The sequence below is a fragment of the Triticum aestivum genome, chromosome 4A, assembly GCF_018294505.1.
Source record: "Triticum aestivum cultivar Chinese Spring chromosome 4A, IWGSC CS RefSeq v2.1, whole genome shotgun sequence".
NCBI lineage: Eukaryota > Viridiplantae > Streptophyta > Magnoliopsida > Poales > Poaceae > Triticum > Triticum aestivum.
In genome coordinates this window covers 256,873,487-256,945,575 of record NC_057803.1, presented here as the reverse complement: position 1 = coordinate 256,945,575, position 72,089 = coordinate 256,873,487, and the positions used below count along the sequence as shown (strand labels likewise).

The window sequence follows — 72,089 nt, the reverse complement described above, 5'->3', positions numbered from 1 at the left end:
ATAAAGGCAAACAATAAAAGTTTTCAAATGTTAAAACTAAATGTTCGGGTGGAGCCAAATAATGCATAGGTAATTATTGTGGAGAAACCACACTTTTATAAAATGTTTAAATAATCTAAAATGAATAAAACAATAGCTAAAACAATTAAATAAATGCCTTTTGAATTTTATAAAATACTCAACTATTTTGTTCAGGGGTAAAACTTTTTGCGAGTGTATGTGGAATTGTAACTCTATTTTAGGTGTGGGTTTTACTTTCTATAAAACTATAAACTATTAAAGAAATAAAAGAAAATAGAAACAAAGGTAAGAATAAAACAAAACAAAAAAATAAACCCCCTTCCCCCTGGGCAGTTCAGCCCAACCAGGCATCCAGTCCAGCAGGCCCAGCCCACCAGCTCCCCATCTTCAACCCATGTTCATCAGCGAAGTGCTGGCCGTTGCTCGTGCGTCCATGGACGGATCGTCCATGCGCCGTGCATCCATGGCTCCTCGACGGTAAGATCCCCTGCGACGCATTGACGAACCCTAGCTCTCCTTTTTTCCCTTCCATGTGTCGCTTTCGTCCTCGCAACCCTTGGCCGAACCTACATCGCCATGGCCTCCGACATCCACGTGCCCACCGAGCTCCCCGCGCCCAGCCACCTCGTTTGCGAGCTTCGTGTACGTCCACTCCTTCAACTACGTCCACCAGTTGGAGCCGGGAGCCCCTGAATCGTAGGGATCGACGTCATCTTCAACCTCCAGCCACCGCGACGCCATCAACGAATTCGTTGCCATCGCCCCACCCCCGGCCTTCTCGAGCTCGCCTACGACAATGCGGTGAGGTCCTCACTCGATTCCTGCTCTTCCCTGCTCGATCCATGCCTATAGCCGTCGTTCCCCACAGAACTCCGGCCGTCGTTAGTCCTCGTCGCCTCTTGCTCCAACCACCTCCACTCTTGCGCTACCACTGCTACTGTCACACATGCTCGTTCGCTGCTGCAGCCTGCGCTTTCGCGCGCGCCCACCCATGGCCTTGCCTCCGCCTACCGCCGCTCACCCGCTGTCGTGCCTCCGCCTCGCCTGGCCGCGTCAGTCGTGGCCGCCATCGCCTTCCACGCACGCGACATCGCACCTGGCGCTGCTTGCTGCCTGCGCCGCGCCCGCTTTCCCTGGCCGCACCCCTGCACCGCCGCACGTGCTCGCCGCCGTGCCCGCTAACCCCCCATGCGCTACTATCGCTGCTACTGCGATGAGTTTGTTGTTGCGCTGTTGATTGTTGTCGTTGTTTGGCTGCTCTGCTTGCCACTGTTGCTCGCTTATATTGCTGCTGCTCAAGCTGCTGTCGCCGCCTGCTACTAACTGTTGTTGCCCCTGTACATCTGTACATGGCCGTGTGTTAGGCCGACTTAGGCCATTGCCTCTGGGGCTAGCCCCGTTTAGACTAGATAATAGTTAGTGGTTAGATTAGTCCATGTATAGATGACATGTGGGTCCTTGTTAGTTTAATCCCTGTTAAACTGGCAGTGTATGACATATAGGTCCCGGTGGTCCCTTTGACCACTCAACAGGTCCACGTTGACTGCTGACTGTGCGGTCAACTGGACCCCGTCTGTCAGCCCCTCTATACCCTATCTAAGGTACACTTTTGGGTGCACATAGGATTTAACTGTTTAACATTTTCAAATTAATAATATTCCTAAAAATCCAGAAAAAAATTAAATCTTTAGAAATTAATATAAAATAATTCGTAACTCGGATGAAAATACTTTGTACATGAAATTTGCTTGGGACGACGAGACGAATCCGAATACGCAGTACGTTTGTCAGCCACACGTCCCTAGCATAGGGAACATGCAAATTTTCCCCTCCGATTCATCTGTCCGAAAACGCGAAACACCGGGAATACTTTCCCGAATGTTTTCCCCCTTCGCTGGTATCACCTACCACCGCGTTAGAGCACACCTAGCACCGCTCATTGTCATGTCATGCATCGTCATGCTTATGTTTGCATTATATTTATTGTTTCTTCCCCCTCTTCTCTCATTAGACACCGAGACCCACGTCGCTGCTACCCAGTACGACTACGGTGTTGACGACCCCTCCTTCTCTGCCAAGCTTCCAGGCAAGCCCCCCCCCCTTGATCAACCCGATATCGCGTATTCCTTCTCTCTACTGCTTGCATTAGAGTAGTGTAGCATGTTACTGCTTTCGGTTAATCCTATTCTGCTGCATAGCCTGCCATTGTTGCAACAATTGTTACCCTTACCTGCAAACCTAAATGCTTAGTATAGGATGCTAGTATTCCATTAGTGGCCCTACATTCTTGTTAGTCTACCATGCTATATTTTCGGGTCGTGATCACGTTGGGTGTTGATCACGGGTATAAACTATATATCTTACATGATACATGTGGTGACTAAAGTCGGGTCGGCTCATTGAGTACCCGCGGTTGATTCACGGATTGGGGGCTGAAAGGACATACTTTCCCGACGGCCCTCTGTGTGGATCTTTGTGGCGGAGCGACAAGGCAGGTTGTGACCACCTAGGAGACAGGTGGGCCTGGTCCCTGGTCGGCGATCGCGGTTATTTCATATTAACACGATTAACGAGATCTTGGTATTTGATCTGAGTCTGGCTATGAGCCTATATGCACTAACCAACTACGCGGGAACAGTTATGGGCACTGGACGTCGTGGTATCAGCTGAAGCCTTTTTGGCGTCAGCGACTGAGCGGCATGTGCCAGGTTGGACCGCGTAACGCAACTTCCTTTGTAATGGAGGTTGCTAGGTCGGCTCATCGGCCGCGTACGCAATGTGCAGGTGTGCAATGGACGATGGGCCCAGACCCCTGCACGCTTAGGATTTAGACTGGCGTGCTGACCTCTCTGTTGTGCCTAGGTAGGGCTACGACATGTTGATCTACCGAGGTCGGGCATGACCCAGGAAAGTGTGTCCGGTCAGAGGGATCAAGCGTGTTGTTTAATGTGGCGCACCCCTGCAGGGAAGTTTATCTATTTGAATAGTTGTGTCCCTCGATAAAAGGATGACCTGAAGTTGTACCTCGACCTTATGACAACCAGAACCGGATACTTAATAAAACACACCCTTTCAAGTGCTAGATACAACCCGGTGATCTCTCTCTCACAAGGCAACGAGGAGAGGATCGTCGGGTAGGTTATGTTATACGATGATACTTGGTGAACTTACCAGCTACTCTCTTCTATATGCTTCAAGATGGAGGCTGCCAGAAGCGTAGTCTTCGATAGGACTAGCTATCCCCCTCTTATTCTGGCATTCTGCAGTTCATTCCACAGATACTACCCATTTCATTGATAATAATGCATATGTAGTGTAGATCCTTTCTTGCGACTACTTTGGATGAGTACTCACGGTTGCTTTGCTCCCCCTTTTCCCCTTTCTATACCTGGTTGTCGCAACCAGATGCTAGAGTCCAGGAGCCAGAGGATCCCAAGGATGATTCTACGTGGAGTTCGACTTCGAGGAGTAGTTAGGAGGTCCTAGGGAGGAGGCCTTGCCTTTTCGATCGTTGCTACTTTTGTGCTAGCCTTCTTAAGGCAAACTTCTTTAACTTATGTTTGTACTCAGATATTATTGCTTCCGCTGACTCTTGTGTCTTCGAGCATTTGTATTTGAGCCTTCGAGGACCCTGGCTTGTAATATAAAGCTTGTATTATTTTTTTGTCTAGAGTTGTGTCGTGATATCTTCCCGTGAGTCCTTGATCTTGATCGTAAATACTTGCGTGTATGATTAGTGTACGATTGAGTATGGGGCGTCACACATAGGGAATGACTTTCATCCTTTATCTTTCTTCTACCGAGGTAGGGCTTTGAGTTTTACTCAACTTCACACCTTGCAATACAGGCAAGAACCTTTTCTTTGACTGATCCATTTTTGAACTTCTTCAAAACTTTGTCAAGGTATGTGCTTTGTGAAAGTCCTATTAAGCTTCTCGATCTATCCCTACAGATCTTGATGCCCAATATATAAGCAGCTTCATCGAGGTCTTTCATTAAAAAATTCTTATTCAACTATCCTGTTATGCTATCCAAAAATTCTATATCATTTCCAATCAGTAATATGTCATCCACATATAACAAGAGAAATGCTACATAGCTCTCACTCACTTTCTTGTAAATACAGGCTTCTCCGTAAGTTTGTATAAAACCATATGCTTTGATCACATCATCAAAGCGTATATTCCAACTCCGAGATGCTTGCACCAGTCCATAAATGGATCGATGGAGCTTGCACACTTCGTTAGCACCTTTAGGATCGACAAAACCTTCTGGTTGCATCATATACAACTCTTCTTCTAGAAACCCATTAAGGAATGCAATTTTGACATCCATTTGCCGGATTTCATAATCAGAAAATGAGGCAATCGCTATCGTGATTCGGACAGACTTAACCATTGCTATGGGTGAGAAAGTCCCATCATAGTCAACCCCTTAAACATGTCGAAAACCTTTTGCGACAAGTTGAGCTTTCTAGATAGTGATATTACCATCAGCATCCATCTTCTTCTTGAAGATCCATTTATTCTCAATGGCTTGTCGATCATCGGGCAAGTCCACCAAACTCCACACTTTGTTCTCATACATGGATCCTATCTAAGATTTCATGGCCTCAAGCCATTTGTCAGAATCCGTGCTCATCATAGCTTCTTCATAGTTCGAAGGTTCGCCGTTTTCTCAACATGACTTCCAGGATAGGATTACCGTACCACTCTGGTGCGCTACGTGTTCTAGTCGACCTACGAGGTTCAGTAGTAACTTGATATGAAGGTTCATGATCATTATCATTAGCTTCTTCTCTAGTTGGTGTAGGCATCATAGGAACGGTTTTCTTTGATGTGCAACTTTCCAATTCGAGAGAAGATACAACTACCTCATCAAGTTCTACTTTCCTCCCACTCACTTCTTTCGAGAGAAACCCCTTCTCTAGAAATGACCCATTCTTAGCAACAAAGATCTTGCCATCGGATCTGTGGTAGAAGGTATACCCAATAGTTTCTTTAGGGTATCCTATGAAGACACACTTCTCTGCTTTGGGTTCGAGCTTATCAGGCTGAAGCCTTTTGACATAAGCATTGCATCCCCAAACTTTAGGAAACGACAACTTAGGTTTCTTGCCAAACCACAGTTCATACAGTCTCGTCTCAACGGATTTAGATGGTGCCCTATTTAACGTGAATGCAGATGTCCCTAATGCATAACCCCAAAATGATAAAGGAAATCGGTAAGAGACATCATAGAATGCACCATATCTAATAAAGTATGGTTATGACGTTCGGACACACCATTATGTTGTGGTGTACTAGGTGGCATGAGTTGTCAAACAATTCCACATTGTCTTAAATGAATGCCAAACTCATAACTCAAATATTTGCTTCGCAATCAGATCCTAGAAACTTTATTTTCTTGTTATGATCATTCTCCACTTCACTCTGAAATTCTTTGAACTTTTCGAATGTTTCAGACTTGTGTTTCATCAAGTAGATATACCCATACCTACTCAAATCATTTGTGAAGGTTAGAAAATAACGATACCCTCCGCGTGCCTCAACAATCATCGGACCGCATACATTGGTATGTATTATTTCCAATAAGTCATTAGCTCACTCCATTGTTCTGGAGAATGGAGTTTTAGTCATTTTACCCATGAGGCATGGTTCGCAAGTATCAAATGATTCATAAAGAAGTGATTCCAAAGTCCATCTGCATGGACTTTCTTCATGACTTTTACACCAATATGACCTAAACGGTAGTGCCACAAGTATGTTGCACTATCATTATCAACTTTGCATCTTTTGGCATCAATATTATGAATATGTGTATCACTATGATCGAGATTCAACAAGAAGAGACCATTCATCAAAGGTGCATGACCATAAAAGATAGTAATCATATAAATAGAACAACCATTATTCTCTGACTTCAATGAATAACCGTCTCGCAATAAACAAGATCCAGATATAATGTTCATGCTCAATGCTGGGACCAAATAACAATTATTCAGGTCTAAAACTAATCCCGAAGGTAGATGTAGAGGTAGCGTGCTGACGGCGATCACATCAACCTTGGAACAATTTCGAACGCGCATCGTCGCCTCGTCCTTAGCCAATCATCATTTATTCCATAGCTCCTACTTCGAGTTACAAATATGAGTAACTGAACCGGTATCAAATACCCATGCGCTACTATGCGCAATAGTGAGGAACACATCAATAACATGTATATCAAATATACATTTGTTCACTTTGCCATCCTTCTTATATACCATGTACTTGGGGCAGTTCCGCTTCTAGTGACCATTTCCTTTGCAGTAGACGCACTCAGTTTCAGGCTTGGTTCCAGCTTTGGGCTTCTTCACAGGAGTGGCAACTTGCTTGCCATTCTTCTTGAAGTCCCCTTTCTTTACCTTGCCATTTTTCTTAAAACTGGTGGTCTTCTTAACCATCGACACTTGATGCTCTTTCTTGATTTCTACCTCCACCGATTTCAGCACCGCGAAGAGCTCGGGAATCGTTTTTGTCATCCCTTGCATATTATAGTTCATCATGAAGCTTTTGTAGCTTGGTGGCAGTGACGGGAGAACTCTATCAATAACACTCTCAGCTAGAAGATCAATTCCCAGCTAAGTCAAGTGGTTGTGGTACCCAGACATTATGAGTAGGTGTTCACTGACAGAACTGTTCTCCTCCATCTTACAACTAAAGAACGTGTTGGAGACTTCATATCTCTCGACCCAGGCATTAGCTTGAAATATCAACTTCAGCTCTTGAAACATCTCATATGCTCCGTGGCATTCAAAACGCTTTTGAAGTCCCGGTTCCAAGCCGTAAAACATGGCACACTGAACTATTGAGTAGTCATCAGATCAAGCATGCCAGATGTTCATAACATCTACATCAGCTCCTGCAACAGGTCTGTCACCTAGCGGTGCATCAAGGAGATAATTCTTCTGTGCAACAATGACGATAATCCTCAAGTTACAGACCCAGCCCGTGTAGTTGCTACCATCATCTTTCAACTTAGATTTCTCTAGGAGCGTATTAAAATTCAAGGGAACGGAAGCACGGGCCATTGATCTATAACATAGATATGCAAAAACTATTAAGACTAAGTTCATGATAAATTTTTAGTTCAAATAATCAAATTACTAATGAACTCCCACTTAAATAAACATCCCTCAAGTTGTCTAAGTGATACGTGATCCAAATCAACTAACCCATGTCCGATCATCACGTGAGAAGGGGTAGTCTTCAATGGTGAACATCTCTATGTTGATCATATCTACTATATGACTCACGTTCGACCTTTCGGTCTCCAGTGTTCCTAGACCATGTATATACATGCTAGGCTCGTCAAGTTTAACCCAAGTATTCAACAAGTGCAAAACTGGCTTACACCCATTGTATGTGAACATAGAGTCTATCACACCCGATCATCGCGAGGTGCTTTGAAACGATGAACTTTAGCAATGGTGCATACTCGAGAACACTTTTATCTTACAATTAAGTGAAGGGGTCATCTTATAATGCTACCGTCGTTCTATGCAAAATAAGATGCATAAAGGATAAACATCACATGCAATCAGAATATGTGACATGATATGGCCATCATCATCTTGTTATTTTGATCTCTATCTCCAAAGCATCGACATTATCTCCATTGTCACCGACGTGACACCTTGATCTCCATCGTTGCATCGGGGTCATCTCGCCTACTATTGCTTCTACAACTATTGCTAACGTGTAGCGATAAAGTAACACAATTACATGGCGCTTAGTGATTGACACACAGGTCATACAATAATTAAAGACAACCCTAAGGCTCCTTCCGGTTGTCGTACTCATCGTCATGCAAGTCGTGAACCTATTACAAAACATGATCATCTCATACATCAACATATATCAAATCACGTCTTGACCATATCACATCACAACATACCCTGCAAAAACAAGTTAGACATCCTCTACTTTGTTGTTGCAAGTTTTACATGGCTGCTACAGGCAACTAGCAAGAATCGTTCTTACCTACGCAAAACCACAACGGTGATTATCAAGTTTCTATTTAACCTTCTTCAAGGACCGCCGTAGTCAAATAGGATTCAACTAAAGTAGGAGAAACAAACACCCGCCAACTACCTTTATGCAAAACAAGTTGCATGTCAGTTAGCGGAACCGGTCTCATGTGCCTGGACATGTAAGGTTGGTCCGCGCCGCTTCATCCCACAATACCGCTGAATCAAAGTAAGACATTGCAGGTAAGCAATATGAATATCACCACCCACAACTCATTTGTGTTCTACTCATGCATATCATCTACGCATAGACCTGGCTCATGATGCCACTGTTGGGGAACGTTGCATGGAAAACAAAAAAAATTATACGCACACACAAGATCTATACATGGATATGCATAGCTACGAGAGGGGGAGAGCATCTACATACCCTTGTAGATCGCTAAGCGGAAGCGTTTATCAACGCGGTTGATGTAGTCGTACTCCTTCACGATTCGTTCTGATCAAGCACCGAACGTATGGCACCTCCGCGTTTAGCACATGTTCAGCTCGATGGCGTCCTCGCCTTCTTGATCCAGCAAAGAGGGGCGAAGTAGCAGATGAGTTCCGGCAGCACGACGGCGTGGTGATGGTGGTGAAACTATTTCTGCAGGGCTTCACCAAGCATAACGGATTTAGAACGGAGGAGATTAGAACCACACTGGACTTCTAATTATGCGGATTAGAGGTAGCTAGGGCTAGCTCTAATTAGTCAACTAAGACCAACTAGAGGAGGATAAAAAAACTTGTGTTCTAGGGGCTAGCCCTACTCCTCTATTTATATGTTGAGCCCTGGGGTCGTTACTTGGGTAGAGGGCCTCCCCAAAGTCATTTTGCACTACAAAGAAGAGTCCTTGGACTCCAGGGCCAAACGCCACGATTCCTGGCATTTAAGTAAACGCCACGTACTACGGCGTCTGGCCCATGGGGTAGACGCCACGAACCTTGGTGTCTAGCCCCTGCCCTCCGTGAAAACCCCTTTGTGCACTGTCTTAAGGCCTCGTGGGCCTTACCCCTTGGCCCAACCATATCATCCTATATATCAATCTTTTCCTTCTGACCATTCCGGAGCTCCTCGTCATGTCCGTGATCTCATCTAGGACTCCGAACAACATTCGTTCACCAATACATAACTCATATAATACTATATCGTCAACAAACGTTAAGCGTGCGGACCCTACGGGTTTGAGAATGATGTAGACATGACTCACACTACTAGGAAAAGGGCTATAGATAGGATTGATTCTAATGGCGCACCGTGGAAGCAGTGCGCCACTACTATATACTAATGGCGCACCTGTTTGTGATACGCCATTAGTGTGGAAGACACTAATGGCGCACCGTAAACAGGGTGCGCCACTAGTATGAATTATTTTTTTTTCATTTTCCCATACATACTAATGGCGCATCGGGTCCATAATGCGCCATTACTATCTATAACTACTAATGGCGCACCAAGCAGGCAGTGCGCCATTACTGTAAATTTTGTTTTATTCTTTTTTTTGCAAAACTACTAATGGCGCATCGTGGCACAGTGCGCCATTACTAGTTTAAACTAGTAACGGTGCACTCAGAGGAGATGCGCCATTAGTATATATACTTATTATTTTTACTTTTTTGCAAAACTACTAATGGCGCACCGTAGGCTGATGCGCCATTAGTAACCAGGGTTACTAATGGCGCATTTTCCTACGGTGCGCCATTAGTAACCTGGGACCAACAAGATATTTTGGACAGCCCACACCTACCCACTCACTTTCCCCACTTCATTCCATCCACCTCCTTCTCCAAGCTTTCGGCCATCTCCTCCTCCTCACCTCATTTCCACCATAGATTCAACAAAATTAAGTGGTGAAATTACCTTTTTTTGATAGGTAAGTAAGGGAAAGCTATCTTCACGATATAGATCTACTTTTTTTTCTCCCTAGCTCGCTCCAACAACGTGCACATGCACTTTTTGTGGCCTAGCTAGATCTATGTATGTTTGTGGTGTTGCATGTGTTTGTGGTGTTGCATATATGTTTGTGTTTGAAGGTACCGGTATTTGAAATATGCGATAGTTGCCAATATTTTGCCGGAATGTTTTGATTCATTTCCGTTTCGGCGAGAATTTTGGCACTATGCATTCTTTTTGGTCCTATTTTTAGGGAAGGTCATGCCAAATTTTTTCTTGGTTCTAACATATCGTTTTGCTCTACCCCGCAGGCGACCATGGTCCGCACGATGACTGAAGGCATCGTGAATAGGTTTTTGAGCTCCGCGAAGGCCGAGATGCTTCAAAAGAACGAGACGGAGATAAGATGTCCATGTCGAAGATGCAAGCTGAAGAGCCTTATTGCGGACCCGGATTCCGGGCAGGTGCGGGACCACCTGCTCTTGCGTGGTTTCATGGATGGCTATCGGTGGCAAGGTGATGAAGATGACTATCAAGTCGTCCATGGCCGGGGCCGGGCAAGAAATGAGGAAGGGCAACAAGACAAGTACCACCGCGGCGAGGGCAGGCGAGAAGACGAAGAATCTCCAGGACATGATCACGATGGTGATGCTGTACACAGTCATCATGTAGAAGATGTCGTACATGATGATGAGGAAGATCAAGACGAAGGGAATGATCATGAAGATGAAGATGCCGAAGCAGACGACGATGGAGGCTGGGTGCAGGACCCTCATATTCAAGAGCTGCTTCTCAAGCGGACGGATAACGCAAGAGCTGCCGCCCGAGAGAAAGCCAAGCTGGATCAACTGGAGATAGACGCGGTTACTCCATTGTATGAAGGATGCAGGCCCGAGGATACCCGCCTGAAAGTAACGCTCATGGCTCTGGAGATGAAGGTAAAACACAAAATGGCCGACGCATGCTTCGACGAGAACATGTCATTCTGGCACGAATGTCTTCCCAAGGGGAACAAGTGCCCGACCAGTTTCGAGGAGGCGAAGAAAATCGTGTGTCCTCTGGATTTACCGCACGTGAAATACCATGTGTGCATGAACAATTGCATCATTTATCGGGACGAGCACGCGGAGTCTACCATATGTCCGGTGTGCGGCGTCACTCGATACAAGAAGAGGAAGAAAGCTCCTCGAAAATCGGTGTGGTACTTTCCGATCACTCCTCGTCTGCAGCGGTATTTCGCGGACCCTAAGGTAGCAAAGCTCCTGCATTGGCACGCGGATAGGGAGGAGAAGAAGCGAGAAGATGACGCAAATGATCCGGAGATAGATAAAAAAGACAAGATGCTGAGTCACCCTAAGGATGCGAGCCAGTGGCAAGCGTTGAACTTCGAATACCCAGAATTTGGGAACGATCCAAGGAACATCGTGCTGGGCGCGAGCACCGATGGAGTCAATCCGTTTGGCAGCCAGAGAAGCACACATAGCACCTGGCCTGTGTTTGTGTGGATGTACAACCTTCCCCCCTGGTTGTGCATGAAGAGGAAGTACATTCACATGAGTATGCTAATTGAAGGGCCGAAACAACCAGGGAACGACATCAATCTGTATCTGGGGCTGCTGAAAGAGGAGCTTGACACGTTGTGGAAAACGCCAGCCAATACGTGGGACGCCGCAGAGAAAGAATATTTCCCTATGAGAGCCGCACTGCTCACGACGGTGCACGACTATCTCGGTTACGGATATCTCGCGGGGCAGGTAGTCCACGGATTTTCTGGATGCGTAAGGTGCATGGATGACACAACGTATCGCCAGCTAGATAGAGATCCCGGGTCTTCGAAAACCGTGATCATGGGACATCGAAGGTGGCTTCGCGACGATGACCCGTGGAGGAAACGCAAGGATCTGTTCGATGGTGAAACCGAACCCCGAAAACGCCCGTGTACGAGGAGCGGCGAGGAAATAGACAAGCTGTTGAAAAATTGGAAAGACTGCCCACTGCCGGGAAAGAAGCGAAAGGCGCCAGAGCCGCTGCTGAAGGTATGTAAAACGAGGTCTGTTTTCTGGGACTTGCCGTACTGGAAGATCCACCGTGTGCCTCACAGCCTTGATGTCATGCATATCACGAAGAACGTGTGCGAGAGTCTTCTTGGTACCCTGCTCAACATGCCAGAGAGGACCAAAGATGGGCCGAAAGCAAGGGCAGACTTGAAATCAATGGGCATCAGGCAGGAGCTTCACGCTAATGATGATGATGATGATGATGATGAGGCGAAGCAGGACACGGAAAGTCGTCGCAAAGGCAAAAAGGCCAAGAAGATCGGAAATGACTACCCTCCCGCGTGCTTCACTCTAAGTCAGGAGGAGATCGAGCAGTTTTTCACCTGCCTCCTAGGTGTAAAACTTCCTTACGGTTACGCGGGGAAGATAATCAGATACCTAGACCCAGCGAAGCAGAAGTTCAGCGGGATGAAGTCTCACAACTGTCACGTGCTGATGACGCAGATACTTCCAGTTGCAATCCGTGGGATCATGGACGCGCACGTCCGTGAAACGCTATTTGGCCTATGCAACTTTTTCGACGTCATCTCTCGGAAGTCGATTGGCGTGAGGCAACTCAGAAGGCTACAGGAAGAGATCGTGGTGATACTATGCGAGCTTGAGATGTACTTCCCGCCCGCATTCTTCGACGTTATGGTGCATCTGCTGGTCCATATAGTGGAGGATATCATCCAACTCGGGCCGACGTTCCTGCACAGCATGATGCCGTTCGAAAGGATGAATGGTGTCATCAAAGGATACGTTCGCAACATGTCACGTCCAGAGGGAAGCATAGCCAGGGGCTTTCTGACCGAAGAGTGCATCTCCTATTGCACGAATTATCTAGGCATCGAGAACCCCGTTGGTCTGCCCGTCAACAGGCACCTCGGCAGGCTCGCTGGATGGGGTCACCATGAGGGTCGCCGCGAAATGCATGTCGACTTCGAGGGTCGACTCGCCGACTTTGAAAGAGCAAACCGAGTTGCGCTACAACACATAGACGTGGTCGATCCTTGGGTGGTAGAGCACAAAACCTTTATTAAGAAGACGTACAATGACCGAGGCCAACAGAGGACGGACGGAGATATACTCAAAGAGCACAACTCATGTTTCACGCGTTGGTTCAAGCAGAAGCTTCTGTCGTACCCTTTACATGAGGATTCTTCCACGGAAGAACAACTCACATTCGCCTTGTCACAGGGCGCCGAGCACAACCTGATGACCTATGAGGCGTACGATATCAACGGCTACACATTCTACACCGAGGACAAGGACATGAAGAGCGATGGTTATCAGAACTCCGGGGTAACGATGGAATCCTACACCGGTAACGACAAGGACATATACTATGGAAGGATCGAGGAGATCTGGGAGCTGAGCTACGCTGGAGAGAAGGTCCCGATGTTCCGTGTCAGATGGGCCAAAAACGTCATAAAAGAAGACCGGTATTTCACCACCATGGTTATACCTGAAGCCAAATCCAAGACCGCGGGCGCAAACGTCACCGCGAAAAATGAGCCATGGGTACTGGCTTCCCAAGTGGACCAATGCTTCTTCATTACCGACCCGCCAAAGCCCAGTCGTGTTGTCGTGAGGAGAGGCAAAAGGAAGATCATCGGAATGGATGGAGTAGCCAATGAGCAAGACTTTGACAAGTACGGCGACCCGAAGATCGAACATGACGACGACGATGAAGTAGCAGCACACACCACAAGAAGAAGCAGGACCACCCTACCTAAAGGACGTCCGTTCCATAGAAGAACTCCGTTTGCGAAAAAGAAGGGCAAGAAGATTGTGAACAGATAGCTAGCTAAGACCGATTGTATTTAAATCGTAGTCTTCATTTCTCGATTATATTTCATGGGCACCTTTTGATATCATGAATATTTTTAAATTTCATTGGCACTTTTTGAATTCATGAGGACACTTGATCTCGATTCCCCCTCCATCTCGATCTCGATCCCCCTCCATCTCGATCGCACCCGCACCCTCCCCCGCTAGCTCCACCCATCGCAACCCTCCCCCGCTCCACCGCCGGAGCACCCGGCCCCCCGCACCCGCACTTTTTGAACATATTTTTTAATTTTTTTTTACTATTTTTATAAAAAATATTACTGTTATAATTTAAACAAGTTTGAACATATTTAAACACAAATAAATATAAAAAACAGCATTTAAAATGCATAAAAAATATTACTATTATGATTTAAACAAGTTTGAACATATTTAAACACAAATAAATATAAAAAACACCATTTAAAATGCATAAAAAAATATTGGGGATCCTGGGAATCAAACCCAGGACCTCCTGGTGTGTGTGCTGCGTGCTGACCAGTCGGGCTAGTGCGTGGGTTCTGTTGTAGATAGGGTTGGGCTGTAGATATGGCTACTAGGCTAGGTTAAAACAAAATTCTAATGGCGCACCGAGGGGTGGTGCGCCATTAGAACAGTCGTACTTATGGCGCACCTGCGTGTGGTGCGCCATTAGAAAGCTTCCCTCCACCTATTCCCCTTTGGCCTCTCTCCCTCCCTCGCCAGATCCCCCCCCCCCCACTCGACCTAACTTTGCCCCCGCGCTGTCGCCCCTGCGCCGTCGCCCCCCGACGCCTAGCCGCTGCCGGAGCTTCAATGCCGGCGTCTTCCTCAGTCCGGGCACGGGGTGCAGGATGACGACCGCGGCCGCCGGCCTTCCCACGGCCAACTGAGGCATCCCTTCGACGACGCCGCCGCCGCCGACCCCGACCCCAACCCCGACCCTGACCCCTCCGGCGACCGGCCGCGCCTGCCCAGGTACCTCTCCTCCTTCCTCCTTCCTCCCTCTCCATCCTTCCTCCCTCCCCAACCTATGCATGGTGATTCCTCCCTTCTCCTCCACCCCCTCACCTGCAAACCCTAGGGCCATGGCGGCAGGCTTCTTGCTCCCTTGTAAGAACATCCTCTCTGTTGGCCTACATGTATTTCAGAGAACAAATTCGTAGTTCATTTCATTCTGTTGGCCTGCATTAGGTAAGCATCAAGTGGATTTAACTATTTTAGATAGTTTCAGTTAACTGTTTTGCGTTTCCTGAAGAGGTTCACCTATAGTTTCAAAAATTCAGTCACTGGATATATGCAATAATTTACAAAGAGCAAGTGATGTAGAGCAAAAATTCAGCAAATGATGTATAGTTTCAAAAATTCAGTGAAACTGAACCTACCCTATTGCTTCATGTAGCAAAGGCGGCAATGCAAGCAAGATCATGCTTGGCTTAGCCAAATTCATGTTACTGAATTTTTTTCAACATGATAAAATTGTCATGCTACTAAATGTTATAGAAATGCAAGGGAACACAGAAATACTAGGGCACACAACATTTAGAGTACTCTGAAATTCAGTTCTGAAATTTTTTGTTAGATAGTGGCTACACTAATCTAGAGTAGTATCCCAATCTGATGGAGTACTTGATTTGGGGGACTGAACTTATGCTTATGTATGCCATCAGAAGCAGTTCGAAATCATTATTCTCTCTTTTCCTTGCAGGTTTGGGCAACTTCAGTCGGTTGATCTTGAATCCATTGAGCCTTCACTTAGAGCAGGTACTCATCCATGTAACTCTTCACATTTCCATGTAGGATGGTTGCCTATCACTTACTAGTGTGCTAGTGCCCCTTAGTCCAAAGACTAATAGCTATGACAAAGTATAATTCCTTGTAGTGTTTAAGTATAACAAAATTCAGAGAAATGCATGCAGAAGCTAGATCAGTACCAGCTAGCTAGCTAGCTAGTAGTAGTACTACTGCTACTGTTCTTTCCTTTCTTTTGGTAGTACTACTGCTAGTAGTAGTAGTACTGCTACTGTTCTTATGTGTGCTGTCCACAGATTGGTGTACAGTCCTCCTTCGAACCCAACTTTTTCACTAGGTGGAACCAATGTGATTAACTTTAGGATCATTCTGTATGCATTTTCGCTGTTAAGAAGGCGCGCCCACAAAGCCATCTTCCACGTGCTTGACCATCCAGGTCCATCTTCCCCTAGTAAGAAACAACGATGTATTAACTTTCGATTTGAGGAGAAATGTCCCTTTACTAGTAGGTGAGATAAACCAGTACTAGGAAAATATTTCTTGTTGCACCCTTTCTTGGCAAAACACATACAGCTACAAGTTTGTGTCTTATGTTTTCACTTGATAAGCGATGCTCCTAAGGCACATCCCGATAGTAAACCATTAATTCCAGCAATGAAGTTCAACAATGTGTATTCTTATTAGACTAGCACAATGCCCGTTTGCTGCCACGGATTAAAAATTACACTGCAAGATTAAGATGATTATACTGCTATCTGTGCCAGACCACACCATCCATATCTGCTCTTATACACCCCCTTTGTGCTAGATCGAAGTCCAACAGTGGGTGTGGCGACTGTCAACAGTCATGATGATGGACAGATTGCCACAACCATTTGATTTTCTTTTGCATTCATCCTATTGTCAAAACATGCACAATTATTTGACTAATTCCATAGTATTGCTCGATACGGTTGATTCAAAAAGCAGGACAGACAAAAAGGACATATCAAATGTGGACATGTACTGTAAGGAAAGCATAAGCTATTTTATACCGAACAAGTAAAATCATAAGACTAATCTGCTGTATCCATTACTATATTTGGTCCATAGATGTTTATGACTCTGAGCCATGATCTGTAAAAATACATTTGTCATTCTTTCTATGTTTGTACAGACTTTCTAAACTATTGATGATTTTTTGTTGGGAGACATATTATATCTGGAATGGAAGCTCACATAAGTTGAGCTGATTTTTGTCCATATGAAAGCAGAGGACCATATGGTCTGTGGCTGGGTTTTGTCTCCGACCATCGTGTCGTGATGAATTTGCAGGTACCCCGAGAGGCCCTTGAGTTTGCCGGAATGTCGATTAACTTCCGTTCCGGCAAATTCGGGTACTCCATATGTCCTATTTTCAGCAAAGGTCATGCTGAAATTTTCCGTGAATTTTAGCATGACTTTGCTAAAAATAGGACATATGGGGTACTTGCGACTAATGCATGGGCCTGGCTATCTTAGTACTTAGTTAAGTAGGATCAACTGCCCTGCCATTCTTGCTGCATTAAATTAGGCCCAACTTAGAATTATCCTTAGCATCGATAAACCCTAGATGATAAACCCAACATAGGTGGCAATAGAGCCAAGATTAGGCCCAACCTAGGGTGCCTCGGCATCGATAAACCCTAAATGATGAAAACTTAACTTGGTTGCCCCGGATGCCTCGGTGTCGATGAGAACCTAAATGATGAAAGCTTAGGCTTTTAGGGTGCCTCGGTGTCGACAAACCCTAAATCATGAGACCATGATCTTGTTCCTTGACAATAACCATCTTTTTGACCAAACTTTTTTCCTATTTAGAGAGAAACATGGCCCACAACGATGAGGCCGGTGGTTCGGGTGGCAAGCAATTCTGGGAGCTGTCCCAAGAGATGGAGGAACAACCTCACCGCTATGATGACGCCGCGGAAGACACCGATCCTGATTACACAACCCCTAGTGGCGTCGGGGATGACACCACTGATGGTGCCGCCGAGGATGCCACCACTGATGATGGCGGCGCACACACAGATGGTGGCGGCGCACACACAGATGGCAACCAACCGAAGAAGCAAAGGAAGGACCGGCGCCCGAATGCGCTCCGCACCGTCAAGGAGGAATTCACTCAAGTGGACTCCGACGGGAATCCAACGGAGCCCAAACATATAGTCAAGGGGTACTCGGTTCAGCTCGGGTGCATTCTCCGGAGCACCGTCTCGATCAACACCGAGAACCTTAGGCATAAGGACCGAGGGAATTTGCGCAACCTCCTCTTCACGAAGCTGCACGAACGATACAAGTTCCCCGCCGAATTTGAAAACACACGCCTCTCAGGGAATAAAGTGAACAATGTCGCCCTCACGAAGATGAGCACGGCCCTGTCTACTTGGAGAAGCGCGGTGAAGAGAATGATTGATAAAGGTGATAGTTATGACAAGATCAAGGCGAAATATCCTTTGATGAGCGAAAATGAGTACAAGGAGTTCAAGATCAAGTGCCAGAGCCCCGCAACCTCCGAATCAAGTCAGTGGGGGAAAGAAATGCGGGAGTTGAACTTAGGGGAACACAAACTCGGTCCCGGCGGTTATAGAGTGGCGGAGCCTATATGGGACAAGGAGGACGCGGAGCGTGCCGAGCAAGGCCTACCGCCCCGCTTCGAGAAATACAGCGGTGACAAGCAGACCAGGAACTATGTCAGGGCCCGGTACAAGGAGGACCCGATAACAAAGGAGCTTACCACGGATCCGAAGACCAGGGCGCTTGAGCTTGTTCTGGTAAGGAATACACCCCCGCGTAATTAGCTCCATATGGTTGCACTCTAATTAATCCCCAATATTTCTAAATGGTTCATGTTCCTTTCGCAGGACAATGAAAGCAGTAGCGCGGGGTCGTCTAAGAGCTCCCCTTTCGACACCCCTTTAAATAGGGCGTTGAACATAATGAAAAAGAAGGATAAGCTCGATAAGCCGACGTCAGCTGGTTGTGTGGCCGGCAAAGGCTTGTCCACAAAATGGGGGTCATACTATACCGCTGGTGTGCGGAAGGAGAAAAAGACCAGCTCGGAAAGCCAAATGCGCGAGGTTGAAGAACTCAAGGCACAAGTGGCGCGGATTCCGGAGCTTGTCCATGAGCAAGTGCAACAACAACTTGGAACGACGCTCAACGCCATGGTGCCTACGTTGATTCATGGGCTGACGACGTGGATTGCGGGCGGCCAAAAGGGGCCTCCCCCGGTTCCTAGCTTCACGGCCAGCAACTCGCACAGCGCGGCGGCGGCACCATTGGTGTCTCCGGCGGTGGCGCCATTGGTGTCTCCAGCGGCAGCGCCATTGGTGTCTCCGGCGGCGGCACCATTGGTGTCTCCGGCGGCGGCGCCATTGGTGTCTCCGGCGGAGGCGGTATTCGTGTCTCCGGCACCGGCACGGGCATTGGAGCTTAATGCACCCGGGTGTACGCCGACCGGCACCTCGCCAGCAAGCGCCCCCTCCGTCAGTTGCACGCCCGCCGTTGGCGGTGCCTCGACATTAGCCGAGCTCGACGGCATCACGGTAAGTAAGCCTCTCGGCCGATGACTTCATCTCCTTGCCTTTGACTGGGCATCCCTGACGCCCTATACATGTTTTTCCAGGGCACCGCCGACGTTCCTTGCACTCTTCTGCACTTCGTGGGCGCCGAGTTGGTCGATGTCGCCAAGGGCAGAATCGTTCAACCGGGCAACCCCATGTTCCACGGTAATCCGATGCCAACCACAATGTATAGGGTTGAAGTGGTCCGGGTGCTGCCAGGCTGCGATGAGCTATTACCTCCGATTCGACCCGCTGGGGCCGACGAAGAAGATGAGATGACCCTCGGCACCTGCGTAAACTGGCCCCTGCTATGGCCGAAGAGCCAGATTCGTTTGGGGGCGGGGGACACCACCCCACAGACAAGACCGCCAGTCGTGCCGGCGCCAAGCCATGGCAAGAACGCCGCAACGCTACCGGACCTGCCGGACATCCCTATGGCACAGGATCCGGACAACCCTATGGCACAGGATCCGGACGGCGACGACAACGACGACGGTACATTTACCAAAGTTGATAAGTACTTTGCCGAACATGGGTACACTGACGAGTTCTGCGGGCCTCTTTCTCAAGAACCCAACCAAGACCACCGCGATCTAGCTGGTACGGCGGAGAAATCCAATTGCAACAAGCGTCGTCTGGCGTTCAGTTCTCAGGACACGCCTCCAGCTCCCGCCTTCACCGAGCCTTAGATAGCTGAGGCGCGAAATATTATCAGCCCCAACACGCTGAAGAAGGCGGTCTGTGAGCAGAACTCGGTCCCATTACAGGAGATCAAGAAGAAGGGCCGGAAACGAAAGACTAACAAGGGCGCCGGTGCGAGCCAACCGGCACCGAGTTCGATCCGTGCTCAGGACGGGCCACCTTCACCTAAGGATATCTCGAGGAGGGTGCATGTGGCGGGTAGGGCGATGCTACCGCCAAATATGCTGAATGCTGCAACCGGTGCTATGCGGAGTCTGCACGACAGTGTTCTGATTTTGGAGAAGCGGTGTCTCAGATAGAAGGATGTGGCATACCCGGTTTTCGTGGCCAAGGTGCCAGAGAGCAAGGGCTTTGTGGATGGCGACATCGGGGGTATGATCGTCCTGCAGTTTGATGACATCTTTGCTATGTTTAACCTTCATCCGTTGCACTACACCTTCGTTCGGCTGTTTTCGCTGAGCATGCAGATGCGGATCATTAGAGACAATACCCCGGACATCGTGATCGTCGACCCCTTCTATATGCGTGCCAAGCACTTGAGCAGCGCTGGGGACCGCCAAGTTGCGAGTTCACACCTCGAAGGCGTCATTCTGGCAAACGCAGATAAGGATAACTTCCTTGTGCCTTACTTTCCCGAGTAAGTCATCCCTTAACCGCCCCGTAACATATGATTTCTTAGATTTCGATCGTTCTTTTTTTTCTAACATTCCGTGTTCTGTGCAGTGACACACATTGCACACTCATCCTCTTAAGCCCGAAATATTCCATGGCCACGTATTTCGACCCGAACCGTAACTCCATGATAGACTACACAAATGTGAAGAAAGTTCTTGATGATGTTCTCCCCGGCTACGCCCAATCTGGAGGCACCTTCACCAGGCCAGTTCGTAAGTACGGCAAGCACATCTTCTCACACAATACGAAGTTCTGCTGCGTCAAGCAGCCGCCTGGCGGTCAGAAGGATGCCTACTACGCCCTCCATCACATGCGGGCGATCGTAAGGGACCGTCATCACCTTCTGCTACCAGATAATCTCAAAGATTGGGCCACGAGCTTGTCGGCAGTCCAGGACGCGGACCTCAGACAAGAATTCTTTCGCATCCAGTCGGAGTTTGCGGACATCATCCATCAAGATGTCCTTCATACCGCGGGGTAGTTCTTCCTCAGATATCAACCGTCCAACAGTGAGATAGATGAAACGCTACAAATGCAGGGTGACAACGACCGTGATTTCATGACCATCACGACAGACGGCGGCTTCACCCACGCTCCTGTCCGATGAGTTGAGTCGAAAGTAGTGATGTGTAGTTCTGAAACATTGATTGGCTCATGTTGTAATTAAACTTTAATGAATTCGGATGTCTCTTTGGTTTGGACGGTTGTTCAACTTAGATGTAATCGATGCTATTTATTAGTAGGACCATGAATCGTGCTATTAATGTCTTGCTTTTCTCTTCCGATCCTTTTGTTGCATACTTACACATTGCTTATGTATTGTCTGTTGTTTGGCTTGTGCATAGAGATGCCGTCGTATGTCGTGTACAAGGGTAAGGTTCCCGGAGTCTACGATGACTGGGAGGAGTGTCGGAGACAGGTTCACCGTTTCAGCGGTAACAGTTACAAAGGGTACACCACTAGGGCGGAGGCCGAATCTAGATACGCCCGCTATCTAGCGGGAGAGAGGAGGGAGCGTTGGAGGAACCGGATGAAGACCAGTTTGATCGCGATGATGCTCATCGTGATGACCACAGCTCTCTTCTATGTGATGGTAGTTTAGATGATCGATATCGACTTGTAATGTGAAGGCAAACTCGATACTCGCGGTCTTGAGACTTGTAATGTTTTATCTTTGTCCGGTCTTTTGAATCCGGAGACTAATATGATGAATTGTATTCGGAGACTAATCTTCTATTGTATTTGATGAATTTGATGTTGCTGTGTGCTGCTGTCTATATTCTATGCAATAATATATTTTGTAACCTGTGCAAAAATCAGAAAAGCAAAAAAAATAAAACCTAATATTCATACTAATGGCGCACCACACAAGACACTAATGGTGCACTGTGATCATCACACTAATGGCGCATTAGCTGCTGGTGCGCCATTAGAATGCCAAAGCACATTTGTACATATGGCCCCTGGGAGGCATCCTAATGGCGCACTGCAGGCTATACTAATGGCGCACTACGCGGTGCGCCATTAGAACACCAGATACTAATGGCGCACCAGTAGTGCGCCATTAGAATTTAATTCTAATGGCGTGATGCCAGTGGCGCACCAGTAGTGCGCCATTAGAAGGCAAATTCGGTGCGCCACTAGCATGCCTTTTCCTAGTAGTGTCAGACGCTTCTCCGGTCCATAACCAATAGTGGGACCTGGATGCCCATATTGGTTCCTACATATTCTACGAAGATCTTTATCGGTCGAACCTTTAAGACAACATACGTAATTCCCTTTGTCTATCAGTATGTTACTTGCCCGAGATTCGATCGTCGGTATCTCTATACCTAGTTCAATCTCGTTACTGGCAAGTCTCTTTACTCGTTTCGTAATACATCATCTTGTAACTAACTCCTTAGTCACTTTGCTTGCAAGCTTTGTGTGATGTTGTATTACCGAGAGGGCCCAGAGATACCTCTCCGTCATATAGAGTGCCCAGTCTCGATTCACGCCAACTCAATAGACACCTTTGGAGATACCTATAGAGCACCTTTATGATCACCCATTTATGTTGTGACATTTGATAGCACACAAGGTATTCCTCCAATATCTGGGAGTTGCATGATCCCATGATCGAAGGAATATGTATTTGACATTAAGAAAGCAGTAGGAATAAATTGAACGATCATATGCTAAGCTAATGGATGGATCTTGTCCATCACATCATTCTACTAATGATGTGATCCCGTTATCAAATGACAACTCATGTCTATGGTTAGGAAACCTTAACCATATTTGATCAACTAGCTAGTGTACTAGAGGCTCACTAGGGACACTGTATTTGTTTATTTATCCACACATGTATTTATGTTTCCGATCAATACAATTCTAGCATGAATAATAAACCTTTATCATGATTAAGGAAATATAATAATAACCACTTTATTATTGCCTCTAGGGCATATTTCCAACAGTCTACCACTTGCACTAGAGTCAATAATGTAGTTCACATTGCCATATGATTAACGCCTAATGACTTCTAAGGTGTGATCATGTTTTGCTTCTGAGAGAGGTTTTAGTCAACTGGCCTACAATATTCAGATCTGTGCGTACTTTGCAAATTTCTATGTCTACAATGCTCTTCATGGAGCTACCCTATCTAATTGCTCCCACGTTCAATACATATCCACATTGAGACTCAGAGTCGTCCGGATCAGTGTCAAAGCTTGCATCGATGTAACCCTTTACGACGAACTCTTTAACACCTCCATAACCGAGAAACATTTCCTTAGTCCCCTTTAGGTACCTAAGGATAATTTTGACCGCTGTCCAGTGATCCACTCTTGGATCACTATTGTACCCCCTTGCAAGACTCATGACAAGGCACAGAACAGGTCTGGTACACAGCATGGCATACTTTATAGAGCCTATGTCTGAGGCATAGGGAATGACTTTCATCCTTTCTCTTTCTTCTGCCATGGTCAGGCTCTGAATCTTACTCAACTTCATACCTTGCAATACAGGCAAGAACCCTTTCTTTGACTGATCAATTTTTGAACTTCTTCAAAACTTTGTCAAGGTATGTGTTTTGTGAAAGTCCTATTAAGCGTCCCAATCTATCCCTATAGATCTTGATGCCCAATATATAAGCAGCTTCAACGAGGTCTTTCATTGAAAAATTCTTATTCAAGTATCCTTTTATGCTATCCAGAAATTCTATATCATTTATATCAGTAATATGTCATCCACATATAACAACAGAAATGCTATAGTGCTCCTACTCACTTTCTTGTAAATGCAGGCTTCTCCGTAAATCTGTATAAAACCATATGCTTTGATCACATCATCAAAGCATATATTCCAACTTCGAGATGCTTGCACCAGTCCATAAATGGGTCGCTAGAGCTTGCACACTTTGTTAGCACCTTTAGGATCGACAAAACCTTCTGGTTGCATCATATACAACTCTTCTTTTAGACACTCATTAAGGAATGCAGTTTTGACGTCCATTTGCCAGATTTCATAATCATAAAATGCGGCAATTGCTAACATGATTCGGACAGACTTAAGCATTTCTACGGGTGAGAAATTCCCATCGTAGTCAACCCCTTGAACTTGTCGAAAACCTTTTGCGACAAGTTGAGCTTTCTAGATAGTGACGACCCGTCTAAGGACAGTTCCACAGACACGGATGGTAGGTGTGCCTCTCCGGCTCCAGCCGTGCACCGCCCTGGACCTTCGGCTGTTGGGGAGGCGCCGGCTCCAGCTGATGTGCCGGCATCTTCACCGAACTCTGTGTTTGAGGAGGACTCCCTGAGTGCGGGGATGGACGTGCGCCCTCTTCTCACCTGGGACCCCACCCTTTCCAGCCTTGGGGTCTCCATGCTCATGCTCACTACGCCTCCACGTCGGTCCTGTGGGTTGGCACAACCTGCCTCGACTCCCCCATGGCCTACCCCGTGGCCAGATCGGTCCCTTCCTCTTCAGTGGCGTCGAGGCAGAGCGAGTGCCTGAGTCGGACTCGGACCCTCCCGGATGGTCGGGTTCCGACAATCCCGGAGAAGGCGGTCATGCACGCGGCTGCTCGTGACCTCACTCCAGGTATGATTCCACCCCCCTCTGGCCCGTCCTGCTCTGGTTCCCATTTTGCAGTCCTTGGTTCTGTTCCACTTGCACACCTTGGCGATGTAGTTTCAAATTGCGACATTGTGTTTCAAGGAGATAAGGGCCCCGTCTTGAGCAGATTTCTGCCATCTGCGCTAAGGAGAGACTGGATGGGATGCTGGCAGAGGCCCGTGCTCGAGCGGAGAATGGGACTATGTGCGGACACCAACCATCCTGGGCATAGAGAGCCCAGGGATGTGCCAGGGCCTAGTCGCTCGTCCACTGGGCCTGATACCCTTGGTTGCCCTTCAGTAGGAAGGGCTCTAAGATGAAGGCTGCCTACACGCCTCCATCCCACTGAGCAGCGGATGGTGGTCCGTGGTGCTAATATAGGGCTCCCCCTGGGGAGGACATGGCTGCCGGTGGCCCCATTAAGATGGGGCACCATGGCCGACTGGCAAAACAGTTGCCCTGTCCTACAAATTGCTGTCGGGCTAGTTCGGCCCCCTATGGGCCTATTAACTCAGCTGTGGTTCCCATATGAAGCTCCTATGCTGGAACATTAGGGACTTCGGCAACTTGGGCTGGCGGCGCCAGTTGATCGACTACATCCGGCGGGAAGATATCGATATAGTAGGTCTACAAGCGACGATTCGTCGGGACTTTTCCATTCAGGAACTCCAGGGGCTTCCCCGGCACCCATTCGCTTAGCAATGGCTCCCTACGGTTGGCCTCTCTGGGGGGTATCCTACTGGGGGTCAGGGAGGATTTCTTCTCGGTTGAGGATATGGACCGAGGGGAAGTCTTCCTTAGTAATGTCTGTTACTAACTGACGTGTGAACCTCAGTTGGGAGGTGATCATTGTCTATGGCCCGGTTGATCACGGGCGGTCGGCAGACTTCCTGGCCGGGATAAGGTGGAGCGCTGCACTACTCCGGTTGTAATGGTTGCTGACTTCAACCTTCTTAGACGAGATGTTGACAAGAGCTCTCCCAATGTCGACCGGATGCGTATGCGCATGTTCAACAACTACATAGCTGATATGGCCCTACCTGATATAGCCCGTGTAGGGGCTAGGTTCACATGGATTAATAAATAGGTGGACCCTATCCAGAGTGTGCTTGATAGGGTCATGTTGTCTATATAGTGGGAGATTATGTTCCCACTGTGCTCGCTTAGAGCAGTCACCCGGATAGGCTCCGATCACGCCCCCTGCTATTCTCGCCGAGGGAAGGGTCTCCACCATAGTTGAGGCGCTTCCACTTTGAACCATCATGGCTAATATAGTTGGGTTCTTTGAGATGGCACAGGACCGTTGGGTACAAGCGACATCCAATCCACCACGGGTATTTTGTGCTATAGATATCTGGCACCATTGCTCTAGCTAAGATCACCTGTCAGTTTATGCAGGGATGGGGAGCAAACCTGGGTGATGACCTTAGGGCCCGCAGAGGGGCTCTATTGGACCAGATTATGGCTTTATACATGGGTGCTGATAAAGTTGGTCCGTCGGTCGACGATTGGTTGAGGTAGTACTCCCTTGAGTCCTCATTGATGGATATCTTCAAGGGAGAAGAATTGTTCTAGCAATGTTGGGGGACCAGAAATGGCTCCTCCAAGGCGATGCTAATACCTCTTACTTCTAGGCGATCGCCAATGGGTGGCGCCAGAAGTGCTCTATCCTGTGTATCTGGGAGGAAGACACCCTTCTGGAACACTGTGATGAGATTTGGTCCCACATTTACTCCTTTTTAAGGGGCTCGTTTCGGTGGAACCCTGTGGTGGGGTGTCTTTGGCGGATAACTTCTGGCCACTTGCGGACAAGGTATCTGACATTGAGAATGCAGAATTAACTATCCCATTCTCGCCGGAAGAGGTGGGTAGGGTTATCACCTCTATGAAGGCAGGGTCGGCACCGGGGCCTGACGGCTTGCCGTTGGCCTTCTTCCAGAAATTTTGGAATGTCCTAAAACTAGTGATCATGCCGATGTTCCATGAATTCTATATTGGGACATTCGACATACATGATGAACACATCTGGTACCTGGTGCTCAATCTCCATGATCCTTGGTACCTGCAGGTATGAAGCGTGGACAAGACAAGAGACATCTACGAAACAATTTTATTTCACACATACAGAATGCTAATTCAAAGCCCTTCCATTGATCCCCACACAAATACAGAGGGTTGCAAGGCTCATGCCTCAACCCTACCTAAACGAACCAGTCACACATGGAGATCAAATCGCGAGAAGAAAACATTGAAAAACACATCTTGAAGATTGATTGATTGCAAATATGTCTTACAATGGATGCCTTGTGCGATGCACGATTACAAGTATGAACTAGATGAGGAAGCACTATGGTGGTGATGGTGGCTATGGAGATGTAAATGGAGGGCGCTAGGGTTTGTGGATGAATATGATGATGATGATGATGATGATGATGATGATGATGTTCTGGCTATTGTCGACGCTCTCCTCCGACTCCTCTGTTGATATTTCGATGGGGTCCCATTTATACAAGTTGTCCACGTAGACGATCTACCTCAGTTTCCATGCCATACGATCATCGTCTTTTGTGTTGCTTTCACAGAGACGCCTCTTGTTGATTCCTTCTTTCTCCATTTTCCTTCCCCTCCATTTCCACACATGATCTCTTCCCTGTTTAGTCCATTTCTGATGGAAACACATCAAAGAGAGGATTTGTGGAATACTTTTCATTCATTAGTCATTAGTAGCAATATCGGACAGGACTAGACTATGGACTGCCCTACCACTAGTGCTACCGGACACTGTGTCTTGGTGGCTCGCTCCGACGGCGGAGTTTTCGATGAGCACGGCATACCATGATTTATGCCAGTCACCGTTATGGAAAGCCCCCTTACCCCTAAAGATTAAGATCTTTGTGTTGCAGTTATTACACAATCACATTCCTTTGGGGACAGAGGTTCTTAATTGGCACGGCCCGGGTGATGGCATGTGCCCCCTTTGCGCGGTACAGATACTGGGACCCATATCCTATTCTCCTGTACGGCGGCGCGGGTGTTATGGACGTTCATCCGTGTTGCGCTGGGGCCCGATTGGGAGGCCCTGAACCTCACGGAGTTCCTCCAGTGCAAGGCTACGCAACAGTCTCAACATAGCCGCTTATTCTGGCTTATCTTTGCAGCGATGTCATCGACACTTTTGATAAGTCGTAATAAAATGATGATTGAGAAGGTCTTTCTAAGGAAAGCGTCTCACTCCTTCAGGCACCCGCTCTCGAGGCAGCATGACCACGATCGTCTCAGCCGCATGATGGATGCACGTCTAGCTATAGCGTGTCAAGCATCATCCTCGTCGCGCCGCTTGGCGGCAACCACTAGATGGCTTTTTTTTCCCTATTTCTTTTATCTGTTCTTGGGCATGAGTGCGCTATTAACCCGTCGTTCTTGGTAAGATGTTTGGATGTGGTGGTATGAATCGTTGCTTTATTTATAAAGCGGGACGAAAACCTATTTTGAGAAAGAGAACATTCTTCAAGCAAGTGAAAGATGAGTATATCATCAATCTCCCCCAAAAAGGGATTGTAGAGTTATATTATAATTTCCTTTGCTGTTTCGTAATCCTTCTTAATTGTTAGACATCGCATACTTTGCTACTATTATCGATATATGGTCATTGACTCATTGATGATGCTATGTTACTACACATTTGTTGTCCTATTATACTGCATTGCAAAACAAAATTACCAAGGAGCAAATTCGTGTGGCTTGCCATGAAAGGAAGGACACAGCTTATTTCAACGCCTTGTTTTCAGAAGCTCGGTAAAATAATGCTTCATATGTGTCAACAATATTTCTCCTGGATTAAAGAATTTCTTCAGGCGCAGCTGTTTTAGTCCACAAACTAGAAGCATCCATCCAGCTTTTACTGACCAAAGAATCGTCCATGCGTACGCCTACGCTGCATGATCTTTCGGGCTCATTTCCACCTGCGATGGCTGATCGTTGTCAGAAGAGGATGAAGAGGAGGAGGAGGACGACGAGTCCGTATGATGCCCAGAAGGGCCGCGCGGTGGCAACTCTGACCCGTGTTCTTGCTGACTACCTGGACAAGAAGAAAACACACGTCAGAACCCTCTATATTTTTTTGGAAACTATCACAATGAGAATAGATTTGTTCCAGCTCACACACACTAGTCTCCAATTTGTTCAGGCATGTTCCTCAGATAGTCTTAACAATCTATAAATTGTTTCAATAATAATGAAAATAATAAGTTGCATGATGATACCATTTGGATATGGGGTCCAATACAGTTTCCAAGTGCTTGCTCGTAGCACAAAATACGACAATTTCCTTACCCCTGTATACTAATGAATGCAAGAAATATTGTTTTAACTATACAAGCTAGAGTGGTCGCATGATTAGGCAGGTACTCTTACAGACAGACCAATTAGATCTTCTCTTTATTTATTTTCAAACAAGGAAAATATTTCAATGATTAAAATGTCTGACCAGTGCTATTTCTTCCTCTATTTCTACTTCAGTTAGAGCTGACAAATAGAATCACTGAAGCGATGATTCGTATCTCACCTGCATTTTGGGGAACTTTAGGCTGTAACTTTTTCGTGTGCTTCCTTATAAGCTTCTTTGTTTTTGTTATAGTTAACTGCCGAGCAAATGGAGAAAACTCGATATCATTCTCACTCCGTTCACCCTGAAAATCCTGATCACCATCTCCTTTCATAGTCTTCAGGACAAAATGCATTGCTTTCTTTTTTTGTGAACTGAACAATCCCTTCACAGAGGTGGCAAATCCATCACCAGCACCATCACTTGGTTTTCTAAGGAAAGATGGTAGTTGATCAGAGTTCCCACTTTCATCACCATCGCTGTCACTCAAATTTAAATCATTGGCAGCGATTAATCCTGCAGTTGGCTCTTTTTGGCTAGTGGATTTAGCTTTAAACTTTTTACCCTGTAAAAAAGAAGCGGCGTCTAAGTCAAAGGATTGCCTTGAACCTTAAAGATCCATACAAGGCATCGCACGATCTGCTATTTAACTACTTAGCATTCAATACGGAATGCCATTCAGCTTCAAAAGTTAGAAAGCAAAATGAAAGAAAAGCACCTGCATGCCAGTTACTGACTTCAGTACTCCCCATACAATATGTTTCTTCACTCGTGAAAATAGTCTTGGCCATGTCCCAGTAAAATCTTCACGATGAAAGGTATCCATGAGTAGCCTTACATCACTAACAGCAAATGGCAATCCCTCATACGTGAGAAGCAATTCGACCTAGCATATCATCAAAAGCTTACATTATATGGAATAACAGCGAGCATATTAAAGAAAATTTCAGCAGGCTGTGTACTACGGTTACTACGTTGCATAAATAAAACATCATTTGATGAAGTATATACCAACCAACCTGGCTTATCTTTATATTGCGGAAGTCCATCATCTTCTGAGGTCTAGATTGCTTCACCTCATTAGGTTCTACAGGCTTCTTCTCTTCACGAGCAGAACGAGTTTGGGCATTTGACTGACCCTGGATTTGTGAAACAAGTTCATTAGCTACAGATTCAGCCACATTTTCCTCCCATGTTCTGTCAAATGATGACTGGTTACTGGGACTGTTTGTTTCTGCAACCGAAGTGCCTTTCTTAACTCGACGTGTCCCTGCTGTAGTAGAGACTTTGAAAAGTTCCTATATAAGGAAAAGGAGAAGCACAAAATGAGCAACAAAGGAGAAAGCATAATTAATAAATCACAACACAAATACCATGAAATGATATTTTAACCTGCCGCTTTTGTGGGTGCTGCTCATCACCAGGGAAGAAATATCCCCACATCATTCTGTACATTGATTCTGTTAAATAAATTTTCAGTGGATAGATGTCCACCTACATTAACAAGGTAGAAAGGAAACACTGTCATTCACCAAACTGTTTCTTTTGAGCAAAACCATTCACTATGCATGTATATACACAACCGAAAATAACCTGACAGTAATACTGTTTAATGTGTATTCATACAGCCTGATCTGTTACTCTTGTTCTTGTAAACTACAGAGTTGGGTAAAGCTAGCAATCAAAGGAAGAACATTCTTGCTAAACTCCAGTTCATCAAATGTAAAATCCACTGAACCTACCAGCAAACTCTCAATTACTGAGTTTCCATCAGTCGGAGCTCCTTGCCTAGCATTAACACGAAGCATTGCATTCCTGCATTGAAAATTAGTGTTGAACCATGGTTCCTCAGAATGGAGAATATATGTTCTTCCAAGCTAAAATGAATCAAATACATATGAATCAGGAAAAAGAACAGAAAATGAAGAACAAACTGTAAGAACAAAAGTTCAGATTCAAATATCACACTCGGCATCCATGCCTTTAGCTTAGTTCACTCCTTTGTCTTAATGGAGCCACGGTTAATCTTGGATGTACTTCTGCTGAGCTCAACTCACACAGAAATGAATAGAGTCAGAACCCATAGTCCATGAACTCTACATGTGTCACTTATTAGTAATGCGCGATGCAGATGCTTGGAGACATGCTTACCAAAAATAAAATGTTTTTTCTTGCCCCGCAGCAAAGGCAGGGTGCTAGATTTTTAGTGCCGGTGCTTGATTAGACACTACTCCCTCCTTTCCGGTTTATAGAGCTTATCTCAAAATTTTAGTTTTTCCATTTTATAAGGCTCAATTTGGTTGTTCCCCATCACATGTTCAGACTTCAAGGTGCATTAAATCATTGCATGCAAGTATTAAGAGAAAACTGACAAATGCATGCACTTTATGCATGCATGCATTGCAATTAATGCATTCGTAAACATAATTTTTTGAGGAAAACAAGAGCATTAATTGGGTGCTTTTGCAAAATACAAAAAATATTCCACCACTCATCATCTACCTTGGTTGGTGAGATTTTTGAACTGAGCCTTATAAACCGGAAAGGAGGGAGTACTAGTGTTAAGGTTCTTATGCTTGATCACCATCTAAGCTTCTATAAAGAGGTGCTTGCATAGAAGGAGATAACTCTCAGACGGGTGCTTGGTGCCGTGGCTATGCTTCTCTTTAAGTGCCCATTCAGAAGCTTCTTGCATTGTGCCTTTGTGCATGCTATTATATATTTCATTTTTAGTAGTATTCCAAAGTTACACTAAGATATATTTAGTGTAGCTATCTCCAGCAAGTAAACTATACAACCATCTTAAGCACCCACAAAGAGGTGCTTGCATTGGCGGAGATAACATCATACGGATGCTTTGCGATACTTTTTGCGTTGCACCTTTGTGATGTCCATCTAAGCACTCACAAAGTGTAGCTGTTTTCTCTCTCTCTCTTTAAGTGCCTATGCAGAAACTTCTTGCGCTGCACCTTTGTGATGCCCTTATATATTTCACAGTTAGCAGTGCAAAGTTGCTTTGAGATATATTTTGTGTGTGACAAAGTTTCACATAGGCAATATTCCTGTTGTTGGAAAATGCAGATCCCAGACTAAAAGTAATATCTTACAAAATGAAAGAATCTGCAATTAAGTTGGCAAAATGAGAGGCTGAAGAGTCCACACATGCCTAAAAGAACTCTCACGTCACTTCATTCTTGCAAAAGAGATATTGTAGTTACTATCGCTTAATGCTGCAAGGGAGAAGAAGCCATCCTTACTTGCCCCATTCAGACGGTGGATTCCAGGGTGCAACAACAGTATCTGATTTTGCATTAGCAAGACCATTTCTGAGAACAAACAACTTGGTTGTCAACTGAGCAATGCCTATGTCTTTGTAGTCCCGGTCAAAATCATAAATCTACATATACATACAGAAAAGGTCAGCAAAAGATCTAAATAAGCATGCACATTCTGTTATTCGGAGAAGAAACTAAAGATAATATTGTATGTGAGCCCTTGTTCCGTCCGGCCCATAAGGCCCAGGCTAGTTCCAAAAAAAAAAAGCTGTACTGCCGCTTTTCTGTTCGCAGGCTAGTTCCAAAAAAAAAAAGTTGTACTGCTGCTTTTCTGTTCGCCTTTTTTTTCCTTTTTTTAGGCTTATTGAGTTGTGCCATCAGCAGAACCCTTTTGCACTTTGTCTGTCTGCTACTTCTGCCTGTGCGTGTGGCGTGAACATTTGTTGGATCTTGTGGCTCTTGTGGTTTGTTTTATGTATAAAGCGAGGCGAAAACCTTTTTTGGCAAAAAAAGGGGAGTCGGACTCCACTCAAAACAAAAAAGAGGAGCCAGATTGCCTTAAAAAAAAGAGGAGCCAGATCATGTCCGGTCAGATGCGTCGCTCCACACTAGAAAAGCACGAGGTGCGTTCTCTCTCTCGCAACATGGTAATCAGACCAGGTCAGGGCACTGGAGACGGCGGCGCCGGCGGCGGGGTCCGGTGAGGAGGCGGCGGCGCATCTGGGCGTGGCTGCTGTGCGCCAGCTGCGCGGGCGACGGCGGCCGGCTGGGTCCGGCGAGGAGGTGAAGCTGGAGGCGGCGAGCTTGGCTGAGGAGAGGAGAAGGAGCTGCAGCTGCTGCAGCTGAGAAGGGGAGGAGGTGATTGGAGAGGAGGAGGAGCTGCGGTTGCTGCGTGCTGTTTGTGGTGAGAGGGAACGACATGCTGCTGCTGATTTGATTCTGCGTGCGTGCTGATTGGAGAAGAAGGGTTTGAGTGACCAGATTGCGACCAGACTGTCCAGTAGGGGCTGTGGTCCTGAAGGTGGCAGTGACTGCTGCTGCTGTTGCTACTCAGCTGCTGGAGTTGGTGCTAGTGGAGAAGAAGAGAGTGTGACTGGAGCTGCTGCTGCTGCTGCTGGGCTCCTGGAGTTGGTGGCTAGTTTCGTGGTGCTAGCGAGCGTAGAAGAGCTGAGTGGCTGCTGATTGCAGAGGAACAAGGCAGCACTAGAGGTGGCACAGCTAGGAGAAAAAGAGGTGGAGGCAGTCATGGGGGCTGAACTGATCGCTGCTATAAAGAAACTTGCGCAACTCACGACTGCGAAGGCTGCGAGGGGTCAACTCTTCCAGGTGGCGTAATTGTTGTGCCTAGTAGATCAGGGGTTCAAGCTTGACCTCATGCCAAATGATGTCAAGCTGAACGGCATGAGCAGCTACCTGAGCTAGTTGAGGCAGGCCTTGTTGATCTTGGAAGACAAATGTCTGACGGGGTATGTTCTGGGAATGGTTGACTGACAAGGAGAGCTCAGAATGGAAGAAGTGGAGTGTTACTGGCTCCCTGATATTGGCCTCGATGTTAAACTCCCTGACTCCAGCCATTGCAGTGTCTGTTGAGGCATTACCGAATGCTTTTGCTGTGTGGAGCCTGCTGTCCGTGAGGTATTCCGGTAAGGGCCACCAGATGCTCGTGTCCCAAATTGAAGACAGGGTCCATGTTGTTCCTCAAGGTGATAGAAGTGTGAGTATGTGCAACGCCCCGACCAAATCCATCAGTCCACCCACCAGTTCCTGGCCGTTGCGCCTGGGATCTAGACTGGCCCCACAGACCAACACTATCCTTCCTGCGCTTAACTTTGAGGTTCCTTTCGGATGGGCTCCCGGAAAAGAAGCTGCACCTTGTTGATATGAGTAGTCTTCCATTCCTATTAAGTCGGGATGTCACATATACCCCCCTCAAAGGAACCGACGTCCCCGTCGGCCCAGCAAGAACGTTCTCTCTTGGCACACATCTGTTCGTGCTAGTACCAGCATCCACATGTGCCATGTGTATGCATCACTAACCCATACACGGCCATGTAACCGCGAGGGTCGGCTCTGATGCCAATTGTAACGCCCCGACCAAACCCACTGGTTCCTGGCCGTTGCGCCTGGGATCTAGAGTCTTTTCTGCGCATTTTGTCCACACTCTGAACACCCGAGATTAATTTCCCAGTTGGTCACCCATCCTCAAATTGCTCCAAGCAAAGCACGCTTAACTTTGAGGTTCCTTTCGAATGGGCCCTTGGAAAAGAAGGTGCACCTTTGGTGATATGAGTATACCAAATCGGGATGTCACAGTATGTGAATGAGCTGCAACATTTTTGGGCAGATCTAGATCAGTGTGATCCTGTTGACCTTCCACATGCAGAGTCCATGGAGATTGCCAGGAATTGGGTTGAGCGCAGGCGTGTGATGCAATTTCTCAAAGGTCTAGATCAAGGTTTTGAGAGCAGCACAATGTGCTGCTTCATCAACGATGCTTTTGTCCTTGATGAGGCCATTGTTGCGATGTCCCAAGAAGAGGTACACTCTAGTCGAGAAGAGGAGATGGAAATGAATCTGCTTATAGAGTGGCTGACCAGTGAGGTTTTAGGGGTGTTATAATTGTGGTCAAACAGAGCATATAAGTCATTTCTGCACTGGACCCAAAAGAGGCAGAGGCCGAGGGTACAGTGGCAGTAGCAGCCTAGGTGGTCAGAATGGGAGTGGCGGTTCTTGGAATGCTCCTCATTAAAATGTAGCTGCTTCAGTTGAAGGGAAGCAGCCTGCAGGAGGACAGAAGACTGCTACGAGCTATGGCAATTTTGTCGATACAAACGAAGGTAACATTGAATACGCATCAATAGCAACCCCATAAAATAAACTCGGAATGGGTGCTTGACTTTGGAGTATCATAATATGTTGCTGGAGACTTTAATGAGTTTAATTCTTATGTTCCACACTCTCTCCTTTTGTGTTAAGGGCATCATAATACCGTAAACCCACATGTGAGTAAGGGGATCATGAGCATATCTCTTTTTGTGTTAATCCGCTGTGATGTATGGACATATCCAGTGTTATTTATCAGTGGTGCAAAGTATCTCCTTATGTTGATTGATTGCTATTCTCTGATGACTTGGGTCTATCTTTTGAAACATAAATATGAAGTGTTTCAGTGTTTCAAAGTTTTTATGCACTTGTTCAGACTTAATTTAATGTGAAAATTCAAACACACGGATCTGAAATGGCATTGAGTATGTTAACAAGACCATTGGTGCCTTCATGTCGGACAAGGGCATCCTGCATCAAACATCTTGTGTGGACACACCTCTTCAGAATGGGGCGGTAGAGAGGAAAAATTGCCACCCTCTGGAGGTTGGCCCAGGCATTGATGTTCACCATGAATGTGCCCAAGTTCATGTGGAGTGAAGCTATCATGATGGCCACCTTTTTGATCAACCGCATGCCATCCCGGATGATAGGTATGAAATCACGGTGTGAGTTGATTTTCACCGAAAATAAATTCCATGTTCCTCCCAAGGTGTTCGGTTGCACTTGCTTTGTTCGTGATCATAGGCCATCAGTCAACAAATTCGATCCTCTGGCAGTCAAGTGTATCTTTATTGGGTATTCTTCACGACAAAGAGGTATACATGGTGATTCCACCTGGGTTCTCGACTTCTGAGACCGTTGGCAAGGTAAGAAGGCTGAAGAAAGTAGATGCAAGCATGGACAGCCCGACATCCCGGCCGGGCTCGGGCTCAGCTTTTCCGTCTGTAGCCCGGTCCGGAAGCCCGAAGATAAGCCCGAACAGGACATAAACCATTATTTTATTAGATATATAGATATAATATATATTTTAAATATCCTGAAAATTATTATTTTAATCAAAAAGTGCACTGATTATTTATTTCTGGCGAGGCCGGGCTCGTGCTTGAGATTTTAAGGTTGGGCTTTGTAAGGCCTGGCCCCGAGAATGCCCAGGTTTAGAAGAAAGCCCTTTACGGACTGAAGCAGTCTCCAAAAGCTTGGTTTGACAAGTTTAGACGGGTGGTGTGTGACATAGGGTATGGACAATGCACTGGTGATCATACATTGTTTATTAGACACTCTAAAGGGAAACTAACCATCTTTGCAGTTTATGTTGATATCATTATCACCGGTGATGATGACGTAGAGATAGTGGTAGGAGCTAGGGTTCTACCAGGTCTAGGCCAGAGATTGTAGGGGAAGGAGGGAGCTGGGCGCGGGTGAGCACGCGGCCGCCGGCGGCTGGGCGCCGTCGTGCGCGTGGAGGAGGCTGTGGCGGTGAGAGAAGGCGGTTAGGGTTTAGGGTTCCGGCTCCTCTGGGAGCAGGGCAATAGAATTGTCTTATTGCTTAATCCGAAAAAGAGTCTTACAGCTTGTTTCTATAACCACCGGGCCGCTGGCCATCTCCACCGCGCCGCTGCCCTCCCCATCCGCGCCGCTATTCGCCCCCTCCGGCGCCGCCACCGCCCAGATGTCGGCGCCCTCCACCGCACCACCGGCCGCCGCCTATACCCCGGAGGAGGTCACCGGGGTCCTCAACGACCTCGTCACAGCCGTCCAGGGGATACGGCCGTACCTGGCCAGCCCCTACGGGCCGCCGCCGCCCCTGCCGCCGATCGCCGCCACCGGGCCGCCGGCCCTGCCGTGGTACTCGCCGCATCCAGGGACCTCCGCGGCGTTCGCTGGGACGCTGCAGCTGCCGCCGCCGCCCCGCAGTGGCCGGCGCCGGCTCCAGCCGCGCCTCTAGCACCCACCGCCTCCATCCAGCAACCGCCGCCGCTGCAGGCCCCTCCACCACTCAGCACCGGGCCAGGGCCGACCGCGCCGGGAGGCGTCCCGATCCAGTAGGTTCGCTTCCCTCCGTCGCCGTCGCCGTCACCGCTCCGGGCCTGGCTGTCCGTGTCGGCGCCGCAGCCTGTCTACACTACGGTCGGGGAACAGGCGACGCCCACCCTGCTGTACGGTGATCCGTCAGGCTCCGCGGGTCCTTACGCGGGCCGCGCTGACCCGCCGTTCCACGTTTCGCCAAGCTCGACTTCGCCACCTACGACGGGACTGAGGACCCCCTCAACTGGCTCAACCAGTGCGAGCAGTTCTTCCAGGGGCAACGCACACTCGCGTCGGACCTCTTATCACCTCCGGGGCGCCGCACAGACGTGGTATTACGCCCTCGAGCAGGACGAGGGCGGCATGCCCCCTTGGGAGCGTTTTCGTGAGCTATGTCTCCTTCGCTTCGGGCCGCCAATCCGCGGGAGCCGGCTGGCGGAGCTCGGCTGCCTCCCCTTCACATCCACGGTGCAGGACTTCGCCGACCGCTTCCAGGCCCTTGTATGCCACGCGCCGGGCGTGACGGCGCAGCAACGGTCCGAGCTCTTCGTCGGCGGTCTCCCGGATCACATCCGCGTTGACGTGGAGCTTCGAGGACCCCAGGACCTCCAGACGGCCATGTACTATGCCCGCGCCTTCGAGTGTCGCGCGCAGGCCTTGCAGCAGGCGGCCCCGGCTCGAGGAGGCCGATGGAACACCAGGCAGCCCCCAGCACCTGCTCCAGGCCGGCTGCCCCCGGCCGCTCCGGCGATTACCACCCCGGCCGCGACGCGGCCCTTCCGTTGGCTCTCTCAGGCCGAGCAGCTCGAGCATCGGCTCCAGGGGCTTTGCTATAACTGTGATGAGCCCTACGTGCCGGGCCACGTCTGCCCGCGCCTCTTCTACTTGGAGACGGCCGACTACGTCGAGGAGGACACACCCACCGACAGGCACGGCGAGTTGCCGCCCCCAGTTGTTGCGGAGGCCGCCCCCGCGATCGCCCCGGCGACGGCGCTCGTGGTCTCGCTCCATGCGCTTGCCGGCATCCGCGACGAGCGAACTATCCTCTTGCCGGTGATGATTCATGGCGAGCGCCTGGTGGCCCTCTTGGATACGGGCTCCACACATAACTTCCTGCCCGAGGCTACCATGCGCCGCTTAGCGCTTCAGCCGACGGGCGGGCAGCAACTTCGGGTCACGGTGGCCAGCGACGACCGCCTCCGGTGTCATGGGCTGGCGCGGAACGTGCCCATCACTATCGGCGACGAGCACTTCACCATCACGTGCGCGGGCATCGACTTGGGCTGCTTCGACTTCATCCTCGGCGTCGACTTCTTGCGAACCCTTGGTCCCATCCTCTGGGACTTTGACGCCCTGACGATGACCATCTGGCGCCAGGGTTGCCGCGTCCGGTGGGAGGGCATGGGTGGCGCCTCTCCGGCGACGCCGCAGCTTCAGCTGGCCGCGGCCGCCACCGAGCCCGAGCACCCATTGCTAGATCACCTTCTGCAGCAGCACCGCGACCTCTTCGACGAGCCTTAGGGCCTTCCGCCAGCCCGGGTGTATGATCACCGCATTCATTTCCTGTCGGGCACGGCGCCGGTTGCAGTGCACCCCTACCGCTATCCCCAGCTGCAGAAGGACAAGCTGGAGCGGCAATGCGCGCTCATGCTCGCCTTGGGCATCATCCAGATCTCCACGTCGCCATTTTCGGCGCCGGTCCTCCTCGTCCGCAAATCGGACGGCACGTGGCGCTTCTGCATCGACTACCGCGCCCTTAATGCCCTGACACGCAAGGACAAGTTTCCTATTCTGGTGGCCGACGAGCTCCTAGATGAGCTCCATGGGGCGGGTTTCTTCACCAAGCTCGACCTCCGGTCGGGCTACCACCAGGTGCTGATGCACCCGGACGATGTCGCCAAGACGGCGTTTTGGACTCATCACGGCCACTTCGAGTTCTTGGTGATGCCTTTCGGCCTCTCCAACGCCCCGACGACCTTCTAGGCTCTGATGAACGACGTCCTCCGCCCCTACTTGTGTCGGTTTGTGCTCGTTTTCCTTGATGACATTCTTATCTACACCGCCTCGTGGGCGGAGCACCTTCAGCACGTCGCCATCGTCTTCAACGAGCTTCGGGCACACCATCTTCATCTTAAGCGCTCGAAGTGTTTGTTCGGGACACCTTCAGTCGCCTACCTCGGCCACGTCATCTCGACTGAGGGGGTTGCTATGGACGCCGACAAGGTGGCGGTGGTCGCGGCTTGGCCGACACCACACTCACCGCGGGCTCTTCGCGGCTTCCTGGGCCTCGCAGGGTACTACCGGAAATTTGTCCTGGAGTTTGGCCTCATCGCGTCATCACTCATGCGTCTGCTGTGCCGCGACACCTTTGCCTGGGATGAGGAGGCGACGTCGGCGTTCAAGGCCCTCAAGGGGGCCCTCACGACGGGCCCCGTTCTTCATATGCCTGATATCGACGACCCGTTTGTGGTGGACTGTGATGCCTCCGGTGCGGGGTTCGGCGCTGTCCTTCATTAGGGCGATGGCCCTCTAGCCTTCTTCAGCAGGCCCTTCGCCGCACGCCATCTTAAGCTCGCGACTTATGAGCGGGAGCTCATTGGCTTGGTGCAGGCTGTGCACCATTGGCGGCCCTATCTTTGGGGCCACTCGTTCAGGATTCGCACGGATCACTACAGCCTCAAGTTCTAATTGGACCAGAGGCTGTCTACCGTGCCGCAGCATCAGTGGATCAGCAAGCTCTTTGGCTTTGACTTCACTGTCGAGTATCGTTCGGGCCGCCTTAACACCGTGGCCGACGCCCTGTCTCGCCGCGACGCGGACCACGACGCCACCGTCGGCGACTCCGAGGGGGTGGTGCTATGCATCCGCACGGGCCCTCTTTCGCCCTCTTCGCCGACATCCGTCGGGCCACCGCGGCCGCGCCGGACGCTCTGCTCCTTCAGCAGAGGCTTGCTGCGGGCGACCTGGAGGAGCCGTGGCGCCTCGCCGATGGCCTGCTCCTGCATGGGCGCCGTATCTTCGTGCTGGCGCACGACGACCTCCGTCATCAGGTTCTGCTGCTGGCCCACTCGGCCGGCCATGAGGGTGTGCAGAAAACCCTACATCGTCTCCGCGCCGGCTTCTATATTCTCGGTGATCAGTCTTAGGGTTAATTAGAGATAAGGGTCGCTTGCTTAGGGGTCAAGTAAGCCTTGCTTGAGAGTCAAGTAAACCTCTCTATATAAAGAGAGGAGATGTATCAATCTAATCAAGAAAGAATTAAGAAGGAAATCCCTTCCATCTTGCCCGGCCGTGGGCAAAAAGGGCCCCGGCCGGCCCTCTCGCGCCCTCCTTCTAGCAACACCATAACAGATAGCAAGGTTAAAGCGGTGTCTGAGTAAGGCCTTTGAAGTTGAACATCTTGGTCAACTCAAGTACTTCCTTGGTATAGAAGTGGCCAGGTCTGAAAAAGGAATAACTCTTTCTCAAAGAAAGGTACCCATGACCTCCTCTGTGATGTTGGCATGCTAGGTTGTCGAGCTGCTTCAATCCCAATTGATCAAAACCATAATGTCTGCCTAATCAAGTGATCTAGTGTATAAAGAAACGATTTGTGGGAAGATTATTGTACTTGTGTCATGCACGACCAGACATTGCATTTGCAATAAGTGTTGTGAGCAGATATATGCATGATGCATGAGCCTAGGCAATACATAGAATCTTGAGGTACTTGAAGAGTTGTCCTGGAAAGGACTGATATACAAGAGTCGTGGACACCTTGTCATGGATGGTTATTGTGATGCTGATTGGGCTAGCTGCCTGGATGATAGGAGATCAACTTCATGCCATTGTGTTTTCCTAGGAGGAAATCTAGTGTCTTGAAGAAGCAAGAGACAACCAGTTGTTTTCAAATCAACTGCAGAGGCTGAATACAGAGCCATGTCTCAAGGGTTGAGTGAGTTATCATGGACAAGGAATCTATTAGAAGAGCTGAAGATATTGAAGATCAGTTGTATGAATGTATGGTGCGACAACAAGTCAGCAATTAACATAGCAAACAACTCAGTTCAACATGATAGAACCAAACATGTGGAGATTGACAGATTCTTTATCAAGGAAAAACTGGATACTGGGATTAGCAAGAAGAGTATGTGAGCTCAAGGCAACAGATCGCCTTATTTAGCTTGGGTAACCCTTTAAATGGAATTTCTATTTTCAAAAATGGGGTTTACCAAATTTTTCATGACTCTTGAGGTTCAACCCAATCCATCTTTTCTTTCTTTTTCCTTCCGATACTAAAAAAAGATTGAAAATGATAAAATGTTGTCATATCACGAAGAAATCTATCCCTCCCATAGCAATAACTAGAATTAAGAAAAGGGAATGACAAAGCATCTGGAAATAAACGATTAATTTTCCTCCCTCCCCCCTCTCTCCAGATAATTGTTCGCCGGCATTTTTTGAAAAGGCACTCCTAGTCTTTGAACTATTAGAAATCACAAACTTAATATTATACTTGGCTGGAGAAAAAATAAACTTACAATATCATTTATCTCAGCTTCAGAAAAGGCTTTTCCGTCTGCTAACATGCTCCACCCGACCTTGTTTATCCTCACCGAAACTCTCATGGCACATGAAGGGCTTTTGTTCTTTTCCTTTTCCATCAACCTCAACTGTGCAGCTTTCTGCATAGCACTTCTCAGCATAGAATATGCTTCTTTCCTACCATTTCGGACATTCACAAGTTCTTTCTTCAGACGTTTTACCTGGCAAAGCCATGATGGTAAACTCAGATGAAGTAGTTTATTCATAAGATTCATGCTAATGAGAGCTTAAATATTTGCTTCATTAGTGTTAAGTAAGTACGAAAAAAGATATGAACTAACCAGTGAAGTTTACAAACAAATACAATTTGCAGGAAGCAAAATACTCCCTCCGTCTCGGTGCATTAGGCATCTAACGAAAATAAAATAATCCCAAAACGCTAAGGCACATAGGAGCAGTACTACTTGCATGCATATTAGTTAGACCCCATCTATTAATTGGAGGACCAATGCAAGCAATTTATGCAGCACACTATTTGGATTTGAAGAGGTCTCCTAATTAATAGCATGTTTTCAGTTGAGAAAGGAATAGTGTGATTGGCTTCCTCTACGATTCAATTTTTTCTGCTAGCCCAATCTCTACGTGCCTAGGTTGCAGTGCACCTCCTAAGATGCCTAATGCACCTAGACGGAGGGAGTATTATTTATACCTGTGTGGACAGGCAACAACTGTAATTCTCATACATACCAGCATTGACTTTGAACCAGTAGCAATTGATGTAGAATCATCCAATTTTGGTGACTGACTCGGATCACCAGATAATTCACTACTGGTAGACAAGATTCTGATATCATCAAACAGTATCTTCCGTTCTCTTTCTTTTACTTCAACATGGATCTTCGCTAATTCGACCTCTTCGACTCCATCTGGTACAACTGCATCAGATTCTTCAGCAATGTCGCTATCATCATCATCAAGGGGATAGCACAGATTACTCTTCCGAGTTCTGAAAAATGGAGTAGTTTCATTAGTACGAAGCAAATATAAAAAAGGGCAACCTGGTGCATGTAGCTCCCGCTTGCGCAGGGTCCAGGGAAGGGTCCGACCACTTTGGGTCTATAGTACGCAGCCTTTCCCTACATTTCTGTAAGAGGCTGTTTCCAGGACTTGAACCCATGACCTCATGGTCACAAGGCAGCAGCTTTACCACTGCGCCAAGGCTCCCCTTTAGTACGAAGCAAATATCACCCAAGATATATATTGCCCAGTCAAGATGAATACAGCTAGCAGAAACCAAAATGCTATTACGAACTAAATAAACTTATTTCGGTTTTTATTTTAAGAAATATATTCATGTTTATGAATTCCACAGGAGTGCCAACGAATGTGGAGATTTTCGGGTCACAAAAAAATGAATTTGGAGATAGTATTTTATAGAATTTGCACTTTGTAGGTGGCAGATCTTTAAGTTTTTGCAGCAAGTACTAGAAAACAGAGGTGGTGTGATAGTGATTGAAGCCTCACCCGTTGATGAGCAAAGCATGGTGGATTCTAGGGATTATCCCAAATCTATACCATATTAGAGAGCATGAGAAGAGATTTTGATGCGGAGCATCCCAAGGTCATCCCCGTGGACCTATCAACGTCTCCCACGACACCACTTGGACCAATGACAAGAGCACGAGCCAAGGCTATCGAAGATAAGGTGAACTCACTCCTCTCCGAACTACCACTTTCTATGCATGAGACATGGCTACTACCTCAAGCGAAAACCCTATGTGTGATCAGGTACTTGGCGGAAAGCCACAGATCAGCTACACCCAACGGACAAGACAGCAAGGACGCCCAGCTCAATGGACAAGAAGAAGAACTGCTCGAAACTCCCAGTCACCGGACAACCGGCGACCCTCGGACGTCCGACGAACTCCAGGCACCGGACGACCGGCCCTCTCCGGACGACCGGCGCTACCACACCCGAGCCAAAACGCTGGACTTCCGAAGACTACCGGACGACCGACGCCCCGGACATCCGACCCCGACTGGACGTCAGACCCTAGCCCATCCGAGCCGAATCTATGGACGCCCGACAAGCACCGGACGTCCAGACCCTCGCGAGCCTCCGAATGACCGGTAACCACCGGACGTCCGACACCTGTGTGCTGATTTCGTGTTGGGCCGAAGCCCATGTACCCCTTCGACCTCTAAGACTATATAGACCTCCTCCTCCTCTTTTCTAGGGTCACCATTGTGATAGCTCATATTAGAGATAGAGCCTCGCTCATCCACATCGGATCTACTCCTTGAGAGAGACCGCGGCCCCTCTACAAAGAAGATCCCCTTGGATTCAAGACCCCCTTTTGGGTGGCCCCATCAAGACCCTCTTTGGAGAAGAATCGGTTACCGTGTATCGTCCCTTGTTGATCGTGGATCGTGTGAACTCTTTTGTGTTCAAGAATCTAGCATATGTGTGATCATTCTTGTTGGTTTTAGTGTTTCTCTTGTGTTCCCCCTCGTGTTTCCCCTCATGTTCATCGTGTTCATCGCGGGATCCGCTCCTTTCGTGAAAGATCGGCCATATAGGGTCCTACCCTACATCATCTTGGTATCTAGAGCCACGTTGATCATGATTTCGGAGCCTCCCCGTTGTGTTTTCTAGCCTTGTTTTGTTGATTTTGTCCCTATTTCAAAAATTCCCCACAAAAATAGCCCCAAATATTTTTTTTGATTTGTTGGTTCCGTGGAGTTGCTTTGCCTTGAGTGGATCTAGCTTTCCCCCATCATCCCCACCCTTTTCATCCACAAAATCGCCCGGATTCGACGGATTTTGACCTCTCCACCTCGAACCCTAGCCGTCCATCCCGTGCCCGAAATTCGCCCAGGCACCGGACGTCCAACGACCGTAAACCCCCGGACATGCGGAAAACCCTGACGAAACTGAATTCACCCCCCACCCCGAAATTTTCAGCCACCGCCCCACTTCCGCATACGCATCCCCATACCACCACTTTCCGCAACCACCATTGCGTACTCGTTTCGCACTTCGATACGTTTTTGCCACTTTGTGCTTTGAGAATTTGAGTTGCGGTTCCGTGTCCTATTGTGTTTCGGCTATTTAGGTACGGTTCGACATCAACATCACCGCCGCTCATCTTCGCCACGGACTCGTCATCAACAACGACCTTCTCGGTAACCTCATCTTGGTTTCGTGACACCCTCAACCGTAAGCAAGGACGGTAACTTCGACGGCATCTTTGTCCACTCCTTGCCATTACATTGAAAACGTTCAATGGCTAAGCGACTCCGACACTATTCAAGTTGAGCATAGAGTGCAAGTCTCCTTCAAAATCGGAGCTTACGAAGACACTTTGGAGTGTGATGTCGTTCCAATGACCGTTTTGCCACCTTCTTCTTGGTTGACCATGGCAATTTGATAGAGGTGTCATCCACAACGGCCGAACGAACCACTACATCTTCAAGATGAAAGGAAAGGAGTACGTACTTCGCCCTATGTCTCCAAGCCAAGTGATCGCCGACAAGCAAGCCACCCATCATGGAGAGAATAGTGAGAGCGAACCACCAAAAAGAGAGTGAGCGCCACAAGCCAAAATCGAGTGCCTCCACGATGAGCGAAAAGAAGAACTTAGTTCTATTTGCCACCAAAAGTGAGATAAGAGAAGTGTGTGAGAACCCATCAAGTGTCCTACACTACGTCCTTTTGTGCAAGGACAAGGCACCAAAAGCTAACACCTCTCACGATCTACCTCTAGTGTTGTCTTCTCTTTTGCAGAAATTCCAAGATGTTTTCCCCGACGAGCTACCTCCGGGTCTACCTCCTCTACGAGGCATCGAGCACCGCGTCGACCTCATCCCCGGAGCACCACTTCTGAACAAAGCTCCCTACCGCGTCAACCCCGAAGAAACCAAAGAAATGCAAAGGCAAGTAAAACATCTCATAGACCATGGACATGTGCGTGAAAGTTTGAGTCCTTGTGCCGTTCCGGTCATTCTTGTGCCAAAAAGAGACAGTAGCTTTCGCATGTGTACCGATTGGAGACCCATCAATTCTATCACCGTTCGATATAGGTACCCCATTCCACGCCTTGATGATATGCTTGATGAACTTAGCGGTGCCACTATTTTTTCCAAAATTTATCTTAAAAGTGGTTACTATCAAATCCGCATACAAGAGGGTGATGAATGGAAGACCGTTTTCAAAACAAAGTTTGGTTTGTATGAGCGGTTGGTCATGCCTATGGGTTTATCGGAAGCACCGGGTACTTTCATGCGTCTTATGCATTATGTGTTTCGCCCTTACATTGGTGAGTTTGTTGTGGTCTACTTCGACGATATCCTTGTTTTTAGCAAATCTCTCAACGATCATGTCACCCATGTTCGAACCGTTTTGCAAACTCTTCGAAAAGAGCGTCTCTATGCTAACATGGAATTTGGCGTTGATAAGCTCGTTTTCTTGGGGTTTGTTGTGTCCTCTAAAGGTGTTCGTGTTGATGACTCTAAGATCAATGCTATTAAAACTTGGCCACAACCAACCAACTTGCAACAAGTGCGTAGCTTCCTTGGTTTAGCCGGTTTCTACCGTAGATTTGTGAAAGATTTTAGCACTATTGCTTCACCTTTGCATGCTTTGAGCAAGAAGAATGCGCCTTTTGTTTGGGGACCATCCCAAGATACCGCATTCAATGAGCTTAAGAATTTGCTTACCCATGCTCCCGTGCTTGCATTACCCAACTTTGACAAACCCTTTGAGATTCATTGCGATGCTAGTGGTAATGGCATAGGATGTGTGTTAATGCAAGAGAAGCGCCCCATAGCTTACTTTAGTGAGAAACTTTCCGGAGCGCAACTCAATTACCCCATCTATGACAAAGAGCTATATGCTTTAGTGCGAGTTTTGCGTGAATGGGAACATTATCTTCGCCCTCATGAATTTGTCATTCATACCGACCATGAAACGCTTAAATACCTTAAGGGTCAAACTAAGTTGAACAAGCGTCATGCGAAGTGGAGTGAATTCATTGAGTCATTTTCTTATATCATCAAGTACATTAAAAGTAAGGAAAATGTTGTGGCGGACGCTCTTTCCCGCATATGCATGCTTGTTACTCAACTTAAATTGGATGTCATTGGCTTTGAGCACATAAAAGACTTGTATGCGCATGATCCTACCTTTGCTATTCCTTATGCCAAGTGTTTGACGAATACCTCTTGGGATCGCTATTATATCAAAGATGGTTATCTTATGAGAGCTAACAAACTATGCATCCCCGAGTCTTCTCTTCGTTTCTTGCTTTTGCAGGAATCTCATGGAGGAGGACTAATGGGACATTTTGGACGCGACAAGACATTTGCTACGCTCTCCAAGAACTATTTTTGTCCCAAGATGTTCCGCGACGTCAACCGCTTCACCAACCGATGCTCGACATGTCGCAAAGCTAAGTCTAAAGCTCAATCCCATGGTCTCTATATGCCCCTTCCAATACCGTATCAACCATGGGAAGATATTAGCATGGACTTTGTGCTTGGTTTGCCTAGAACTAGAAATGGAAAGGATTTCGTGTTTGTTGTGGTGGATAGATTCTCTAAGATGGCACATTTCATTCCTTGCAATAAGATCGACGTTGCTTCACATGTTGCCAATCTCTTTTGCAGGGAAATCTTACGACTAAATGGAGTACCAAAGACGATAGTCTCGGACCGCGACGTCAAGTTCCTAAGCTACTTTTGAAAAACCTTATGCGCCAAGCTCGGAAATCAAGCTACTCTTCTCCACGGCTTACCATCCTCAAACCGACGGCCAAACGGAGGTGACCAACCGCACACTCTCCGCTCTACTTCGCGTGCTAATCAAGAAGAACATCAAGGAGTGGGAGGAGTGTCTACCTATCGCCGAGTTTGCCTACAACCGCGCAAGACACTCAACTACCGGCAAGTCCCCTTTTGAGGTCGTCTACAGATTCAACCCATTGTCCCCGTTGGACATTCTCCCTCTACCACTACAAGAGCACATCAATATGGACGCAAGTGCACGTGTGAAACATCTCAAGAAGGTGCATGAAGATACAAGGCACACCATCGAGCGCCAAGTACAACGACTTGCGACCAAGCTCAACATCAACAAGCACCCCATGGTATTCAACATTGGTGATCTTGTGTGGCTACACCTTCACAAGGACCGCTTCCCCACCGAACGCAAGTCCAAACTCCTACCACGAGCGGATGGACCCTTCAAGGTGCTTGCACGCTACAACAACAACACTTACAAGATCGACCTCCCGCGCGACAAGTACAACGCGAGCGACGTCTTCAACGTCAAGGATCTCTCGCCCTACCATGGTGATGAAGAATTCGATCCAAGGTCGGATCTTTCCCAAGGGAGGGGAGATGATGCGGAGCATCCCAAGGTCATCCCCATGGACCTACCTACGTCTCCCACGACACCACTTGGACCAATGACAAGAGCACGAGCCAAGGCTATCGAAGATAAGGTGAACTCGCTCCTCTCCGAACTACCACTTTCTATGCATGAGACATGGCTAGTACCTCAAGCGGAAACCCTATGTGTGATCAGGTAATTGGAGGAAAGCCACGGATCAGTTACACCCAACGGACAAGACGACGAGGACACCCAGCTCAATGGACAAAAAGGACTGCTCGAAACTCCCAGTCACCGGACGACCGGCGACCCTCGGACGTCCAACGAACTCCAGGCACCGGACGACCGGCCCCCTCCGGACGACCGGCGCTACCACACCCGAGCCAAAACGCCGGACTTCCAAAGACTACTGGACGACCGACGCCCCGGACATCCGACCCCGACCGGACATCCGACCCCAGCCCATCCGAGCCGAATCTACAGACGCCCGATAAGCACCGGACGTCCGGACCCTCGCGAGCCTCCGGACAACCGGTAACCACCGGACGTCCGACGCCTGTGTGCTGATTTCGTGTTGGGCCGAAGCCCATGTACCCCTTCGACCTCTAAGACTATATATAGACCTCCTCCTCCTCTTTTCTAGGGTCAGTGTTGTGATAGCTCATATTAGAGATAGAGCCTCGCTCATCCACATCGGATCTACTCCTTGAGAGAGACCGCGGCCCCTCTACAGAGAAGATCTCCTTGGATTCAAGACCCCCTTTTGGGTGGCCCCATCAAGACCTCCTTTGGAGAAGAACCGGTTACCGTGTATCGTCCCTTGTTGATCGTGGATCGTGTGAACTCTTTTGTGTTCGAGAATCTAGCATATGTGTGATCATTCTTGTTGGTTTTAGTGTTTCTCTCGTGTTTCCCCTCGTGTTCATCGTGTTCATCGCGGGATCCGCTCCTTTCGTGAAAGATCGGCTGTATAGGGTCCTACCATACATCAGATTTAAACATTGATAAATGTGCAACTTGTTCAAACTAGCAATATAGATATGTATTAGGGATTTATGGGCCACATTGGGCCAAGACATCCTATGCTGTATATAGATTAGAGAGTATATATCACACTTGACATTTAGCACTGACAAGTGATACTCCATCAATTCGTAAATACATGACTTCCCAAAAAGGATTCGGTCAAAAATAATAATTTTGACTACAATTATGTGAACTATTTTTTAGATTTGTAAGGTCAAAATAGTACCATTAGATTTTTCATAATATACTATGTTACAAAAAGTAACGGTCAAAGATACATATTGCAGACCGTGTCAATGCCTAAAACTTCATCTCTTTACAACCGGAGGGATTATATCACAAAAGCTCATATAAAACTAAAAAATGTCATTGTTTGTTAGTACCCATATAAACAAAACACCCAATAATCATTATTGGAGTATTTCCTAGTGTATTTTAAGGAATCTACCACGTTAGATCTTCCCAATTTGTTGTGAAGGTACTGATAGCATAATAGTATTCAAATACTAAAATGGAAGTAATACAAGATAGACAGAATACCTGGGAGCTCTCGCAAAGAGCAGATTAGTCAAAACATCCATCATAACCTGAAATTGGCGTGATGTCATACCAGCAGTTATATCTGGAGAGTTAAATGCCAGCTCTTTCAGTGGCTTGACCTGCATCACCAAAAAAGAGTAAACACATACATTTGCTACCTCCACTGAGGCACTGACTATGCAAAAAGATGCTCCGGAAATGGTGCAAAGCAACATCAAATTATGGCAGAGAATAGACCTTTAGCTCAGGATTTCCTCCCTTGTGTCTTGTGATGCGGAAGTACATTTGGCATGGCATAAATACCCTCTCAAGTAAAGCACCAGTTCTTTTGACTTCTGACGATCTGCGATGTATTTTTGGCAGCCACTGAATACCAGCACCCGGATCAACATCAGTTGGAGCAACATGAGCCTGAACATGCTCCAACATTACAGAAACCTCAAAACGTGACCAGGTCATTTCTGGCTTGGACTCTCTGATGGATACGTTGCTGGCGCCAAGTGCTTTCTCAAACATTTCTTGACCAACTTGTACAACTGACTGAAATGAACGAACCATCACCCGTCCACTACCAGCAGCTAGCAGAAACCTACCCTGATGTAGTTGTAACAGATATCTCAATAATTGCAACAGTGTTCCTAAATATAGTGTATTATCAAAACTGAAATCATTCTTCCATAAACATGGCACTGAGTTAGTAAGGAAATAAGAAACAATGAGCTTGAAAGTAAATTTGCTAGCTGTCAAGGAGTGTTCACACACAATCTATGTACCTGCAATCCATCGTACTGAAATTGTGAAGTTTTGGCACCATTTGGAACATGGGAATTTCATAGGACATTAATCAAAACATCCATTCTCACTGGGAGTAGAATTTCTTACAACTTATCCATATGGGAATCGTATGTTCCAAACGGGACCTTGAGATTCGTCGAAATTTATATATTATCCAATTATATGGCAGTAATTTGTGAGTGAGATGCAAATATCAAATGTAGTTGCATTTAATGTTTTAAAATCAAATACAAACTTCTGGCCCATTAAAATGTGAAAATCACGTCAGAGTCATTTGTTATTCGAATTCTCTTATTTAGCAGACTGACAACCACTATCAGCTTGGTCCACTATTTCTTGTATGGGTAACATTGGTTATAGTCATTATCTGCCAGTAATGTGCTGAAGATAAAGGTTTGTGCATAGTTTTGAGTTTCGACAAGCCTGTGACTGAAGGAAAAACAATATGATATTTCTTAAAATGCTAATATGAACTGCCAAAAAAGCAGGGCAGCAGTATACTCACATTTGCTTCTTCTGAATGCAGATTGAACTGAGGTTGGACAATATTAACCATGAAAAGTCTCGTGCCTTCATCTTCAGAATCACTACTGTTTGAAGGCTTCGTTGCTACATCACAAGTTACTAGTCAAAGTAAGAAAACTATTAACGCAGCTGCTAAAATTTCCAAGTGTTTAGTGCAATGCTACTAAGTCATTTTTGAAGATAATAAAACAAAAAGATACCAACTTAGTTCTGGGGTCAGTACAAACAGCTAGCACGAAAAGGGATTGTGTGATAAGCATACCAGTTTCACTACTCGATGTTGGCTCTAGCTTGCTGGATCCGATGGAAGAAGCTGGGTCTGAACTCTTGGTTTGTTGGAGAGGATCTGAAGACTGTGATGCTGAGGGTGAAGAGTTGGGAGCAGCATCATTAGACATCTCAGCTTCTTTAATTGCCTGCTTTTTCTCAAGAATCTTTCTTTGGGTGTATTGGCGAGAAGGAGATGGTTTTGGAGGCTGAAATGCTTGGGTTAAACCACCAACCCAAGATAAGATAGCGGCTCTATTTTCTAGACTCCACAGAATTTTCAATCCATGAACGAATACTCGCTGACAATTGTCAGCAACAACAACATTAAACCCCTCCTCATCACTACCTGATTGCGCATCGTCACTTTCATCACCCCCATCAAACTCAGACTTGAATGATGTCACCTCAGATTTTTTCCTGCCATCCTCCTGCCATGCTGATAATCTAGCAGCATCGGCCTTGGGAGCTTGTTTTCGTATTGTGAAATAATCAGAGTACAGAAAAAATCCATCATCCCGGCTTTTCTCAGTCGATCTAGTTTTTGTTTTGCTCTTTTCACAAGCAGGATTATCTGCAACTTTGGTATGCAGACTCTTGCTTTCTACCTGGCCATCCTTCGAACTTGTTTGTTCAGGAGTATTATTAATAAATACCTTCAATAAGTGCATGTCTATGCCCATGTAGACAAGATCAAGAGGTTCGCGCTTGCAGTCAAAAGTAAATATCTGCTTACCACGACTGGAAGAAATTTCCAACCTGAGCTTTGTGAAGTGCAGTATCAGACCTTTAGCAGGATCATCAGCCTGTAGTGGTATATTGTTGATCTGCAATAGTGTAGCATCAAAACGAATACACTGTTCGGTCATAACTCTATCAAGTGGCAGATTTCCGGACCGGATAAATCTAGGAACTCCAAACCGTGGAAACCTAGAGAAAAGTCTTAATTTATGGGGAGGAAGAAAAAATAAGTTCCACCACTTTGATAGCCAGACCAAATCATGAGCTCCAACATTCAGAGTCGGAGAATCATTTGAAGATGCTTGGGTTTTTTGTTTACTCTCCATAGGTTCAGCAGTACTAGGTTTAAGTGAAAAGCTCCACTTTAGTGAGAGTGAAGTTGACCGAAATGGATCAAGTACTTTGTCTCGCGGTTTTCCCTCTACAGGTAGAGTAAATATATAATGATCCATAGGGTTGCCTGAATCACATCCCCACTCTATTGCAATGTCCATGAAAAAGGAGGGTGTTTCAAGGAAAGGTATAGTTGTATGAGGTGGAGGTTCTAGAGTGCACTTCTTCGCAAGACTCTCTAGGCTAGTGATGTACACCTTTAGACACTTTGAAGACAGACTGACATAACCATCCACATATCGTATTTCTATATAGCCAGTTGTGATTAGCAATTGATCTAGCTTCTCATAAGGACTTGTTGCAGCAGGGAGATGCCACATTGTTTCAGCAAGACATAAGCTGAATTTACCGTGGATGTAGTTCCGCATATCATCCCACCAGGGTAAACTGCGCTCTCTTCTAGGGGGTTCGGGGCGCTCAAAGTACCATCTTTTAGCTAGATTTGCCCTGCGCAATGCACATGTAAAAGCATAGCTTATATCGGCAAAAACTGGCTCATAGCCGACTCCAAAGGAGACCTCCCCTCTTTGAAAAGACAATGGTATGTCAGCATATGTTTTCATTGGTGGGGTATAGCCAGTAGCGGACCGTAGCAGATTTACTCGCCACCATTTCCCAACATAAACATCTTGTCGAACTTGGGGCTGAAAACAAGTCGCCTGCCACCAGAAACAAATAATTATGTAATTTGAAGTGATATTTGACCAGGACAAATTTTTTTCAAACGTATGAAGTACATATTGCAGAAATTATTTTTAATTCCCTAGCTTTAACACAATTATGTAATTGAACAAAGAGAGAAATTGCAGCTATATGATGTTTGAGTAAGTCTTTCTCTTTTCTATTGCCAAAGGGTGGGTTCATAGTTCTAATAGTATTCCATAAATGAAAGGAGTGAACAGCATCAAAGGCTAACCTGCTGGGCAAGCACAAGCCGTCCATCACATTTAGCAGAGGTTCCAGAAAAGAGTGGAAATGCGTAATCTCTTATATACGCAGATAATGATTTAGCTTTCAAAGTAAAATTGCTGCCATACAACCGGGAAAATGGAATATCATTTTTTGCACAAACAGGATCCACACTTTTAACAAAACTAATCATTCCTTCATCACCCCCATCAATCTTTGATAGGCTCACGTCAACATCTTTTGCACAGATTGACATAACTGATGCTCTCTGTTTACTCATCTTAAATCCTGACTGGAAGCCACTTGAACATGAACCTGACCCTTCTGATACTGACAACTTCTGACATGCCTGGTAATATGATTTAAATGCCTGTATATGGATTTCTTCTCTAAGCTTTTCAAGAGATTGCATGCCAGGCGCATCAACATAAACATCAGGGTTGTCATTGCTCTTTTCAGAAGCAGAGCCATCCAATTTTGCCTTGGGGGAGTCTTTGTTTTTGGCTGACTCAAGCTGATCGAGCAGATCCAACCTAACTATGGACTCACTAAATACATTCTTCATTAAAGCCATATGCTCATCAAGCCAACCTTGGAGAGGTTCTTCCTCAATTTCTGCTGTGAGGTCACGTACAATTAACCTGACATACCGAAATACCGTGGATTTTGATTTGCTCTTTTTACTGCTGCTGCTGCTGCTAGATTTCTTCTCAGGAAATAATACGGATGTTTTTGCTGCAGAAATAAGTTTAAATGCCCGCAATGTATCTTCAACTGCATCATCAATAGCCCGCAGCTGCAACCTAAAAGGCAGACATATATAAGCATCTCGCAATTGAATAACCCAATCACATGTAGTTGCAGACTGAAACTTCTTATCAGGAATGCTGTCAGAAACAGAAATCGGGATGCGTGAAATCTGCATACGGCTGCTTTTGAAAAGCTGTGCATCACAAAAAATAATTGCAACCCCTTCAATCAAAACACCAATCTTGGCATTCTCAGAAAAAATGGAGCCAACGTGAACCATTGCTTCAACCCCATCAGCAAGTTCACCTGAAATTTTCAATGATTCCACATCAATGGCAATAACTGATTCCCGTTTCTTTTGTGCCTTCTCTTGCTGGCTATTGTCTGTAGGTTCTTTTTTTGTCAACGTATCCATGTGTGCTGTTTCTTCTTTTACCTCAGTAGCAGAATTCTGGAGTTTCAGCCTGTGCAGAACTGATTTAAGCCGCGTGGCTACTTCAAGTAATTCCAGGCAGGGATCTGGCTCATACCTGACTGCTATATCTGTCACATTGATGAGGGAGCAGACTGCATTGTCATTCTGCCCACCAGAACGCTTGACGAACTTTGCCTTTTGCACATCAAAAAGTGTAACCTCCTCTGCAGGATTATCATCAAACTGATATTCTTTATGTGTTAATCTGGATCTTCCAAGTTCAACCTGCATGGAGTGCTTTTCCTTGTTCAGACACACACCAAATCGATTAGTCTCAAGAGAAGTGGAGAAGTTAACATTCTTATGATCTGGAAGCCTGGTCGAGTTTACATAGGCCATCCTTGGGCCACCATTAGCGTCATCAATTATCATAACACGGCCACCCTGTGAACCAAAATTTACACGCTTTGGATCTGCTACGGACATATCTTCAAGCCTCATGTCACCAACATACAAAATAGAGCACTGTTCAACGCTAATCTTCACTAGCTGTGCTCCTTTAGCATTCTTGGTAGATTTTTGAGAAGTCTCATGTACAGGTCGTTTCTTAGGGGGAAGAATGCTTTTCAAAAAACCCTTGTAGGACATTGCAGTTGTACAAAGCAACTCAAGGTAATAAAAACAGAAATGCATTCCTATTCCAGATATATTAACAGAGAGAGCAGATTTAGCATGGTCAACACCGCTATCTTTGCTTGCCTCCTTTTGCTCTAGATCAAGAGTTGAGCAGCTAATGTGCAGTAAGGTGCCCGAAATGCATTCATTTATCAACTGTTGATGTTTCACAGCAACAAGGAATTTTAATTCTCCAAGCTTTGCATGCAGTTCAGGTCCTTGGTTTACCAACTTACTTGCAGAAAAATGAGTAGACAGCAAGCAACACTGCATAATCCAGTATTTACAGCTAAGGTTAGTAGTTATAAATGGTAACATACCAATTTGATGTGATTCATAATTTGGACACATGAAAGCTTGAAACCTTAATATTTCTGCAGTACCAAGCAGACATGAATCTCATAATTCATTAGGCTGGTCGTAATGGTAGTATCATAAGGGGTATCATGCATGCCAACAAGACTTTTTGGATGATATGGCACACAATTAAATGAGGAAAGAGAGGATGTAGTATTATATCATGATTCTGTATCATATTAAATGTTGTACTCCCTCCGTTCCTAAATGTAAGTCCTTTTAGACATTTCAAATGGACTACAACATACGGATGTATGTAGACATATTTTAGAGTGTAGATTCACTCATTTTGCTCCGTATGTAGTCACTTGTTGGAATCTCTAGAAAGACTTATATTTTGGAACGGAGGGAGTACTACTTTGTGTCATGCATGACAATTAATAAGGCAACCTAAGATACCAACTTATGATACTATGCATTACGGAAGTAGTATCATACACTAGTATCATATGCATGATACTAGTGTATGATACTCTCCATTACAACCAGCCTTAAATCATGTTGGCATGGTCTTGATAAATGGGAATGTGGGCACACAGCAATTTCTATTATTAAGAAAGTAATAACTACATTTACTTCACAAGCATATAAACTCCAAGAGTTTCAAGGATAAGTGCCTTCGAAGTGGAACAACATGCTACTGTAAAATTAAGTTGATCCCATCTGGTCATATCCAACGTTTAGGCAGTTTGGCATGCAGGTGAGTGAACAGAACAGCAAAAGGAATTGACTGTGTCAAATTACATTTTATGATATAGTATTGCTGTGGCTACGACAAGGAATATTGCAGAAATGGATCTAGCATTTGGACTCCATGAGTGTATGAATAGGCAAAAGATTGGTCCCATTTAAAATTAGCATAGACAAGGAATGTTCTAAATTGATTTCTCTCGGAAATGCTGAAATGCCAATTGATTTTTAAACTTTTCAAAACTCACATCATAAATTCTACATTACCAAGGTTCAATCATGACATTCAAATGCATTGATCATACAATCATATTACCATGGCTCAGTCATTACAAATGTGGAGCATTTTGAGAATATTCTTCTTAAAAATGTAAAAAGAAGCAAACAACACATTGAAATAATTCGTGATTTGTACTGTGTATATCAAGCATCGGTATAGCTTAATGCAGTAGTCATGTTACAAGAATTGTTCAAAGACTCATGGACATTCAGAGTAGAACAGAGCGCATGATAAGGAACTTACATGGAACAGAGGTATGTCATCAAGACTATAAAGCACAACAGACAACTCGGGTACTGAGAATGTAAGTACCAAAGCCAGTGCTAATTTTTCTTTGGGCACCTTGTCTTGTTGTGGACTTTCATGAAGAACAAGGGGCTTCTTTTTAGCTGACTTCATCAAGATCAGTGGCTTAATTCTGCTTATAATAAGATTACATTGGCCCCCACTGATCTTGATATTTACTTCCGCTCGTATTGGCTCTGTTGACTGAGAGAAGGCAATGCATCAACACATATGCTATGAGAAACATATTACACAACAAAAAGTATAACAAAAAGAAAACAGGGCTGTGATAAAAATTGTCTTCCTGAAAACAAGAACTGACCATATGATCACCTCCTTTGTATGCACATGTGAGGATGCATATGCATAAATGCAACACATGACGATGTACCAAACATCACCTACACACGGTAGACACACCAAGCTTTTGGACTCACTCTATTGGCCATGAGAACAGCTTTGGCGAAGTCAAGTATGCAAATTACCAAGATTTTCTCTAGTCATATATTGGCAGTTATGAGTCCACATAGCCAAATCCACCTATGTATGAGCCCCGCTCCCTAGCCATCGCCGCCCAGCCCTCGCCGTCGGTGGCCACTCCGGCCCCGACGTCCACCCTCCCGGCCCTCCCGCCCTCTCCCGCATGGCTTCCCCGCCCCCCGCCGGGGCCGGTCGCTCGCGCGAGCTCCGTTGGCTGGAATCCAGCCCGTCGTCTGCCTCCGTCGCCGCTGTCCTACCGGCAGGCGCTTTGTGACCGTGAGCTCGCGTCCTCCGAGCTCACCCTAGAGGTCGCCGACGCCCTGACCCCCTCTCCACCGCATGCCCCTCGCCCATGGCCCCGCTCCGAGGTGCATCTAGTGTCCCTGGCAGTTAGAGCCGAGGACGCTAATGAGGCCGAGGGCAGGTGGCCTACGGGCGTCGCCGCCCCCGCCCATGAACGAGTGTCCACGCTGCCTGAGCTCTGGGCACATGCGCGCCGAGTGCCGGCAGGCCATCAGGTGCAAGCGCTGCCGCTTCTTTGGGCACATCGCGCGTGACTGTGAGGCACCGCGCTCCTCCCCTCCCCACCCCCCACCCCCACCGAGCGGCCCGTCGGCGGCCAAGCGCGTCCGCGCCCCGCGAGTTCCTCTGCCTCCAGTGTGCAGGGTCCCAGCCGCCCCGCGTCCTCCGGGTCTGGTGCTCCTGCTTCACCCTATGGCTCCGCCCCGGTTTCCTCGCACGTGTCCTCCGGTGCGATGACGTCCTCCACCCCGCCACCTGCCATGTTCGGCCATCCATCTCTACGGCCAGCGGGCGCGCTCTGCTTCCTCGACCACTCCGCGAAGATCGTGGCGGCCGAAACCGTCCTGGAGCGTGCACTCGTGGTGATTGTCGCGGGTACCCGCTCTGGTGTCGCCGTTCAGATGTGGCGGCTGTGCTCCGGGACCGTTTCGACCTCTTCGACGATGCCTTCTCGGTTCACCTCCGCCCCGATGGCGAGTTCCTGGTATGCTTCGCCGATGCGAGGGTGCGTGCTTGCGTGGCGGAGCGGCCCGTCCGCACCCCGCGCTTCCGTCTGATGTTCCAGCCCTGGAGTCGTTCCGTGGGCGCTGAGCCACTCTCTCTTTGTCTCCGTGTCGAGATTGAAATTTGTGGCATCCCGGAACACGGCTGGCACCGGTCGTCGGCCGAGCGCCTACTCTCCCCGTTTTGCCTCATCAACAACCTTGCACCGGAGACCCGCGACGCCCGGGACATGGCGGTCTTCCGCCTCTTGACCTGGACCCCTAACCCAGATGCCATCCCCCGCACCTTCGAGCTCTTCCTGAGCCCGACACCGTTTGGCCGGAGGCCAATCCTGACGTTGCTGAACGCCATGCCGTTCATCTTCTCCGATGGCCGGTGCCCATCCACGTTCGACCCTCGGAGGATTTCCGGTTGCCTCCTCCTTCCCCGCCCCCTCCTCCGGCGGAGTCCAGTTCTTGCGCCGACGTGGATCGCTTCCCGCCGTGCCCGCCTGCCTGGCCGACCCACCACAGCTTCCCACCTCGCGATGCTGGTGCGCGTGGCAGCCAACCCAGGCGCACGGGCTCGGCCGCCGGCCGCCGCCATGTCCCGCCCCTGTGCCGTGGCTGGCAGGGCATTCTTCATCCTTACCCCGCGGCGCATCCTGTACGTCAGGTGGGCACGGTCTCGCTGCGTCTGGGTTCTACTTTGGCGCTAGAAGAGCAGGGACAAACTACCAGGGCTTCGGATGCCTCTGCATGCCCTGCTGGGGCTCTGGACAAAGTTGCAGGTACGGTTGTGCAGCCTGCCTCGGCGGCTAGTCCGTGTTCAAATTCCCTCCTGGCCAGCTGGAGATCACGACAGATGAAGCGATCCTGTCGCCCGTTGGAATGGGTCTGGAGCCTTCTGATGCGGGCCCCGACGCCCGTTCGCCTGCCTCAGTACCAGGCTTGGGGCTCTTAGCCAATGGGGGCGCGTCTTCCGCCGCCTCGCCATCCCCTGCCTGCCTGCGGACCCTCTAGGTGGTTCCCGTGTGTGCCCTGGCTCGCCCACCCAGGCGGATCGCCTGGTACCTCCCTCTGCCGTCACCAATCCGGTCCTTGGAGACCGCGTGCCTGCCACCAGGCCCACGCCTGCTACCACCACCCTGGTTGGCTCCTTGACGCCAGCTCTGGAATCACGCGTGATCTTGTCTCCTTCCGTGGTTCGGGCTTCGAGGCTAAGTGGCAATCCTTCACCGGGCCTGCTGCACTCGCCTGCTGGGGCGGGCCCTGCCCTGTATGTCACGAGCCCCGAGGCCATGCAACAGCCCACGCTGTGTTCCCTGCTGGATTCTGTACAACAAGAGATTGACTCGGTCTTGCCGCAGCCCAAACCTGCACCCCGGCGACGTTGAAACGTGATCCCTCCCAGCTTTATCCCGCGGAGAAGCAGCCGGATCACCAAGGCAAACTGCGGCCTTGACTCTGAGATGAAAGCCAAGCGTGTCCTTCTACGCCGCCTTGAGCTTCTCGAGGAAGATGGCCAGGTGGACGATGCCATCCTGGCCAATTACGCTCAGCTCTTTGCACGACCGCTTGCGGAAGATGTGGTGCAGGCCTTCGCGGACTACTATGGGTGGAAAATTCCCCGTGGTGTCACGCACCTCCTTGATCGTGCGCCTGTGCAGCCGATTCTCGTCTCAACTTAGGGCATCTCCCCCCTTCCCCCACCCCCCCACCCCCCACTCATCTTATGGATTGTAATCTCAAATTTGTGTTCTGGAACGTGCGTGGGCTGAACTCGAGGCCCAGGCGCACGGCCGTTTGTTCCATGATCTCATCTGTGTCCCCCATGATTGTCTACTTGAGTGAGACTAAGCTTGCTGTGGTCACCCTCACTATCGTCTCTAAGATCCTTGGCCCCTGTTCGGGGACTTCTTCCTTCCCGCATCTGGGACACGCGGCGGCATCCTAGTCGCTTGGCGACGCTCCGAGATCACCCTCTCTAGGCCAGAGATCGGCGACTACCATGTGTCCGCCCTAGTTACCTCGCTCGCTGGTGGGCAGCATTGGTGGCTCGCTGCCGTATGTGGCCCTCAGGACGATGACGCCAAGGTGGAGTTCCTCGCTGAACTGCACAGCTTTTGGCTCACTTGTGCAGGCCCCTGGATTGTTGGAGGCGACTTCAACATGATCCTTTCCTCAGTCGATAAGAATAATAGACGCTTGCATCACCGCTCCATGAACCGTTTCCGTCGCTTCGTCGCCGACATGGAGTTTCATGACATCTACCTCCATGGTTGTAGATATACTTGGTCTAATGAGCAGGACAACCCCACCCTCGTCCGCAACGACAGGGTCCTCTGCATGCCTAGTCGGGAGGCCAGCCAGCCACACTGTCTTCTCCGATGCCTTGCCACCGTGATCTCTGATCACGCGCCGCTTCTGGTGGATTGTACTCAGCGCCCCGGCAACCACAAACGCTTTCAATTTGAGCAGATTTCGATTAAGATTGATGGCTTCCATGATGTTGTTGCCGCTAACTGGCATGCCGAGCCGCCCGATCCGGACCCCTTCCGCCGCCTATACCAGCGCCTGAAGTACACGGCCTGCCACCTCCAAAGTTGGACTGCATGACGCATCGGCCAGGTGTCCCTCCAGCTTCTGGTCGCGCGGGAGCTTATCGCTCGCCTGGACGTGGCGCGGGACTCCCGACCCCTCTCCCTATTGGAGGCTTGGTTGCGCAAGAATCTAAAGCTCAAGTACCTCGGGCTCACCTCGCTTGAGCGTTCAATTGCCCGGCAACGTGTCCACCTTTCTTGGCTCCGCGACGGGGACACCAACTCGACATTCCTCAAGATCCATGCTTCCCACCGCCATCAAAAGAACCACATTCTGCATCTGCGTGTTGGCGACGACCTGGTCCCTGACGAGGTTGGAATGGCCGAGGCTGTGTTCCATCACTTCGCTGGCATACTTAGCATGGCGGACACACGTCACTCTACACTGGCCTTTGAGGCTTTTGACGATCGCCGCTTCGATCTATCGGCGCCGGAGGTCCCTTTCTCCGAGGCCGAGATTTGGGAGGCGGCCAAGAAACTCCCGTCCGGGAAGGCGCTGGGGGCCTGATGGCTTCACCTCGGAGTTCCTCTGTGCGTGCTATGATATCATCAAGGACATAGGTGACGTGTTCGATAAGCTTTACCATCAAAATCGCATGGGGTTTCAAAAGCTTAACGAGGCTCCCATTACCCTCCTCTCGAAGAAGCCCGATGCCGCCTCACTCGCGGACTACAGACCGATCAGCCTTATCCACCTCTTGGCCAAGCTCTTCGCCAAGGTTTTGTCGCTTCGTCTTGCCCCTCACCTTGGCACGATGGTGTCCACCAATCAGAGTGCTTTCATCACGGGACGCAGTATCCATGATAATTTCATCCTCGTCCAGCAGACCGCCCGAAAACTGCATAACTTGAAGGTCCCGCACGTGCTGCTCAAGCTCGACATCGTGCGTGCGTTCGACTCCGTCTCGTGGCCTATTCTTCTCTAGATCCTCCGTCATCTTGGCTTGGTCCGCGGTGGTGCGAGTGGATTTCGATCCTGCTCTCTACCGCTAAGACGCGCATCCTGGTTAATGGAAACCCCGGCCCTCCCATCTGCCACGAGAAAGGCCTCCGGCAAGGCGACCCAGTCTCCCCCATGCTCTTCACCTTGGTTATTGATGCGCTCAACTCGCTACTCCAGGATGCTGTCAGGACAGGCGTCCTTCGACGCCTCACCGAGCGACGGATGGCCTTGAGTATTTCCCTCTATGCTGACGACGTGGTCATCTTTTGCCACCTAGATCCTTATGAGCTCCAGGTTGTTCAGGAGCTGCTTCGGGTCTTCGGGTCTGCCTCCAGCCTCCACACGAACTTCTTGAAGTGCTCAGCCACGCCGATCCAGTGCACAACAGCGCAGGCTGAGCAGATCGAGAGAGCACTGTCTTTCCCGATCACGCACTTTCCGATCACCTATCTTGGCATCCCCCTCTCAATCCGGAAAGTCTCCGCGGCAGCGCTTATTGCCTCTGGTGGAGCGCCTCCCTTCTTTCGCGAGGGGAGAGATTGGCCTTCGTTTGGCACGTGCTCGCCGTGATGCCAACGCACCTGCTCATGGCCATCGCCATTCGACCTACTATCCACAAGATCAACCGCATTATGCGCGACTTCCTTTGTCATGGCAATAATGATCCCTCTGGTGGAGGCTGCCTGGTCAGTTGGCGCAAAGTTTGCCGGCCACTGGAGTTTGGCGGATTGGGTATCCGGGACTTGCAGCGCACATGCATCGCCCTTCACGCACGTTGGCGCTCAAGGCCAGGGACAACTCTAGGCCATGGAAGCATCTTCACTCTCGTTCGACGCCGAGGTTCAGGCCATCTTCGACGCGTCCACCCCGTGGACCCTCGGGGACGGCAACTCTTGCTTGTTTTGGGCGGACCGATGGATAGGGGCCAATCCATCGCTGACCTTGCTCCGGCTGTGCTTGCTCTGGTCCCCAAACGCCGCATGAGGACGAGAACTGTTGCCCAGGGGCTGCACGACAGGTCTTGGATTCAGGACATTCTGGGTGCCATGGGACCCGTGGCCATGGTGCAGTATGTCGAGCTCTTGTGTACCTTGCAACAGATCACCCTCTCCCCCAACCCTGATTCCCTTAGATGGCACTGGACGGACTCCGGAATTTAATCTGCGAGGTCTTGCTACCACGCCATGTTCATCGGCTCGACGACCGCGCCACACTGGAGGCTCACCTGGCGCACGTGGGCTCCTTTATGCATACGGTTCTTCGCTTGGCTGGCTGGCCTGGACCGCTGCTGGACGGCCGCCCGGCTCGCGCGCCATGGCCTGCCACACAACGATCTATGTGTGCTTTGCGATCAGGAGTTGGAGACCATTGATCACTTGTTCATCCATTGCCCATTCTCCAAGATCATCTTGCATGAGATCTTTGCCTGGTGTCGTGCCCCTATCCACCCACCCCAAGACCCCCAGACTTGCTTCCTCAACTGGTGGGCGGCTGTCGTCACGACTGCGCCTGCTGCTATGCGCAAGGGTTTGTCCTCCCTTGTGCTGCTATCTGCCTGGTCCATCTGGCGCCATCGTAACGCCTGCATCTTTGACAACGCCACCCCCTCCACCCACCTGCTGCTTCAGGCCATCAAGGATGACGCGCGCGCCTGGGCCACTGCTGGAGTGAAGTATATAGCTAGTTTCATGCCGCCTTGATCCTTTGGGCTGAGCATTCCCGTGTTCTGCTCCTGTAACTCCCCTCTACGTCTAGCCATGCGTATGTCGAGAGGTGTTACCCCCTGTAACCTATACACTGTTGTTCTCTCCTACCTATCAATGGAATGATACACAATTTTGCATATTCACGAAAAAAATCCACCTATGTATTCTAATTAATGATCTCAAAGCAATACCTCAGACAGAGATTTCAAAAGAAGTGGATATGGCTGTACCACATCACTGGAAAATACAACTAGTGTAATGATAGTTTTATTCCATAGTTAATACAGATGTTACTTTTGTTTGCACAGAGACCTAATCAACCCAAAATTATGAAAGAACTGTAAATCTATTGGTTCATAAGTGAAGTGTTTTCCAACAAATGCAGCAATTTACAGTAAAGATCGAGTTGAAGCCGGCAGAAATTTCTTGAGAAATCATTAGACCAACAGCAGTACAAATTTACACTGCAAGCAAACTAAACTGACCTGAGTGGGAATATTAGCTGAAACAACAGTTGCAATTTTCACAACCTCTAATACAGATGTAGAACCATCCATCAGAAGCTGAAGAAACAAATAATCATCATAACGTAATCTAAGTTGAAAAAACTAGATCACTCATAGGAGAACACGGAAACATACATGAATATCTGTCACGTCAGTTTCCAACCAAAGGTGTGTTGGAGCCACCCCTAAGTCATTCTGAGGCTGTGACTTCATAAGTCTCACAGAAATGCTACCAAATTCGTTGTTGATCGAGAGGCCATGGTCCTTTGGCAAAAACTTCAGATCTAGCTTGGACATATTGAAGCTAACCTTCCAAAGAACAACTACATTTTAGTGAATGGTAACCCGGCAACCAACTTACATTAAAAAAAATGTAACATGTAACAATTTCAAATGGCAAAACAAAGAGCTGTAGAAGATGCAGAGGTGATGCCAACAATAAATATTTGAAATTGCACCTGGAGTATACAATTGTTATAAACTACAGTACATGTGTTACTCCCTCCGTAAAGAAATATAAGAGCATTTAGATCATCTAAACGCTCTTATGTTTCTTTACAGAGGGAGTACATGTTATATCATATCAGCTCATGATATTTGTTTTGGACACTTCTTAGAGTACTAGCATGTTTTCAATCAAAGAGTCATAGTTAAATGTATTAAGAGGCAGAGCATTGTTTTTCCATGCTAAAATATTACAAGTGGAGAACAGTAGTTAGGTAACTGAAAAACATAAAGAATAACACATCTTAGCCTGGTTGTGCATTCATCAGGAATTCGAATTATCTAGCCTACAAAAATATTGGTGTGTTGCGGAGCTAAGTGAATATAACTAAGAATATTATGGTCTCATCCATTTGGTGGACAAAAGTGGCCTATGCGGGTCTTGTTTAATAATGTCACAAGAAGAAGCTAGAAAACATAGAACTATATATGGAGAAAGACAATGCCCATATATAACAAACAATGGTAAATATCAGTGGTACTGCTGGAAATAAATACAACCTTTTCAGGAATCAAATCGGTCTTCTTATTCAATGACAAAAGCTTGCTCCCCTCGGGTTTGGCAGCTGATTTATTATCCACAGTAGATTCATCCTTCTGATCAGCAACAGTAGAAGTAGAGGGCTTCTTGGTGAATAGTTTTTCTTCCAGGTTCACAACAATTGGACCAGACATCAGATCCAAATTCTTGACTCTAATTCTTTTATCCCTAAAGAGTGTTATAAATAATGTTACAACTGCAAACTACTCAAGTGGATCACATGTATTCAGGCTGAATGGGCCAATATATAGGAGTGCAGGAGATGAGCTAAAGCAAGCCAACTCAATCTGGTATTGACATCACACTACCACACATATACACTCTTAACAAACAATAGTTAAGTTTTTGCTCTTTCACAACAACGAATGATGCAACACATGCAGTTTCTGTAATCGAATGGGTCCCCCGAATATGATCAAAACAGCTAGGGTGGCAATTTAAGCTTCACATAGGCATAGAACAATTGTTATATGACCCTGATTGTTAGCCTTATGATAATTGATTATCCTGAACTTCATTGAACAAAAGTAGACTGAAAATACATTTTCTTTTAGGCTTATCAATAAGTTCTGGGGGTGCAGGAAGTAACTTACGGATAGATAAAACCGCCTTATCTACCGCAGAGTATTACAGGCAAAAGTTGAATCGCAGAAGGTGGTTTCCGAGATTATATTTGTGACTCCTATGGTTCACATGAGTGCATTATGGTTATGTTGCAGTAAGAAGCATTAAAAAGGTACAGCAAATAGCAATCAGTTGTGTGCGGAGACATGTGATGAAAATAGTAATCAGTTAATCGCCAACAGCTACTACTTCTCAATCAAAACACCTGAGATACTAGCCATCAATGACTAGTTTCCTACTAAAATGACCATACAGTGTCGAGAGTGTTTGCAAAGCATCCCCTTGAGGGGTTACCTCTGATGAAGCTCACACGAGAGTGCTATATCCTCAAGCAAGAAAGAGCTGCAGTCAGTAGTGTCCATAGCTGAAGGGTATTGTCCACTCACCCACCAATCCAATTTGTTAAATGGTGATGAAGAATCATTTTCCGTGCCATCTATCTCTAACGCTTGTAGAAATAAAGGTATCAGGTGTATTTGAACATTAAGAACTGGATGCAGTGCTCCAGATTTAGATAAATCAATCTTAAAGTCCTTGATGCCAAGAGCAGCTTTTGGAGTCTACAGTAAGAAAATGACAAGTTTTCCGTCAAAAGTAATATCACTAAAAAAATTGACAGAGGGAGGAAGGGAGGGAGGTACCTTGAGCCTGAGGTCCACTAGAGAAAGTGATAAAAGGCTGGCAACATTTGTTATAAGCCTCCATTTTGCTTGGCCTTTGGAATTTTCTTTTGGTTTGGGCGATGAGGCTGAGGTTGGCTTGCGCGGGGCAGGTTTCTTTTCGTTTGCAGATTTGGCGGGTTGCCTGAGCACAATGTGCAATTCAGAAATTCGCAGTTGCAGGACTGGGCCTTGAGTTAGTATGGTGAGCCCCAGCTGGGTGAGTGGCTTGCGCAGGCCGAGTCTAATTTCACCGACAGAGATGGACTGGAGCGGTCCCTGCAAAAAGAAGGATTGGCACTGGTTGTGATGAGCAAGTAATAAAATACTACTGTACTACTTACTACAGTAATGATGAAGCAGGGCAGGGCAGGGCAGGGCAGGGCAGGGAGATGCATACTTTAGGAGAGTTAATGGTGATGCCCCTGAGATAATTGAAACCATAGGAGCGGCAGCCGATGGAGAGTTTCGCCATGCGACGGAGCACCCATGCCAGAGCCTTGGCAAACAAGCTGCGTTTGTTTGTTTGTTTGTTAGACATTATACAAGAGAAAAATCCCAAGAAAAGTGAAGATCAAGTGCAAGAGAGAAGAGCCAAAGGGCATACAGGAGGGCGATACACGAGGCCGTGGCGGCCAAGGCGGCAAGGAGTAGGAGCTTGAGGGTGGAGAGGAGGAGGCCGTAGCGGAGGACGAACTCGAGGGCCTCCCAGGAGACGACGAACCCCACCAGCAGCTGCACGAGGCCGAGCATCATCGCCGCTGCTGCTGCATTCACCACCGTCGCGTGGCCGCATCAAACTGGGAATTCTCCGTGGGGTGGGATGGGGTGGGATTGGCCGTGCGTATGTCGCGGTGGATTGGATCCGATCGACGGGGGGAAGGAGAAGGCGGAGTGGAGGGATCGCAAAGTAAAGTAGTGGTGGAGAGGAGGAGTGGAGAGGAGGTGGTGCGCCATTTCCGGAACAAGCAGAGGAGAGGGAACGGGAAGAACCGAAGAAAAGCCACCGTTATACACACGCACGTCTTCTTCATCTTAACCAAAAAACCCTTCTTTTTTTTTGAAACACAAGACCCTTATACACACGCACGTACACTCGTCTCACGAATGCATGCACGGACGCCCTACCTATGAGCACCTCCTAAAGACTGAGCCGACATATCATCTTGAGGTTAATGAACTCGCCACGGATGTCTTCGTAGTTGACGAGAACGTCTCCCCTCGTGGGCTGTAATATCACTATCCTTCTAAACTCAGGCCCATGCGGAGTTCATCGGTCCCATAAGAAGACTTGGATCGTCTTATGGATTAGTGCGACGTTCGAAAGCGGGATGAGACTATCATGCGAGGTTTGCAGCAGAAAATCCACACCTCGTGCAAGCAGAATATGAGTTCTGAACGTTGCGGAATAATGCAGTGAAGAATGTGGTGAGGAAGGAGAAGAGGGGGAGACAAGGCTGGGCCCTCGACGGTGATCGAGCTCAGTTCGGACGAGGTGAAGAACGAGGACGACGAGTCGAGCTCCGACATTGACTAAGACAACTTGTGAGTAGTTTGCGGTAGTTTGTAGTCGAAGTATCTTCTTTCTCAAATATGCATGAGTGTGTGTATCATTCATTAAAGAAGGAGGGGAGAGAGACTCTCAAAAGCTCCACGGTGATACAAAATATTTACATGCGGATTTTATTTGGCATCTCCTCGCTCTCGATGCACACTATTCCTGGTCTATCCACACTCCACTTGCTTCCTCGAAGCCATTTATTTCGCCCTTAAACATCTCTGCTTTTGCCGAGAGCCTACCCTCTTCTCGGATTATTTCCGTGATCCTAGCCAGTGATGGGGAAGCCCCGTTGAACGCAATGTCGTTTCAATGTTTCCAGATAATCCACATGCCAAGGAGGCACTTGGCTCACATAGCCCTCCGGTGTCCCGTACTCTAATCCTGCCTGATGCACCAGTCACTTATAGTCTCAGCATGCCTTGGCTCAAACCCTCGTTTGCCGGTGACCGTGCCCATCCAATGCCAAACCTATCGTGCGAAAACACAGGTGATTAGGAGGTGTTGAATTGTTTCGTCCTGCTGATCACAAAGTGGGCATGCATCCTGATGAGGTAGACCAGGTTTGGCTAGTCTATCAGATGTCTAACATTAGTTCTAGATGGCAAGCCAGGAGAAGAATCGGCACTGCATGGATGCTCTAGTCTTCCAAGTGAACGATGTTGTTGGCGACACTTCGAGGCCCATGAACTTGGCGGCATATGTAGACCTAGCCGAAAAGTGCCCCTCTTTTTCCTAGGCCCGGGAAATCGAATCTTCCACCACCTCAAGTTGCATGGCCGCCACCCTAGGCCATAAGCTGAGAAACTCATCCAATGTCGTAGCCGTGAGGTCCGGTCCAATGTCTCTTGCCCATGTATCATTTGCGGACGCGTCAGAAACTATCGATGTAATCTTATTTTGCGGTGTGTTTGTTGGGATCCGATGAATTATGGGTTTGTCGTCAAATTATTCATTGAAAGTAATTGAGTCTTTTCTGAACTTTATTATGCATGATTGTTATATCTTTGTATTTCTCTCCGATCTATCCATTTGGTTTGGCCAACTAAATTGATTTATCTTCAGTGGGAGAGGTGCTTTGTGATGTATTCAATCTTGCGGTGCTCTATATCCCAGTGACAGAAGGGGACAAGACACGTATTTGTATTATTGCCATTAAGGGTAAAACGACGGGGACTATTCATATTCATTGGGTTTACTTTGTCTACATCTATAATGCCATCTTGCTTAAGGCGTTACTCCGTTTTTCATGAAAGTAATACCATAGATGCATGATTGATAGCAGTCGATTGGTGGAGTAATAGTAGTAGATGCAGACAGAAGTCAGTCTACTTGTATTGGACGTGATGCCTATATACATGATCATTGCCATGAATACGTCATTACTATATGTTTTTCTATCAATTGTCCAACAGTCATTTGTTTACCCATCATATGTTATGTGTTCGAGAAAGAAGCCTCTAGTGAAAACTATGGCCCCCGGGTCTACTTTTATCATATTGCTAGAAAACCAAAAATACTTTGTTGTAATGTTATACTTTTCTTTTTATCTATCTATCACTATCAGAATTAATCCTTGCAAGTAACGAGTTCAAGGGGATTGACAACCCTCTTGCCAGCGGTGGGTGCAAGTATTTTCTTTTATGTGTGTAGGTGATGTCGATGGAAATTTGATTGGTTCTCCTATTGGTTCGATAACCTTGATTCTCACTGAGGGAAATATGTATCTCTATTGTATTGCTTCACCCTTCCTCTTTGGGGAAATCCCAACGCGGTTTATAAATAGCAAGAAGAATTTTTGGTGCCATTGTTGGGGAGACATCATCTAATTCTTATCAGGTCCCTACATACAAACTAGTCCCTCCGTCCCATTATATAAGTGTTCTTTATACTAGTGTAGTGTCAAAAATGTTCTTATATTATGGGACGGAGGGAGTATTATCTACTTGGTCTACTCTTTATTTGCCTCTCTTTTTCATCTCCCTCCACTTCTCTAAAAACAAAAAAACAAAAATATTTTCCTTTGTTAGTTTGCTTGTTTGATTGCTTGTCACCATGTCTAGTGCTACTATTCCTCCTCTCTCCCCAGATTTTGAGGTTCTTTACTTCGGACAGAAATAAGGGGAAGTCTAAAGGATGTGTGGTTTAAATAATGGAGTCTTATCGTATTTGTACCATAAAAGGTGATATAAAAATCTTGCTCAGAAACTTTGTGGGGCTCACTATGCCTAATAGACAACTTCTGGATTTTGCTACTAAAGGAAATTTTATTGAAAGTGATGCTAATGTTGCTTATGAAATAATATAGGGGATAGTAGGAACTCCACCCCCACAAAGGGGAATCAGTTATACTCAGTGTGACGTTCGGATAGTTAAGCTACAATAATCCCCTGCTAATGATGCCATGTCACCATGGTTATTGTTGACAAACTCGCGTTGATTAGAAACCGATTCAAATTCAAATTCCAAATCGAGTCAAGTGGTAAAAGTTTTCAAATATTAAACCTAAAATGTTCGGGTGGTGTCAAATAAATTGTAAGTAATTATAGTGGGGAAACCAAACTTTTATGAAATGCTTAAATGCACTAAAATGATTTAAATAGTAGCAAACCTAATTATTTAAATGTCTTTACTAATTAATAAAATATCAAACTAAATTATTTGGGGACTAGACTTTTTTATGACAGTGGACTAAATTGAAAATCTAAATTAGATGCTAAGTATATATTTTATAGAACTAAATTTAAAAAGAAACTAAGCTAAAACAAAAAAAAGAAAACAATAATGCAACAATTTTTTTAAAAGGAACACCCTACCCCTTGGGCAGTTCGTCCCACTAGGCCAACCCTAGGCCGGCCCACCTGTTGAGGCATATCTCTCTCGATGTGGTTTTGGTGATTGATGACAACGTGTTTGCGGACTAATCATGTGCTTTGAGCATTTCAGAGATTCATCCTTGGCACGAGACGATTTCTTCCCCTCGGAGCGTCATTCAAGATGGTGTAGCTCTTTCGTTTCTTTTTCGGCGGACTAGTTGCGTAGAGGGCACCGTACTATCAAGAGGGGGTCCGCTTTGGTATTGCTTGGGTGGAATCAACACGTACCCATCCGCTTCTCACCCTCTGACGTACACATCCGCTTCTCACCCTCCGAGCCCTTCCGCCTCTATGGAGAGATCTTCTCTCTTCTTGTGGCCTTTGTCTGGTACCCAGCGGTAGTACCGTGGTACCCAGCGGTAGTACCGCTTAGGGGTCACAAGCGGCAATACCGCTCCGCAGCAGTAGTACCGCCGGTGACTCCCCAGCAGTACTACCGATGGCTTGTTAGGTCCCTACCGCATCGATTCGAGGGGTCTTTTTCTGTGTCGGATTGTGCGGTACCTCGCTGCAGTAGTAGTGCGGCAGTACCGCCCATTAGCGGCAGTACCGCCCTTCCACCGCGGCAGTACCACTCGGTTCCCTCTTTCCCTTTACCCTTCTTTCTGCGCGGCAGTACCGCCGAAGGGAGCGGTAGTACCGCCTAACCCAGTGGTAGTACCGCTGTCTCCCGCGGTAGTACCGCCCTCTGCGGGGCTGTTTGGGGGGGGGGGTAACGGTTGGATTGTTCGGTCTTCTTCCCCAAAGTTGACCTACCTCTTCCCCCTCAAGCTCCATTAATGCTCCAAGCTCCATTTTCGCCCGATCTATCTCTCTAGCCAATCAAACTTGTTGATTTGCTCAGGAGTGGTTGAGAAGGCCCCGATCTACACTTCCACCAAGAGTTTTTTTATTCCCCACCTATCCCTAGCGGATCTTGTTACTCTTGGGTGTTTGAGCACCCTAGATGGTTGAGGTCACCACGGAGCCATAGTCCATTGTGGTGAAGCTTCGTGGTATTGTTGGGAGCCTCCGATTAAGTTGTGGAGATTGCCCCAACCTTGTTTGTAAAGGTCCGGTTGCCGCCTCCAAGGGCAGCAATAGTGGAATCATGGCATCTCGCATTGTGTGAGGGCGTGAGGAGAATACGATGGCCTTAGTGGCTTCTTGGGGAGCATTGTGCCTCCACACCGCTCTAACGGAGACGTACTTCCCCTCAAAAGGAAGGAACTTCGGTAACACATCCTCGTCTTCACCGGATCCACTCTTGGTTATCTCTTACCTTTACTTGTGCAAGCTCATTAGTGTTACTTCTCTTGCTTGCGTGTTTGTTCGTTGTCGTTGCATCATATAGGTTGCTCACCTAGTTGCATATCTAGACAACCTACTTTGATGCAAAGTTTAAT

At 47.5% G+C, this 72,089-nt stretch overlaps 1 protein-coding gene across 2 annotated transcripts; it reads right to left on the bottom strand.

The window, feature by feature from the left end:
* Positions 1 to 28,374: 28,374 nt before the first annotated feature.
* On the bottom strand, positions 28,375 to 67,450 carry LOC123085923 (protein ABERRANT POLLEN TRANSMISSION 1). Of its 2 annotated transcripts, XM_044507634.1 has the most exons (22): positions 66,878 to 67,450; positions 66,671 to 66,782; positions 66,253 to 66,549; positions 65,906 to 66,171; positions 64,948 to 65,155; positions 64,078 to 64,251; positions 63,922 to 63,999; positions 56,659 to 56,904; positions 53,256 to 55,355; positions 51,201 to 52,998; positions 50,919 to 51,022; positions 49,856 to 50,212; positions 49,619 to 49,737; positions 42,409 to 42,667; positions 41,658 to 41,882; positions 32,269 to 32,408; positions 30,754 to 30,826; positions 30,404 to 30,505; positions 30,031 to 30,309; positions 29,730 to 29,897; positions 29,192 to 29,576; positions 28,375 to 28,705 (listed from the first exon to the last, which is right to left on the bottom strand). In XM_044507634.1, the coding sequence occupies exons 1-22, from the start codon at positions 67,024 to 67,026 to the stop codon at positions 28,557 to 28,559; spliced, it is 7,788 nt and encodes a 2,595-aa protein (XP_044363569.1). In that variant the 5' UTR covers positions 67,027 to 67,450; the 3' UTR covers positions 28,375 to 28,556. The 2 variants fall into 2 exon arrangements, with proteins under 2 accessions (XP_044363569.1, XP_044363570.1); XM_044507635.1 differs by lacking the exons at positions 65,906 to 66,171; positions 66,253 to 66,549; positions 66,671 to 66,782; positions 66,878 to 67,450 and having other exon boundaries at positions 64,078 to 64,246.
* Positions 67,451 to 72,089: the final 4,639 nt, after the last annotated feature.

Bases quoted from the DNA above. Each gene is read 5' to 3' on its own strand.
- LOC123085923 (XM_044507634.1), bottom strand. From the start codon at position 67,026: ATGATGCTCGGCCTCGTGCAGCTGCTGGTGGGGTTCGTCGTCTCCTGG. The intron at 49,738-49,855 runs GTCTATTCTCTG...TTGGTGATGCAG, and splicing joins GAGGAAATCCTGAGCTAAAG to GTCAAGCCACTGAAAGAGCT. The intron at 42,668-49,618 runs GTATTCTGTCTA...TCCATTTTTCAG, and splicing joins CTCTTTGCGAGAGCTCCCAG to AACTCGGAAGAGTAATCTGT.